Genomic DNA, 72,089 nt, shown 5'->3' with positions numbered 1-72,089 from the left:
AATAATTCATTGCTCTTTCCTTTTTCTATTTTTTTTCTTTAATGAATATTTTCTTTGCTTTTTTCTTTTTAAATGTTTCCAAGGGCATAAATACTCTTTTTAGGCCTACTAAGTATGACCTTGAAGCATTGTGAGTCTGGGAAAGAACACACACAAGGTGTTATGACAGTAAGAAAGCTACCAAAGACAGCTATCTCATGGCAAAATGACTCAGGAGCCAAATTAAAGAAGTTCCCACTAGCCACATTGGGATAATGCAAACATCAGTATAGATAATAGCAGTGGGCTGAAAAACAACAGAGAAGTTTCGATCTGTGAGTTCATCATATTATCCAAAAACGAAATCCTTCCATTTACCTTAAAAAAAAGAAGGGAAAAAAACCTATTGTTTTCCTTTAGAGGAGTTTATGACACAAACTCTATTTGGAAAACTTCTAAATAAAAAAATCCAAGCAGGACAACAATTTTTCTGGTGTTGGGGATTGAATCCAGGGCCTCATTCATGCTAAGTATACACTACCATTGTTCTACACCTTCAACCCCAGATAACAATGATTTATTTAAAAAAATCTATGCCCTATATTGCTTATTAGAATATTTTTAATGAGATGGTAACCTTTTAGTTGCTCATGATTCTGCCTAGTTGAGCTCACTTTTACTTTCCTACCTTTTTATTAATAAAGCCTTAGGTTTAGATACAGATGAATTATTAGACTTTAAAAAATTGCCTTTGTAGTTTTCACATGAATTCCCCATTTTTTAGATCTTTGGTGGTTTGATCTTTTGTAATGCTTTGTTTTGGTTTTGAGACCCGTGTCTCACTATATTGTCCAGGCTGGCCCTGAACTATGGAACTCAAACAATCCTTGTGCCTCAGATTCCTGAGTAACTGGGAACAGAGGTGTGTGTCACCACATGTGATTTAATCCTTCATTACTAGAGTGGTATATTTTTACTAGATTTTTTTTCCGAGAAGTGTGCATTAATGTTATAGGGGTTTTTTTTTACTTTCATTTGCATTTATTCTATGCTGAATTTATTCTCATGCCATAAGTTTTTGCTTCTTTAGTTTCTTCTGGGATATCTTTTTCTGCTGTGCAAACTCCTCTTCTGGTTTAGAAACAATTAGTTCCTTTTCAGTGAGGATCATCTCAATGTGGCAGGGGGAACTTGTGTATGGGTTAATCTGACTATGAGCTCTGTAAGTACCTTGGTGCATCTTGGGTGCTTTGTTCACCTGGATATGTTCAGTGACCAGAGAATCTACATCTAAACCCTTAAGTTCAGCATTACTGCATTTTTAAGCATGTGCAGCAAAAATTCAGCATTCTTTTTGGGCCACCATACCTGTGTCCAGTCCCACTGTTTGGCCTGGGTACACCTCCCAATGTCACCATTGTAATGCCAAAATAGTACACGTTGCTTCTTTAAAATGACATCTTTCAGGTACTTGGTGGCTTTTTGGATATGCACCCTTGATGGCCTATGCAGTTTCACAGGTGTTCTTAAAGTTAACATGAAGATTTGAACCTCTTGATTAGCATGATTTTGTGGGGTTTTCTGGGTCAAGAAAGTAGCTGACCACTTTCACAGATCACCTCAGGCTGCTTACAGGAAGAGGAAGAATGTTATGTTTTTCTTTTTTTAAACTCTGTTCATATTGAAGAGCAGTTGACAGCATGAGCTTAGAACATCAGCCTGCCACGGCTCTTTGATAAATTACTTAACCTCCTTGGGTTTCCGTTTTCTCTTATGCAAAATGAAGATAATACGAAATCCTATCTGATAGAGTTATTACTGAATGACTCAATATATGTGTATATCATATAAAACACTACCTGTCATACAGCATGTGTTTAATATTGGTTAGTAAAAGATAATTGGGCAGGGCTAGGAATACAGCTCAGTTGGTAGAGTGCTTTCCTTGCATACACAAGGCCCTAGGTTCAATCCCCAGCACCACAGATACACAAAAAGATAATTGGGCAGAGCATGTGAATCTTCAGTTACAATCTTTTTATCCAACAAATCTAGCTATTGCTCCATTTTCTTCTGAAAGCTAATTATGCAGAGAAGTCTGAAAGCAAACTGGATCTGTTTGCTTACAGAGGATCAGTTAAGAGCTCTGGAGTTAGCCTGTCTTGGTTTGTACCCTGGCTCCCCCACTTACTGGATCTGTGACCTTCGGCAAACTACTGGACCTCTAATCTTTACTGTCATCATGTGTAATATGGGGGCAACTCACAGGTCCTCTCTGTCATGCACCCTTTGCATTTGTTGCCCAAACCTTCCTTCCTTTTTTTTTTTCCCCTCACACCAACCTTTTATTTCTGGTGGGATTTCCAATCTTAGAAGCTTTGTCCCATGGCCAACTATCATGCTCCACTCTTTTGGCCATTATGTTGGATATAAGTGTGAGGACATAGCTGAGTCCTTTTACCTAATTACAATAAAGTGGGGGCTCCATTGTCCAGGCAGGAGTCTTATGCACATTTGACACTTCATTGAAACCTTAACTCTACTTAGTCTCCATGGCTGTGTCCTTGGCTTGTGCCACCTTTGCAGTAATTCCAAAACTTATCATAGTTTCTGTTTTGTTTTCCCATGGGGAAACCAGGAGGCAGACATGTTCCCTCCTTTCCTAGGCTCCTGGGGTTAGGAGAACATGGGTCTTGAGTTGCCTGTGCTGTTTTCCAGGAAGCCTGTCTGCATCTGGAGAGACTTGGGCATCACACTAGGGGGGGGGGGGAGGCTGAGCAGCTAGGGAGCAAAGGGATCCCCACAATATTGGCAACGTGGGTTCCTAAACCCAGTCACCTCCTGAATCCAGTTGACTTCAAGGCCAGCACTGCCTCTTTGTTGGGCTGCTGGGGAGATTGAATGAGAATTCCCAGGAAGCACCCAGCAGTGTGCCAAACCCAAGGCCAGCGCTCAGGAAAGAATGATTTTGTAGGAATTTTTCCTTTTGTAGTAAAAACTTGTTGCTGAACGTGTCTAGGTGTAGGGAGTTAATTCTCCCTGAAATGTGGCAAGTTCTTTCAGTTTGCAGATAAAGATCTTTCTCAAGCTTGGGAAAATCTTTCTTTAAAATATGTCACTGTTGTCTCCCTTGGCTGGAACAGCAAGTACTGTTATCTGTGCACCGGGTACTTCATTCTCTTCATTCTCTGCTCTCTGGATATCTCATCTCAGAATTTTCTCTTCCCCACCTCTGAATGTTGGAACTCCTCCGGGGCTGACCTTGGGCAAAAGTCGTAATCCTGAGAGCAGGTGACTCCTTGTGCTGCTCCCAACTCTCCTGGGCCATATCAGGCACAGGGAAGGAATCTTAGCCACTGGCCTCCAAGAGTCCAGTCCACTTCTACAGACCACCTGAGGGAATAGGTTTCTGCCATTTCCCAGCCCCTGTTGTCTCCCTAGCAGCAGTGCTGGCAAGGACATGCAGTGTGTGACTTACCAGTGACTCAGACTCTGCAAAGCTGGCTGGAGAAGCAAAGCTCTGCAGAATCCCAGAAGCCCCTCTGCTCAGACCAGAAGCATTCAAGGGTGTCATCTGGGCTTGCTGGAAATGCAGACTCTCAGGCACCATCCTGGACCCACTAAATTAGAATAAGCATTTTTATAGCATTTCTGGGAATTTGTGTACACATCAAAGTTTGAGAAGCTCTGTTTGAGAGAACAGGCTCAGTTTAACCCTTGGGATTCATAATCCATTTTTTCTACCCACCAAGTCATTCTCTATAGTAAAAAAACCTCCAAACTCCTCATCAGACCAGATCATATAATGATCTGACTCTCCTTACTATTATCTTCATTTTCATATGAATTTTCCCCTTAATATGATATTATTAAGAAGTGGGGGAACCTGCTTGCCAGGCACCTATGAGATTTTGGGGTTTTTTGTTTGTTTGTTTGTTTGTTTTGGGTACTGGGGATTGAACCCAGGGGTGCTTAATCACTGAGCCACATCCCTAGCCTGTTTTATTTTTTTATTTTGAGACAGGGTCTCACTAAGTTGATTAGGGCCTTGCTAAGATGCTGAGGCTGGCTTTGAACTTGCAATTCTCCTACCCCTGGGATTATAAGCGGGCACCACTGCACTCAGCACCAAGGAGTCTTATTTACATGATTCAAACTTCTGAAACCTTAACACTAATTGCTCTCTCTTGCTATGTCCTTGGCTTCTCTTACTTTTACAAGGATTCCAAGGTTACGTCAGCAGCTTCTGTTTATTCTTCTCTCCATGAAAGCCATTGATTTGAATGCTTCCTCCTGAGTTCAGATACTTAACTCATTTTGTTTCTATTCACTAATCTTGATATATTTTTGTCTCCAATATTGGATCAATGTATCCCACTCAACATTGGCAAAATATCAATGGCTAATATTGGTTACCATACATTATTGGTATGGTTAATCTCATTTTATATTCACCATGACTCCCTGAATTACATTAAAGTATTTCCACTTTGCAGATGAGAAAACTGAGGTGGGAATAATAAGCAGCAATTGAGATATTTCTCTTTCTCTTGAGGAGAAATGGCAAAAAAAAAATTTGTACCATAATGGTCTGTTAGAGATTCATTATAATATTTTTGCCTACTGTGTTAGTCAGCTCTCCAGCTCAGGGTTTTAGTCCATGTTCTAGTGACCCCATCACTTTTGGGCCTGTGGCAAGATAGGATACCATGGCAATGGAGCACCTGGCAGAGAAAACCCCTCACCTCCTGGGCAGCAAATGAAAGAGAGAGGAAGATCCTACATTCCCCTTTGATGGCATGCCTAGAATGACTAGAAGACTCTCCCTCCACTAGGCCCCAGCTCTTAAAGCTCCCACCGCCTTCCAATAGCTGCACTGGGGACCAAACCTTTATTACACACACCTATGGAGAACATTCTGGATCCAAACTATAGCATACACTTTTGTATGTGTTTGAATATTTTCATAAGCAGAAAGTACACAAAACCAAAATCAATGACTACTAGCTATAATAGTGGATGACTATCCGATGTATCACTCCCATTCTGACCTGAGAGGTCAAAAAAAAATCTTCCTGATTTATATATCCAGTGACTTTTTTGACCTCTTCACTCTCCAACATCTTACAAGCATCTGAGGCCTACTGCACCTAACTCCACACTCTTGCTGTTCCCTCTTTGGTAAAAACTGCTCTTTTACCCATCTTCCCCATCTTTATTAACAGCAGCATCATATGTCCTATGCTGAAGTTGGAAACCCAGGAGTTGTTTGGGGCTGGCCCCTCTCCTGCATTGCCTATACCCAGACCATCACAACCTTCTGCAGTCTCAACCTCCAGAATATGTCCTGGCTTTGTTCATTTCTTTCTATAGTATCAGCCACCATCATTGTCCAAGATATTCTCACCTAAACATTGCCCTGATTTCCTCACTGAGCTTCCCAATTCCATCCTTATCTCCTTTCACGAGAATCAGATGACCTTTAAAAACAAATCTCAAGTCTGGCATGGTGTAGTGCATGCCTGTAGGCCCAGCTACTTGGGAGCCTGAGGCAGGAGGATTGCTTGAGCCCAGGAATTGTAGGCCAGCCTTGGCAACTTAGTGAGACCACATCTCAAAGGGAAAGAAAGAAAACGTAAGTCACATCAGTCACCTACTTAGAAGCATTCCATGAACTTGCAAATTCCCTTAGAATAAAATACAAACTCTTCATGATCCCTTCTGGGCATGTCCCCGTATGATCTGGTGTCAGTATCTCCCTTGATCTTGTACTACATTCCTTGCCTTCCTCACCTCTTCCAGAGGCTCTGCTCCTGTTTCAGGCTCTTGGCTGCCCCAGGCTCTTTTCTGCTGCAGGACTGCCCACTCCTGCTCTCTTACTCTTCCTCCACTATCTCTTACTCCTCTTTATAACCCCAGTGTTATGTTCCTTTCTTTCAGAGACCTTCCCTGAGCACCCAGTCAGGACCAGTTTCTACTAAGCAATGTTTGTAGTGCTGGCTTCCATTTGCAGTGACCATCACAGTTTGCAATTATATGTTGACCTGTGTTTAAGGGTTTAATGACTGCCTGCCCACTCTGAAAATGGAGAATGTGAAGGCCTTTTTATCCCACACCTACCACAGGAAGTGGCACATAGTCAGTGTTCACTAAGCAGGTGGTGAAGAACCAAATCTCTGTGATTTTCATCTGTATTCTGGGAAAGTATCTCATCTTTCACACTCATGATTGAATTCTCTACAACAGTCTTTCTGTTCTTTACTGACTGCAGTATGGGCTTTTGTTTTTTCAAGTACCAGGGGTTAAACTCAGGGGCACTTAACCTTGAGCCACATCCCTAGCCTTTTTTTGTATTTGTATTTAGAGACAGGGTCTAGCTAAATTGCTTAGGGCCTTGCTAAGTTGCTGAGGCAGGCTTTGAACTCATGTTCCTCCTGCCTCAGCCTCTTGAGCTGTGCAGTATAGGCTTTAAGTTTGCTTTTCTAAAAAAGTATTTTTACTTATAGATGAACAAAATACCTTTATTTTATTGATTTTTATGTGGTGCTGAGGATCAAATCCAGTGCCTCAGAGGTGCTAGACAAGCGTTCTACCACTGAGCCACAACCTCAGACCATTAAGTCTGCTTTTGCAGTTGGAATTTTCTTACTATCTTTCTTTGAGTCATCTACCTTCTCAACTTTTGCTTCTTCTATCCCTGACCTTTTGCTTCTTGTGCACAGAGGTCATAAATATTTGCAACTTTTTCTTTCTTTTTTTTTAGTTGTGGATGGATGCAATGACTTTCTTTTATTTATTTATTTTTTATGTGGAGCTAGGGATTGAACCCAGTGCCTCACACATGCTAGGCAAGTGCTCTACCACTGAGCCACAACCCCAGCCTCCTATTTGCAATCTTTTAAAAACACCAAACAGTTTGACATCTTCTTGTTTCTGAAAGCAAACAACTTTTGGAAGCATTTTCTTTCTTTGAGTCTTCTATTTCTTTTATCCCATAGTCTTGGTTGGTAGATTCCAATTTGTCTTTTCTCGTAATTCATACCCAAATGAGGAAGGATCCTTCTGGACTCAAGTGTGTTAAAACAAAGTGTGTGGGTTGTCTTTAGTCCCAACTTATATTCACTTGGTAATGATTCCACCCCCTTGATAAATCTGCAAGTTGAAAAATAGCAAGTTGATGGGAATGGGAAAGACAGTAGAATGAGTCAGACATAACTTTCCTGTTCATATATGAATACATGACCAGTGAAACTCCACATCATGTACAACCACAAGAATGGGAAGTTATACTCCATGTATGAATAATATATCAAAACACACTCTACTGTCATGTATATTTAAAAGGAACAAATAAAAAATAAAATTCCTGAATAAAAAAAAAAGTAGCAAGTTGGCAGGTCCTGTTTCTAGTCCACATTTCAGTTTCTAATTAGTTTTTCCTTGTTGTACCTCTTTGTAATCTGATAGTATCATCCTCTCCACTGGTTCTGGAAGCCAGTGGCAGCAAGTGGGACTGTTCTCCCTATCTCTCTGGTCATCTACAATGAGTGGATAATGGAGAGAATAACTTTATACTGTGGCTAGTGCCAGTGCACCCTTACTTCCTGCCCAATTGATTGCAGGAATTGTTGTCTCATTGTAAAAAGACAATGGGTAGATGGGGAAGGGGATGCAGCAAGAAGTCAAAACTTGGGAACAAAATCAATTGCTTGCCTCACAGTGTAGCTTCTGGGAATGAAGAGATGAAAGCCTAATCCTCTGGCAAGTGAAGACCTGAATCTTTGAGTCAGAACACCTTTAGAGCAAGAACAATGTACCTTAAAAACATGAGTATTCCATAAAGTGAAGAATGAATCTGTTTTTGTCAGTCTAACTCCATTTGCCTTAAAATTATTTTCAAGGGTGCTCACAATTTTATATTATGCTCTGTCAATCTCTTGCTATTTTAATGGATTTTATTCTTTTCCTATAAGGCCATGGGGTATTTTAGTGAAAAGTTGTGAGGCATTTCACTAGGGGGTGTAAAATCCAATTTGTTTCTTATCCTCTTTTAACAAAGTAATCTGAAGATTCACAGAATATTCATGAATATGATTTTTTTTTGCTTGACATCTGCTCCCATAGCTCTTTCAGTGCGGAATTCATCTTCCCAAAGCATTCCATATGCTTTTCCACTCCACACTTACCAGTGCAGCTTCCCCTGACACAAACTCCTTCATTCTTGGCCTCTAGCAACTCAAAAACAGGACGTCCCCTTGTTTTTGAGCCTGTGGACACTATGACTCCATTTTTGTGAGTCCAAACATTTTAATATGGACTATACCAACATGCATGACATTTTTTGAACAATGTATTTCCCTGAGCAAACTCAAATCCACTTGCTTTCTTGATATCAATTTTCCATAGACCACACATACAATATTCCTAGTATTTTTCTCACATATTTATTTTTATTGATATTTTCCTCTGAAAATATTTGTTTATATAAATATTAACATGAATATTTGTTAACAAGAAAAATGGGTCCCAATGAATTTTAACTTTTTACAAGCCAGTTACTGTTACATCATTTCTATAATTTCCCACAGTTGAAAATTTTGTCTAAATTTTGTCAAGATGTGATTATTCCATTCTTCAGAAAGCTTCTTCTTGATAACAAATGTAGCAGACAGTAGGGATGCTCTACCTATATCACTTTAGCATTCACTGTTCAGAACACGAGAATGGCAAGAATAGCAGTTCCCAGTGTGAGCACCCGCAACTCTCCAGGAGAGTTTTCTTCCAGACAGCAACCCCCCTCCTTGCCACCCCCCCACCCCTGCCTAAAGTGCTAGGGAGTTAATATCCCTAAGAACAACCCTAAACCAAGGACCAGTGGCAGTTGGGAGGAGAAACACCTGGCTTCCTCGCTTCCTTGTCCTGCTGGTAGGACTCTGAGGAATGTCAAGTATGTGTACACTGTCTACGGTTCCCCTGGGGGAGACTTGAACTGAGTTGTTCCCAGTGGTGAACTGCTTGATGATACAGCCTTCATTGACTTCATTCCCTTGCCTTCCCCTCCCCTACGGATGCTTCCTGAAATAACTTCAGACTTTTACTCTCATGCTCTTCTCAGGGGAGCCCAACCTAAGACCACAAATGTAATTTATTTCGTTTTTGCCATTGTCTGTTTTATTGTGTTGGTAAAATACCAACTCTATTTTTCCATGGTCATTATTTTTTTTTAACTCTTGAGAGTTAAATTTTTCTTTAATCAATTAAAATAAGTTCAATCTATTTTGTTTGTTTAGAACAAAGTTTACTAGGCACAGTTTTGTTATTCCTATCAGTACTAGAATACATTTGAGTAGAAGATTGCTAGTATTTACTGGAAGAGTAAAGGCATGGAGTCTGAGTGCATGCTTTGGGTTAGAACCTCCAGCCTTATGTGACCTCTCTGTGCATTTTTGCACATCCCCTCTTGAAAGTCCTTTTCTGATTCTCCACCTAGAAAAATCCTACTTAATCTCCATGACCAAATAGAAAGTCAATTCTTCCATGAAACTTTTCCTGATGAGTAACTTTCTGAGGTCCACATATGCTGCTTTCTTTTTCTCCTAAGCACTTTTTCCTGTTTTCAGTGATTTTTTTAGTTATTTATGCTCCCTCATTAGATTAAGCAGAGTAGACCATACTTGGTTTTCACTTCCTGACTTTCACTCCTGCTGGCACCCACGTGACAGGTATTCAATAAAAGTTTAAATGTGTTTCCATTACAGAAGATGGAACACTCCAAAGAAACTTCTCATACTCCATATCTAATTAGAATGTTATTTCTTAGCTTTTGAATAGGTCTCCTCATGAATCTGTAAAGTATGTCTTTTTCAATATCTTTGTCAGCTTCCCTCTCTCTCAAATATGATTCTTAATCATTTTGCTCCATCAGCATAATTCTCATCCCTTTTGTTTTCTCCAAATTGTTTCATTTGCTTTCCACATTTAATGAAAGATTATCATAGGATAAAAATAATCACTTAATAAAGATGACTTTGGAATAGCATTCTCAAGTAGGACAAAGTATAAATAAAGAATCCTTTAAAAGTCCATAATGAAACACCAAAATGCCACTGCAAAATTCACAAGTGTCATGAACAGGAATTCACAGAATATATTTGGCAAAAGGATGCGAAAAATTACTCAACACACACTATAATAAAATAGAAATGAAAATACAATTTTCACCTATTAGATGACGAATGATTTCCTTCTTTTTGAAGAATACCACTCAACACCAATGGAGATATGGCAGTAAAATCATATATAATGCTGATGTGGGGATAATATTCTACAATTTTTCTAGAACCTAATCTAGCAATATTTGTGAAGGACTTTAAATAGTTCATTTTGGAGTTGGGGTATCAGTGGTAGAGTGCCTGCCTAGTATGTGCAAGGCCCTGAGTTCAATCCTCAGCACAGCAAAAAAAAAAAAAAAAAAAAAAAGTAAATAAAATTTAAACAGCTTATTTTAAATTCCATTTTTTGAAAACTACATTAAGAAAACTAAAATGTGAACACTATAAATAGACTAATTAAAAGAAAAGAAGAACTTTAAAATGTAGTATATCTCATTTAGGGGCATGATTAGATAAATTATGGTGTGATCATATTATAAAACACCAAGTAATCACTAAAAATACTACTTTAAAAAAAAATTTAGCCGGGCACAGTGGTGCATGCCTATAATCACAGCAGCTTGGGAGGCTGAGACAGAAGGATCACAAGTTCAAAGCCAGCCTCAGCAACTTAGTGAGGCCCCAAGTAACTCAGTGAGACCATCTCTAAATAAAATACAAAAAGGGGCTGAGGATGTTACTCAGTGGTTAAGCATCCATGGGTTCGACCAAAATATAAATTAATGGTTGCCAGGGCTGGTGGCATACATCTGTAATCCCAGCAACTTGGGAGGCTGAGACCAGAGGATCACAAGTTTGAGGCCAGCCTTGGTGACTTAGTAAGAGCCTGTCTCAAAAAATAAAAAAGACTGGGCTGGGGATGTGGCTCAAGCTGTAGTGCACTCACCTGGCATGCGTGCGGCCCGGGTTCGATCCTCAGCACCACATACCAACAAAGATGTTGTGTCCGCCGAAAACTAAAAAATAAATATTAAAAAATTCTTTCTCTCTCACTCTCTCTTTAAAAAATAAAAATAAAAAATAAAAAAGACTGGTGATGTAGCTCAGTGGTCAAGTGCCCCTGAGTTCAATCCCCAGTTACTAAAGATAATTTTAAAGGCTTATGAAATTATTTCTAACAAAAAAAAATTGTGCAAAAAAAATTGTGCAAATACAGGATACAAAACTATAATTACACTGATCTCTACACTGATTCCTCAGAGATATTTTTTCTTTCTTTTCTTCCAGAGTATTGAACCCAAGAATGCTCTACCACTGAACTACATCCCCAACCTCTTCTGAAATAGCATCTTGCTAAGTTGCAGAGGCTGACCTTGAACTTTTGATCTTTCTGCTTCAGCCTCCCAAGTTGCTAGGATGGCAGGATGGTGCCACTGTGGCTGGCTCCTGAGAGTTTTCCATTAACTCCTTATTTTCCTGTGCATAGGTCATACTTTTCTGTTTCTTTGCATGTCCTGTTTCTTTTAGATAATGTATTGCAGCAACTCTGGATTCTGTATCCCAATGGGGGGTGGTTTTGCTGAGTTTTGTTTTGTTTAATGATTTGCCTGAACTAATTCTGTGGCATCTTTACCCCACCCATCCCTCCCTCCCTGGTGTACTCCATCAGTGACTACTGATGTCTTCTGTTGGTTTTAAAAAATTATCTTTACTTTTAAGCCTGGATCCCAGGGATCACCCCTCAATCAACAACTTTAATGGTCAATGATTAATCAGAAAGTATGCTTAAAGTACCTTGAGCCAGTAAAGTTTCCACCCTTTGCTGACAAATATGTGTGGCCTAGGGAATGCACCCAAAGCTTGAGCAGTTTCCAGAGCTATTCTAGCTTTTATTTTCTGTGTTTTCAAGGCTTTACATACCAAGACAAATAGTTTGGTAGGATACTCTTTGGTCTCTTCTTGGGTGCATACAGCCCTGTGCATGAGCATTGCCTCCCAGCCCACCAGGGACAATGTTGGATCTTATCAAGGTCCATTCTGTCTCATTCCCAAAATCTTCCTATTCAATGGCTGGCTGCTTTGTCTGCCAGTCTATTGCTAGCCCAAATCCCAACTGAGATTTCAGAGGATCTTCAATGAGGTTCTCCATGCTCTCTCCAAATAAAGTCAGCCCCTTCCTATGATCATGTAGAATGACTCTTTTTTTCAAGAGTGTTCATGATCATCTATATTTCATGAGAAAAAGAGCTCAGTGGTCAAATGTTTGGTTTACACTGAGCTAAACAAAATCAAAATGAACAAGACTTCTCAGAGCCTTCGATATGCTAAGGTGTGTTGAGATTTCTAAGTGAAATGGTCTATAATGTGTCCCAAGATTATTGTGACCACTGAACATCCCCACCCTCTCAGAGCATTTCATGGAATTAAAGTTGTGCAAAACACCCTTTGGGGGCTGGGGATGTAGCACAGTGGTAGAGTGCTTGCCTAGCATGCATGAGGCCCTGGGTTTAATTCCTAGTACTGGAAAAAAAAAAAAAAAAAACACCCTTTGGTCTGTTTTACTTGATGTTTTCAGCCTGAATCAGAATAGTGAGATGTTAAGGGAAGTATTTGTTTACAACTGTGATAGCTGTATGCATCAACCTTCCAGACACACAAGCAGTGGTAGTAGAAATGAATGGCAGGAAATTCCTCAGGGAGGTCAATTTTGGCAGACAATCAAGCTTTCTAATACAACTCCCTCTCCTCACCAGGTGCATTTTATTGGTAACCTTCCAAGTTTCTGAATTCTAATTTTATTAAGGAGGATGACACCATGTGCCAGATATTAAGTCAGATTCTTAGAAGATAAAGATAAAAAGACACAGTATCTGCCCTCAGAGTACAGTTAAAGGTGGGAATGGAGAAGATAGTTATAATCAGAGAAAATGAGGTCTAGGTAAACACAGAAGCTATGGTAAGATCAAGAAGAGAAGACTTGATTTAGGCCTTGAGGCCCAGGCTGGTTCTTGAAAGTCAAGAAAAGGTGATCAAGGAGAGGAAGTGGAAGAGAGTGGGTACAAAAGCAGTGAGGCTTGAGAAAATATGGTCTTTTCAGGAACTCCACTTAGCTTGCATAGCTAGAGCATGGGGTTTAAGACTCAACAGGTACAAAGGGAGCAAAACATGAAAGGCCTTGTGTGGCACACTAGGGAGTTTGAATCTTATTATGGAAGTAGGAGATCAGAAAGAAAGCTCCAGTAGGAGTCTAGCAAGAACGAAGGTTGGCACTGTATCTCAGTGGTAGAGTGCCTGGGATCCACCCTCAGCAACACACACACACACACACAAAAAAAAAAAAAAAAAAAAAAAGAGGGCCTGAACTAGGAAAGTATGGGTGGAGAGAACAGAGGACAGGGCAGTTTAAGTTAAAGTAATAGAGCTGGGTGAACTAAGATGATGGGGTTAAGAGGGACAGAGAGAAAAAATTCCTAGGTTTCTGACTTAAACAAACATAGGCAATAATAGAGCCATAATAATACAGATAATTTAGAACAAGGGGCAAGTTTGAGGGGAAGAATAATGTATTCAGGATTGCACTTGTTCAGTTTGACATTCCATTGCACCATGTGAGAAATGTTCTGGAGATGGCTAGAAATCTGGGCTGAGAAATGCAGATTTGACAGGTATCAGAATAAAAGTTGTAGGTGAAGCTATAGGTGTGGGTGAGATTATGTATGATGTAAGTGGAGAAGAGAGTAGAGGTAAGAACCCTGGGAAACTGTGATTTCTCCCTCATCTAAATCCCTACAGCATTTCTCTTATTTATATGGAATCTGTCATATGCTACATAAACACTTTGCTCACTGTCTACTATGAACAAAGTATTGTGCTAGATATGAGGGTACAAGGAAGAATAAGAGGTCCTTACACCCAAGGAGACTATGATCTAGTCGTGGACAAAGAATTATACTCAACTATTAAGCAAAATGAATGAAATAAGAGCTACAAATGTAATGAATATATAAGAGGTAATTAATTCAGTGGAAGAAAAGAGGTTTCAGGCATGGAGGGGAGTGCTTGAGTTGGGCTTTGCAAGATAAGTGGATTTTGACAGGCAGGGAAGGGGAAAATAAAAGGCAAGTATAGTATGAAGCTGGAAATGAACACATATCACAAAATGGAGTGCAGGAAGTGATAGGGAGAAAGAGATCAGAAAGGTGGCCTGAGGCCAACATCTAGGTTCTTGGGGATTCACTGAGGTTTCTTAATCCATTCAAAAGGCACATACATGCCTGTGTATACCTCAAACCTCTGCCGATTCCCTAATTTCAGATATACCTTTGAGAACAATGAGTCAGCTGGGCACAGTGGTATATGCCTGTAATCTCAGCGACTCAGGAGGCTGACGTAGGAGGATCACAAGTTCAAAGCCAGCCTCAGCAATTTGTCAAGGCCCTAGGTTACTTAGGGAGACCCTATCTCAAAAAAATAAATAGAAAGGGCTGGGGATGTGACTCAGTGGTAAACGCCTCCCCCTGGGTTCAATCCCTGGTACCAAAAATAAGAATAAGAATAAAGAAGAAGAAGAAGAAGAAAAAAAAAGAAGAAGACAAAAATACTGAAGGAAATATAAAAATCATCAAACTAAGGTTTGAGGCTTGAAAATGCTTTTTCTCAGTTCTATATTTCTATCCTACAAAAACTGCAAAACTCTGTTAGTGGAACTTTAATTACTTGGCTTCATTGTAAAATTTCCATTGCATATAAGAATATAAATAATTTCACTCTAATGCTCTCACTTAAATCTGTGGCTGAAAGCACTAGTAGAAATCATATTCTCATGGCATTTCCTTGGCATGTTGAAGGAAAACAGAATGTATACAGCTAATCAAGTCATTAGTGACTCTGAATGTGAAGGGCTATATAAAGATAGTAAATAATCAGAGATAAAGAAGTATATTTTAAAGATTAAAAATATTTTATTTAAACTTTTCTTCATAAACACTTTTAACATTTTTTTCAATTTAAAAACAGAATGGATAGCATAAACATGTTTGAATAGATTATATCCACGGCTTGGGAAAAAAATTACCTGACAAAAATGTAAAGGCTTTCAAAACAGGTATAAAAGGCAAACCTTAAATTATTCTAAGATTTTTATATTGGCCCTAGGATTATTTGACTACTGGCCCAAAATGTACCTAAAGGTCAAAATATTTTTCTATAGACAAAGGATGCCCAAGAGGTGTAGGGCACATACAAGTTAGGTAGAAAATAACCTCTCTGATCACCTGTCGGGAACATTCCTTCAGAAAGCAAACACCTAATCCTTACTGGTATACTGATTAATAAAATTTGTATTGTAGTTGTTCTCAAAGAAGTAAAAAGAAAATTCAAGAATTTTGAAGGGGGAACAAAGTTGATGGCATTCTTTCAATGTTACTTGTGTAATATTGAAGTTATACTGGTACACTGAGAGGATATGATTTCCATGAATTTATCTATTCCAGTCTATGCCTATTGAATATTTGACTTTATAAACTCTCAATAAACTAATTTCTCAGTACTTTAATTTTAAGATAAATCTCTTTTTAGAAGATATTTATTCCCAAACCGACTCTAAATGCGATTGAACAAATGTATGATCTCTAGAAATGTTCAGAATACAAAAACAAAATCAAAAATGTATAGTAGGCAAACAAGAAAACTGGCACTAGCAGTTTTACTGCCATATAGCCCTCAATTATATCTAATTTACACTATTATCTATGCTGTTTTACTTCAGTCTAAAACTTTAAATTATGTATTCTCAAAAGAGCTAGTCTCTTATGAGATAGCTTATAAACTGAAATAACAATTTATATTATAAACTGAAATGTTATGACCTACACCCACATATACATATATAAAAATAGTCCCACTGAACGTTTGACATGTTTAGATTATGCAGCTCAAATAATTTGTTATAAAATATTTTAAAGCTTAGTTTCATGTAATTAAGACAAAACTCTCCATTTTTACCATTTCTCCCCACACAAATGTGTGTGTCCTTTACTATGACTCGAGCAGGCTTCCCAGAATGAGGTGTCCAAAGGTGCTGCTTTAGAAAAGATAAGTGAAGGGCTCAGTCAGTATTTCACAATTCGAGTAACACTCACACAGGGAGAATAATGAGGAGGACACAGAGAAAGCTGTCTCAAGAAGAGCTAATCTTTCTATTAATTACGCTTTGCTTTTTAAAAACCAGTAGCATTTCTTCTAATACAAAACCTTCAATGTGAGAATCTTGCATTTTATGAAAAGGCTGTAGTGCAAGGATTTTCTTTAAAATCAAATCTTAGAAGGTCAAAGACATGGAAGAGAATGAATGGTCCTAATTAAGATGTAATTAATTAAGATCAGCTATTTTTGTGAAATCTGGCATTTGAAAATGTAAAGTGAAAATAACACATATAAAGATCAGAACAGTTATACTGTAGAGTTTTCAAATCTCTTACCAATTTTTAAATGTCTATTTTGAGCATATACAATGTATATAAACAAAAACGGTTCCAAATGAAGCACACAAAAAATAAACTTGAAAAAATTCTATGAAAAAATTTTCCATAGTTTAGTATAACAAAAATAAATCTCTTGTAGCAATTAAACCATAAATTTAAAAGGGAATGTAAGTTAATCATGGACTCGGAATAACCTAAATTAGAACTACATATAAACAGAAGAGTTTTCTCATACATTCAGAACCCAAGCAATAGCAACTATTCTTAAAGCTCAAACTGATTACAGCTAACATCAGGTCAGACATGACTTATATGAAGCTGAACCCAGAGTTAGTTCAAGTTAAGATTTCACGAATTTTATGAAACAAGAACTTTTGATATTGGCCTTCTATCTTTAAAATGGAAGACCAAGAATATTCAATGTTTGCTCAGACATTTCCTTAAACAGGGCTATGAAATCATATCTAAGCAATTAAAGAGAACCACCACTGGAGTATAAAGCCTTTGATATGGGTACCCTGTCTGATGGTTCTTTCTTGGTCTTTTCCAACAAAAGATATCAATGATGAGGAAAATAATGAAGACGTTATTTTCTTTAAAGCAAGAGACATACATACAAAATTTTTAACAAACTAATGTATTAGGAAAAAATTAATTGGCTAAACTAATTCCTAGTTTTCCAAAGTAAAATAATTAAAAATTAATTTTTAAATGTAGAAAAGACTTTTACCCACATTCCATGGGAAACTAAGATATCAAATTTTTAGAAAGTAAGTAAATAAAGGACCACTTAAAGAAAATTTAAGACTCATGTACAAAAGAACATTATTATTGAGTTCTGAAACCTACACCAATGTCTTTCTTTTTCAAAAGCTACTTGTATACCTGACTGTTTCTTAAACCTCAAATGCCTCCAGATTTGAAGTCTTAAAATCAGGCTTTGTTTCATAGTACGTCTAATCAGAACTGCAAAAAAAAAACAAAAACAAAAAACAGTCTTCACATTTCCACGACTTCACACTTCCATTTTATATTCAATGGTGGCAGCAGCAAAAAAAAAAAAAAGTGAAACTAGAAAACTTATACAACAGCAGCCATATAGAAGGCATTGCAATATTGCACCAATATCCTAAGTTCTGGCAAGTTTTGCCAGTATAGATCTAATCTGTATCAGATATAGACTACTCATGAGAAAATGGCATCAATTTGAATGATCCACTCCCAGGTTACTCTTGCCTAATTTTTGTCAACTATACTCTCTTCCTTCGCATTTCAAAAATTGAAAGGTGCAGCTAATGCTAAAACATTTATTATAAATGCTTTCAAACAGCTATTCTTGATCCATTATGAACTTTGTGGTTAATATCCTTCATGCTTGTAGCTTCCAGTAATTAAACAAAACCAAGGGTTGGCATCCCTAGTGCCACTGAATATTTTGAATGAAATAAACAGGTAGATATAACCAGTAATATTACTATTCTCTTTCTTGCCTCTAAGTCAAACTGAGCTCAAATTTTCTAAGCGTTGCTACCCTCCATTCAATAACAGATGCAGCAGCCTTAATGAATGTAAAGAATGGGAGTTGCACTTACTTTTAAGGGGCCTTTATTTAGGAGTCTGGTATTACCTAAATTCTCTTTAAAAGTGCTTGCACGCTGCAGGATCAGAGCTTGTCATATACCACTCCAATTCTCACTAAAAACAGGGCAACGTTAAACAGACTGCAAAGAAAAACATTTCAAAAAGAAAAGACATGTATCGATAAGGAACACTAATGTTTACTTTTGAAAATATAAAATGTTTTCATAAATCCATAAGTGTTTCAGGAATATAAGAGTTCAAATATTACTGAATCAATATGGACTGAAGATAGGCTAGTTTGATACCAAATGAGGACTCCAGTTATTTTAACTTTCTAGAAATGTTAATACATGAAAAGACATTACATCTAAAATTCAACAAGTATGGCGAACTGTGTGTGCAAGTGCACTAGCTTAAAAATATAGAATCCTAACCACGCATAAAAGGGATGTGCCTTATATATTTATACCATGTATGCGAGTATGGATATGCTTTCACTAACACAATGCAGATAAGAGAAGGCAGCTTAGAAATAGTGTTCTGAATATAAAAAGTTAATTTTGTAGAAAATTTATAATTTTGCATTTTGAGCAAAAAGCCATGCAAAAAGGTCAAGAGTTTTGAACTTTTAAATAATAAAACCAAAACATATAACAGACTGAAATACACTGAAACTAATGTTCAAAAAGGTTTCAGATAGAGATAGGGACTGAAATCACATCCAGTGACACGTATCAGGTCTTCTCTTAGAAGATGCACGACTTCTACGCTAACATCTGAAAGAAATGTTTAATGCAGAAAATCAACTTTCCAGATAAGTGGAGCATTCTACTGAACTGCTTCTGGAAGTAGTTTCAAGAGCTAGCGCTTAGAATTAACTTATTGCATGAGTTTGAGGCCACTGAAAAGAAAAAAAAAAGGATGCTAGCACAGAATGAAAAATTCTTACGATATTAGACCAATGGCTTTGATAGTAAAACTGGTGAGGTTTTTCTTTATGCTTTTTAATTAACTACTTTATCACAAACACTTTGTTTGCTTTTCTTTTAACGGGAGAAAGATGTCATTAGTTGCAACGTCTGACCTCATCCAGTACATAGTCCGGAAAATGCAGGTTGCATACTTGTAAACCATCCAGCTTGCAGGGCATCCTGGGATATTCATCTTCCTTCCATTTGTTTTCATCCGGATCAAAAGTGAGAATGGAATCACTGTAATGACCATTATAACAAAGGCCTCCAAGAACCATTATTTGTTTGTCTAACACAGTCACACCATGGCCACTTCTACCAATTGGCATGGATGCCAAGATGGTCCACTGGTCAGTCTCTGGGTTATACACTTCTGTGGAAGGGCAGCCCTGAGATTCGAAAGAGGCCCTCAAGATCACACAGACGCCACCGAAGACGTAGAGTTTGCCATTGTAAGAAATCATCTTGTGAAAACATCTTGCGTAATTCATCTTGCTCTTATTCTCCCAGCAGTTGGTGACTACTTGAGTTCTCCTGGTCCGCTGTTCTATGGTCCCTTCTTTACTGGGATCAAACACACACACTTGTTTAGAGGTGGAGGATGAGGTGATTCCTCCAGTGATAAACAACTTGTTATTGAGCACTGTCCCCTCATGTCCATATTTGTTTACTGGGTAAGGATCCACAAATTCCCACTTATCATTGGTGATGTCATATCTCTCTGTTGAATAAAAAGTCTCATCTCTGGTTCTGCCTGCCACAGCATAAATGAACTTCCCAATAACACCAACTGCAAATTCTGAACGTGGTACAGACATGTCTGCCATCCGCAGCCAAGAGTTTTGTCTTGGGTCATACCTGAACACTTTGGAAGAAGCATGGAATTCACCATCTGGGCCCAGTTCTTCCCCACCCAACAGGAAAACAAAGTTATTGATGATAGCAAGGCAGTCTGGACGTAGAGGTACTTGTGGGCCCTCCAGTTCCCACCAGACTCTTGGCTTTTTTAAGAGAAGTATTTTGCTGTTAACCATGCTATGTCCAATCATTCCACGGAATACTGTAGTTTGTGGTTTGGCAGAACGAATGCGGCTTGATTTCATATCTAGCAAAGGCTGCTGGTGAACGTTCTGAAAGTAATTCAGTGCTTGGTCAACTTCATAGCGCAGCTGTCGGGAATATCTATAAAATTCTGATGTTTTAACCTAAGAATACAAGTAAAACAATTTAGCCAGAAGAAAAAGTGGTAAACAAAATATCAAAGCTCACTAAAATGATCAGGATATTATTTTAGGCTCCTTTACTAAAGTTGTTTTTCTTGTTAATTTATATTTGTAATCATCTACATACATTCTCAAGCTTTTAAAAGTAAGCAAGTTATTTTTAAGCATAAGCTATTTCCAGGCAAAAGGCAATTCATAATAAAATGGTTTAGGCACCTATTGTAGGCCCTAGCTATTCGTAGGGGCTAGGAGGTCAAATATGGGCTTCATAGTACAGGAAATAATGTCTGAAGTTTTCTTAACTACAGGTAACACCAAAAAAAAAAACATGATTGAGTAATTTGAGGAATCATGCAAGTTAGTGCATGATTCCCAGTAGATTTTTGACACAAAGATCTGGTATGATAACAACAACTACAGTAGTAATTCAGTAGATAAGAATAGGTCTTGGGGCTGGGGTTGTGGCTCAGTGATAGAGCACTCACCTAACATATGTGAGGCTCTGGGTTTGATTCTCAGCACCACATAAAGATAAATAAATAAATGTATTGTGTCCATCTACAACTAAAAAATATTGGGAAAATAGGGGTTTTTTGCTTCTGGAGTTGGAATTACCTAGTGATGATGACTATCAAGATCTTATGATGAATTTTTAAGTGATTGTGGGGAAGATATGAAAATAAGATGTGGCCTGTTTCCTCAAAGAACTTAGAATATATTTGGGAAAATGAAAACAAATACCAATTTACTAATACAGTGAGTCAATATAGGTATGACACTACACAACAAACCTGTGAATGAATGTTGCAGTACTTTATATAGATAGCATACCAAACTGGCCCCAAACACTCAAGGAGTACCTTGTGAAAGAGGTAGGAGGTTGGGACCAACAGAAAAATCACATATTGTAATATGACAAGGAGGTCAGAAGACACTAAATTTGTATATGAGAAATGAGATATTGTAGAGATCAAATCTATAGATATCCATGACTGAAACAGGAATAGGTTGAAAAAGCAAGGATTTGAATATGATTTGAGGATTCAGACTTGAGGTGATAGGCAGAGTAGTGATATCGATACAGGAAAACAGGAAAGATAAGCTGGTTTGAGATGCCAAGGAGGAAATGTCCAGGAAAATGTGAAAATCTGGGATGACAGCACAGAAGGAGTCAAGACCAAGCATATGTATTTATGAGCTTTCTCTCCTACTTCCCCCTCCCTTCCCTTCCCTTCTCCTTTCTTCCTCTTCCTGTAATACAGCCATTCATTCTTTCCCCACCTAAGTCCAAAAAAGTGTTTGAAATAAAGCACCACATTTAAGCATTTTTAAAAATATTTTTGTGGTTGTAGATGGACACAATGCCTTTATTTTTATTTGTTTATTTTTAAATATTTATTTTTTAGATGTAGTTGGACACAATACCTTTATTTTATTCATATATATTTTATGTGGTGCTGAGGATCGAACCCAGGGTCTCCCATGTGTAAGGCGAGTGCTCTACTGCTGAGCTACAACCTCAGCCCTATTTCTATTTATTTTTATGTGGTGCTGAGGATCAAACCCAGGGCCTCACACATGCTAGGCAAGCGCTCTACCACTGAGCCACAACCCCAGCCCACATTTAAGCATTTTGATAAAGTATCCTTAATTGATTTCCTTTGTAATCTCAGCCATTTTATTTTATGCATTTAAGATTGTTACTTTGAGAAGAGATCTTTCCATGGGCTTTGCTTAACTAGCTCAAAAAAGGTTGAGAACCCCCTGCCTAACTATGTAAGACAGAAAACTAACACTATTATTGTACTGGGTGCTTACATGTGCACCTTGTATTAAATTATTTCTCCTGTGAGAGAGTAATAACAATCCTTATTTTCCTGATAAGAAAACTGAAGCTTAGAATGCTAAATGACTTGACCAACTTGTTTATGTAACTAAAACTGGTAGAGCTAGATCTGAACCCTGAACCAGGATAATTTTACTCCAAAGCTCATACAATTTTCAGTATGTTACAGCACAACTTCCATTATTCTTTAGAAAAATCTTTAAATGATACTCATTTATTAAAACACTTAACATGTTCAATGAATGAGCCTAATGACTCCTTTCAAAGAGAATATAATCTATTATTAACTGTTCTGAAGAAAAAGGAACATATGGATCACAATGATTAGGCATCCAAGCAAAATAACAACTGTGGAAGAAATCAGCAAATAATGAGCAACTGTAAATAAGCAATTTCAATAAGACAAATAATAAAGGAAAAAGAGAAAGATCAGGCCTTATCCTTTACTACTTCTACTTCACACATAAAAAGTTAAAATGAAAACCAATGTTTTACTGGGCTTCAATCTCTTATGAGTAACAGTGGAAGCCAGGCACAGTGGTACATGCCTGTAATCATAGTGACTCAAGAGACGGAGACAGGAAATTAGCAAATTAGCAAGATCCTACCTTAGAATAAAAAATAAAAAGGGCTAGGGATGAGGTAAAGTACCCCTGAGTTCAATCCCCAGTATCACAAAAGAAAAAAGAAACAATGGAATACTCCTCAGCCACTAAGGATAATGTCACTGATTATATATTAACACAGAATGATGTTTGCAGTATATTCAGTTTCTTAAAAAGTATGGTAACTCTGGTATTATCCTAATTAAATAAAATTTTATGTATGTTTGCTTGTGTTAGCAGTGATTCTCTCTAGAATTTCAGAAACATTTTTTTACTCTTTGTTCTCCATGTATTATGTTTATGTTTATAAACAGAAAAAAAGTTCTTTTTTTTGTTTTGAGGGGGCTAAGGATTGAACTCAGAGCCTTGTGCATGCAAGGCAATCATTCTATACCAACTGAGCTATATCCTCAGCCCAAAAAAAGAGTTCTTGCCATTTAAAAATTGGGTCCAAAAGGCCTAGGAATATAACTCAGTGGTAAAGCACTTGCCTAGCATGTGCAATACTTGGGTTTCATCCGCCACGCCGAGAGAAAAAAAAGGGGAAGGATTCTCCTAAAGCCATCAAAAAAATATTTCATTAGTGAGAATGAGTATCTTTTCATATTTTCCTTTTCCATTAATTTCTTCTACGAATCATCTAACAAGTATGCCTTACCCATTTTTCTCACTGATTTGTAGGAGCTAAAAGTTAATATTCTAGAAATCATAAACCTCAAATTAAATATTTAAATGCCTACTGCATAGTAAGTGATCTAAGAGCTATACAGGTTTTCAAGTAACAGAATCTTATCCAGCATAGTAATTAAGTACTATGCCAAGCAACCCACTATGGTGACTAAAGCCATTTTTCCCCATCATCCCAGATGTGGAACACCTATAAAAACTTAAATTAAGCAATAAGATACCACTTATGGTCACTTTGATATAAATATCATTACTTTTAGAATTATGTTCTTTTGAGAAAATTTATAGGCAAAGTATTATAGCATTTGAAAATATATAAGGGGATATATAAGCTCTAGATTATGGTTTCCAACCCCTTTTAATGCTCCTGTGTCAATTTTGTTGAAATAGTTGCAGAATCAAAAACTTTGGACTTAATGGGCTAAGAATTCAATTTGGGAAATTTCTTATTATGAAATAAGCTATGTGATCTTGGGCATTTAATTCAATATTCTTAAACCTGTCTCTTCAGCCATTATTATTGGGATGATAACACCCATGCCTCCTAATCTTGTGATAGGAGATAGGTGAGATAGTCTTCATGGAGAGAATTTAGTATGGAATCTGTCATGTGGCATTATACAAAAAAAATAACTGTTATTTGCTATTATTGCTGACCAAGGGACATCTCAGCTTAATCAATGCATCAAATAACATGCTTGTGGTTTGTATAAAAAATTAGTCTTTTCAGAAAGTAAAGGAGAAGTGAGAGCAACTGTTACTTTGGACCTAATCCTCACTAGTAAAACCTACTTGGTAATGTGTAAGTAGAAGGAAGCTTTAGATAGAGCAGCCATGTTGTTTGGAGATCAAGAAAGGAAGGAGAAAGATGCACATATTGGATAGGCAGATTTCAAGTCTTTCAAAGGAAAATTAGGATCAATTCCAAGATCAGAAACTGTAAGAAAGCTCAAGAAGGCTTGGAGGCTCTCAAAAGCATAATGCTGACTGCATAATTGCAAAAATACACTGATGAGGGAAGAAAGGGGAAAGTAAAAAATCTGATGTGCTGCACAGAGAGCTTTCTGGAATTCAGATGTTAAAAAACCTCTTACAACAGATGGTAAAAACAGGAACATAAAATAAGCATTATGAAGAGTGAAATGGAGCTGTAAGAATACAGTGAACGATGCTGAAACCTCAGGATGAACTGTGACTTTACAGAGTACTACTAGATGTTGAATAAATGACATTTTAGAGGCTAAAGTCAAAAGACAACAGAGGAAAAAGTGAAGACCCCACACACACACAGGGTGGCTAGTGTAATATTAACAGGCAAAGAAACAGGCTTACTCCTGTTTTATTTCCATTCTCAATTAAGAATGTCTTATTCTTTCCCATCTGAAGATCAAATACAATTACTGGGAAGAAACTTAAATCCAAGATGGTTGAGGGGAAAAAAGAAACACCAGCTAGTGATATACACCAGGTTCAAGTTATTTGATCTCACAAATACTGGCCTGGGATCCTGAGAGGCATTGCAGAGAGGGCTGCTTAATCACTTTCTGTAATCTGTGTGGAATCATGAAGAATGGACTAAAAGCCAGATTTCCCAACTACAGACTTGTTGGTCTGAGGTGGATCCTGGATTATTAAAAAAAACATCACTTAAATGGAAGAAAGTGCTACACACTAGGAAGCAATATCAACTCACTGGGTAATGCCAAGACCAACCCTATTTCCTGTTTAATTTTTGATTATGTGATAGCACTGATAGAGGGTAAGAGAGTCTATAACTTCAGCAAACTAATCAACAAGATCTAATCATAAAGAAGAGAAACACCAAGGAACTGTGAACCAACTGAAATTGTAGCAATGATTATGTGTTAATGCATAATTGGGAGGTAAAATGAGGTGCTAGGAAAGCCATATTTTCACCAGATGTTCCAGAGATCCATAAAGATTTAACTGACCCTCCTAAATATGAACCAATAGCATGATACAGCAGCCTTTGATGCTAATAAATTAATGGACTGAATTAAAAGTAAGAGACAATTCCACCTTCTTCATTCAGGTAAAAACCAGAACTATGACAGTGTTCAGTTTCATCAATACACTTCAAAGAAGACATGTACAAAGTGGACCACATCTGGAAGACAGTGAAGAGATCCAAAGGAAGAATGTTCAACTAGATGAGGAAGGTTTCAATTCAAGAGAAAACTCTGGACAAAGATGGCATCTGTTTTCAGGACCAAGTAGAAGTCAGGAGGAAGATTTTTGGTCAATATACAAACAAAAAACTCTGAAATTAGAACTGTCAAGATAATGGATGGTCATGGCATTATTACTTTAAGAGTATAAAAACTGAGACTAATTCATGTTATCTATCATCACTTGGATGAACTCTGGTATATACTAAATATGATTATTTTTAAAAATGAGGTTAATCCATATGCACCAACACAGATGTTCAAAATGTTAAATGAGAAAACTGCAGAATACCACATATAATATTCTCAAAAATTAAAAATGAACTGTTTTACACAGTTGGCAGCATATGTAGAGAAAAATGTGTATGTATATGTGTATAATATATAGTTGCCAATGAGCTCTTGGGAACTTGCCCTTTTTCAATTTTATGGGTCAATACTGGGTGTTTTTTAAAAAAGAAACAGGGGCCATACCCCTCTTTTGTAATCAGTAAAAAAAGAAAAAAAAAGGTTACAGGGGGCTGGGGCTGTAGCTCAGTGGCAGAGTGCTTGCCTTGCATGTGTGAGGCACTGGGTTCAATCCTCAGCACACATAAACAAATAAAATAAAGGCATGCTGTCCATCTACAACTACAAAAAAAAAAAAAAAAAGATTACAGGTACCTGCATAACCCCAATCAGGGACTACTAGCCTCCAGAGTCAGTAAGCCTTCTGCCACTGGAGGCAGTCCAGGGATGACCACCTATCAGGAGTGTTGGAGAGGAATTCCATGTTTCTCAGAGGACTAGGCTAGATGACCTGTCACATCAAACTGGTCCAACTTAACTGCTCTTGGAGTCATTTTCTAGCTTTTCATCATACTCAATCTTCTGGTCCCTCTGTCCTCTCCCCCATTTATTCTATGATGTTCCTTTAAAACCAAGGTTCCAAGGAGTTTTTATAAGAGTCACTTCAACTCTATGTTAAAATCCAAATCAAAGCTACGTTTCTTTATCCAGTTTATTCTGCCTCTAAGCTCCCATAATAGAAGTTGTGCCTTTTGAGATAGCTGATATTCCAACTAAAGAAGCTCTTATTTAGTTCCTTTTTCTCTCTGCCAAGGCTAGTTCTAGATATTCCTTGCCCTTTTCCCAAAGCTCCTTATTGTTGCAGTTTTCATCTAAAACCACGCAATATAAGCAAATATAAACAATTTCTTCATTATAGAAATGGAATTAATGCCTCTGATAATCCTGGGCAAAATAATTACAGATTTATACTCTGCTATAAAACAAAAAGCGCAATGCAGAGACCTATGTGAATAGAATCATTTAAAACACATTAATTAAGGGAGCTATACAAAAAGAAATGTGTGGAGTTTCACTGGCTATATAATGTCAAAATACACTCTATTTTCATGTTCATCTAAAAAGAACAAATTTTTTAAGTATTTATTTTTTAGCTTTAGGTGGACACAATATCTTTATTTTTATGTGGTGCTGAGGATCAAACCCAGTGTCTCACACATGCCAGGCAAGCGTGCTACTACTTAAGTCATATTCCCAGCCCCGAGAACAAATTTTTAATAATTAAAAAAAGCCTAAAAAAGAAAATTGTGGCTCATCTTTTCATGGAGAAGGAATTTCTCCCATCATTTATTCCACATGTATGTTTAACTATCTATATATCAGGTGTCCTCAAAAGAAAGATGTAGAAAGAATGACATTTCTTTCATGTTCTAAATTACTTTCCTCATTCTTTCATAGGAATAAAAAAGACGTCTTGTTTTAAAACTTAGAAATATTACCACTTTTCTTGCTTTGATACTTTAAAAATTGTATTATAAGACTGAATTCAGGAGGATTGCGAGTTCAAAGCCAACCTCAGTAAAAGTGAGGTGCTAAGCAACTCAGTGAAATCCTGACTTTAAATAAAATACAAAATAGGGCTGGGGATGTGGCTTAGTTGTCAAGTGCCTCTGAGTTCTATCCCTGGTACCAAAAAAAATTGTATTATGAAAAGCATTTTGTCTTATTCTGAATATCAAATTTTAGAAAGCATTACCACTCAAAAACAGTGGTCTTTGGCAGGGCTGGGGTTTGTGGCTCAGTGGTAGAGCACTTGCCTAGTATATATGAGACATAGGGTTCGATTTTCAGCACCACAAATAAAATAAAGGTCCACTGACAACTAAAAAAATACTTAAAAAAAACACAGTGGTCTGAAATTTTAAATTGGCCATTCCCTCCTCTAAACTTTTTAGTTTAATGTAATTGTATCCATACATAAATGCATATAGTTAGCAAAGGAGGAAAATTGAGAAATGATTAATTTTGAATGTGGTGCCTGAAAATATTCAATAGCTAGGTCTACTACTGGGCAAAGATTCTGTTTCTCTATTCACTGTCAAAATATTACATAATCTATTTACTAAATACTTATAATAAATATCAAAAATATTAAATATAAGTATTAAGATTATTTTTACAGGTAATTTGTATATAGCATCCTTAATTTTTAGAGACTGAAAATGGAACTTGCAACATAAAATAGGCATTTCCTGAGCTGGGAATATAGTTCAGTAGAACAACACTTGCCTGACATGTTCAAGATCCTGGGTTCTCTTCTCAGTACTTCCAAATAAAAAGGGGCATTTCCACAGAGTTTACTTTCATTTGATTAAAATCTGGAATTTTAAAGATCTACTAAAACTGGCTAGTCTGAAATTATTTTAGGCTTTTAACCAGCCAATTTTTATTTAATATTTTTTTAATGTAGTGCTGGGGATTGAACCTGGGGCCTTCCACATGTTAAGCAAGCATTGTACCACTGAGCCACATTCCCATACCCTAACCAGCCAATAAGATATTATCAGCTATTGTACTTTTTTTTTGCGGGGGGGGGGGGGAGTACTAGGGATTTAACTCAGGGGTTCTCAATCCCTGAGCCACATCCCTAGTCCTTTTTAAAATTTTTGAGACAGGGTCTTACTAAGTTGCTTTGGGCCTCTCTGAGTTGCTGAGGCTGGTCTCCAACTTCTAATCTTTCTCCTTTGGCCTCCTGAGTCTCTGAGATTACAGGCATGTGACACCATGCCCAGCTAGCTACTGGTCTCACACCTGCTAGGCAAGTGCTCTACCACTGAGCTACACACCAAGCCCTGAAATGATTTTTAAAATGCCCAATACTCTTATACTAAACCAAAGAAATAAAATGCCTTTTAGTCTATCCATCAGTGTGTGTGTTAGAGTAATGGGGTGGAAATAATACCCAAACTTAAGATCCAGTTTAGGGCTTGACAATGTCATCAAGTCACTGTGTGACCCTGAACAAGCCTCCAGGTTTAGATATTTTCTCCTCCAAAAAAGAGGTCAGTTACATGAAGAGACACCTCTCTGGCCCTTCCTGCATCCAAAAAATCATTAACTTAATTCTCAGAATGACAAGAAAGTATCAAGTGGAAAACTGAGTCCTGGTCATCAGTTTTATCATTCTTTTTGAACAATGATTAATCTTTTCAAGGGAAATATCCAGAAACAAAGCAGTTACTATCATGGGGCTCTAATGCTAAAAACAAATCATATCCTTGGGAACCATAGGTACACTTGATATAATTTTAATTATCAATAAAATGTGGAATGGTCTTTATTTGTTGTATTGCAAAACTATCTACCCTGGTAGATATTTATAAAAAAAATGGTCTTTATTTATAAAAAAAAAAAAGTAGTAGACTGCTTGCCAAGCATGTGAGGGGCCCTGAGTTCAATCCCCAGCACTGAGGGGGGAAAAAACATGCTCAAAATGAAAGCTTATATTGATTCATGTGAAACAAAATCATCATTAAAACAGCTAGGTGCAAAATGCCTTTAATTAATCCCTTTGTCCTGAAAAAAAAAAAAAACAAGTTAATGACCAAGATAAGGCTATGAAAAAAATCAGTCCAGGCTAAGTGCAAATCCTTTTAATAATACTATAATTATAGTCATCCCTTGGTATCTGAGGGGAACTGGTTCCAGGACCTCCTGCAGATGCAAGTCTCATATAAAATAGCACTGGATTTGCATTTAACCTACACATATGCTCTGGTATGCTTTAAATCTTGTCTAGATTGCTATGTAAATAGTTGTTACACTATTATTGCTTAAGAAATGACAAGAAAAAATGATGCAATTTGTGGGGGGGGATATTTTCAATCCTAGGGTAACTGAATTTGTGGATGGAAAAACCTCAGAATATGACCAACTATACAGTCAAATACCAAATAGCAAAGACAAATTTTAATAAGAATTTATGCAAACTCTACTCTCTAAGCTGGCAAGAGATTGAAATACCAAATTAAACTCCCAAAGTAAAGTGACCAAGATAAATGGGGGCAAAGGAAAGGCTCCCTCAACAAGATTCAGAGTCTCAGCACAATTTTGTAAGTTTTCCATCCCTTCATCTTGTCTAGATTCAAAAATAAATGTGCTTAGAAAGTCTTAATTTTCTTCCAATTTATGTACAATAGATCACTGTTATAAACTAATACACAAGTCTAAAAGGAGAAAAATGCATTTTTAAAAAACCTTTAAGACAATCTTTTTACTATCTGCATATACTAATACTTAGCACAACTAAATTCTAGGATTCTCAACTTATGAGGGACTTTTTCCTATTGATGGAAACACTCTCCACTATATAAATGTTTTATTTATAAATACAGTAGAGCAGAGCCAAATAAATGGCTTGCTTAATCCTAAAACTAACTTTTGGATGAGCAATGCTTACTTATGACACATGCAGTCTTTTCCAGATAATAAATCTAAAAATTCAAAACCTCAAAGCCTAAAATCTAAAATATTCACCTTGTTCCTTTCTGACACCTAACCTTTTCTCCAGTCATTTCCAGGCTTCTCTGATATTTTTTGGGGGGTGGGGGGGGTTGCTGAAAAATGAACTCAGGGCCTCCTGTATGTCAGATAAACACTGTACCACTGAGCTAAATCTCATAACCCTTTGATTCATTTTCCACTTATCATTTGGTTTTTCTTTTTCCCCATAATGAATTACAAAGGGTTTCTCCTTTCACATGTCAACATAGTGGTTTCTAATTCCATATCTTCCTCTTTAATTTCCAATTCTCCTATGCATTTGTTTTCATCTTATTTCAAAGGAAAATTGGCAAGTAAGACTAAATTTTTAAACTCCTATTTTCAATAGGTTCCTGTCTTCTCAATACATTCACTAAGATGTTGTCTTTCTCAGGGCCCTAACAGCAATCAACACCTAGATTTCTGGCACTCTTCAGGAATCCACAGTCAGCAATGAATGTAAGCCAAAGGTAGAATATAAGAGCACTCTATATCTACATATAAAATGTAGAAGATTTCAGAGGAGAAAAGCACCTTGGATGATTTTTAAAGAACTGCATATGTGTTAATTACAATCCAAATCCATGGGGTCTAGGAGGAGGGGGTCAGCAAAGAGGAGACCAATGCAGAAAAAAAACATTTAAGTTAACTGAGAAAGTACACTTCATCCATTGACCTAGTTTCCAACAGAAAACCCACTCATCTCTGTGCTTTCACTCCAAGGGGCAAGTGAGTTGACTGTTAATTTAAGCAATTTCAAGTTTAAGCTACATAAATAATGTTTAATATCTAAAGATGACTTAAGCTTTTCAAAAACAACTCACTTATCAGAAATTCTAATCAAATTTCACATTTTTTCTTAAAAACCCATTTTTACTGTCAAATAGAGTACTACTTGTTTCTCATGTACTTCTAAAACTGAGGGTTAGAAGGAAATTTCCACGTAATCCTCTAGATCTACCTAGTCATTAGATGTAAGCAAACTTTTTTCAAGAATATTTGGCTAATATTCTTGAAAAATATTCACTGCAGTTTATGGTTTAGTTGTTGGACAGAAATTTTACATCAGGCAAGTGTTAAATTAGTCAAAACATGTTCTAGTGCCTGAGTGAAGGGATTTTAGAGGAGCACTCACCATCTTCCCTTTACCACATGGGTTGTGCTTCAATTAATCAGAATATCATACCACCCAAGCATGAGATTAAGAACAACAGGTATGCCTATAATCCCAGCAGCTCAGGAGGCTGAGGCAGGAAGGTCACAAGCATGTAGCTTACTGATAAATGGTGCCTAGGTTAAATCCTCAGGATCAAGAAAAACAGTCAAAAGACCAAAAAGAGCAGTTAAACAATTTAAATCTTCACTGAAATTCAGAATGACAAACGTCAGGCCTTACCTTATTAATAGGTGCAAAGACCATCAGAGCTGGTAAAAATACATGCCACAGACATTTGTGTAAGTAAACACTAAAACTGTACTCTAGTTTTGAAACTGGGAATCCACTATATATAAACAAACCATAAGAACTCAAACTACTAATGCACTATTTAAAATAATAATTATTAATTATAATAATGGGAGGAAGATCAGAATAAAGCAAGTGATTCAGGGAGATGGAGGAGGGAAAGGAAAGGGAAGGTACTAGAGAATCAGATTAATAAAATTATGTTCATGTACAAATATGGTATAATGAATTTAGTATTAGGTATAATTATGATGCACCAATAAAAAATCAAACTACTAGGTCAAAAGGACAGGATCCAGTTGGAGAACATAGCTCAGTGCTTACCTAATGTGAGTTCCTGGAATTCCATCCCCAGTACCAGACACCCAGAGAAAGAAAATCTTAAATCTTCAGATTTCTTTGATTATACAGTGGAAACTCCTGAATCATGCTTTCACACCTTATATTCTTTCAGTACTATTTAACTTTTCAGGCTGTTTTGCTCAAGCAAACACATTAGAATTTTCACAAGGATAACAACTTCAAAATTACCCAGGCTGGACCACAGGTTAACAGCATGCCTTCTGCACTTGAAAAAGTCTTTTCCCTACTCTATCAGCTGAAACAGAAAAGTCCCTGGACTGGGAAGCAAGCAGACCTGAGTTCCAGTCTGGACAATGACAGTGCTACTTGTTCTGGAATAATATTCCTAACTTGAGACTGTTTTCCTATCTACAAAACAGGGATAACATGTAGAATCTACCTATGTATACAGCACTTTGTGCACAACATGGCATATATGTATACACATATATATATGTATGTATGTATGTTTGTATACACATCCACACACAAAAAAAATCTGTGTGTGTGTGTGTGTGTGTGTGTGTGTGTGTGTAAAGCATTCAGATAAATAGAATCACTGCATCTAATAAAATGGAAGGAAATCTAAAAGCCTTGGCCTCTTTGGTGCTGGTCCCACAGAGAATTCAATATAGAAGTTAAGGCAGTGTTTTTAGCTGAGGGAGAAATCCAGTAGAGGACTACAGAGAAAGATACTGTAATAGAATAAACCCAAAGATTTCTGTACAACTAGAGGGCAACATTCAGGTTCTTGGAATCAGTGAGGAAAAGATATCCTTAAAGATACAGAATAACCCCATCCCCCTCTCTAAGAAGCCACTGCTCATATCTGATAGTTAACTAGCACAGGAAGTTAAAAATCTCCATAGGTTCCTTCCTCAAGTTTTGTAAAATTGCTTTTATTTTCCTGAGGCCAGAGAAAGAACCCTGACAAAGAGACGCTATACTCATTAACAGTTATATTCATCAATCACTCCAAAGAATCATACTAACTGTATATAATATTTCTAAAGGCTGGGAATGTGGGAGACGGGTTAAATATGTGAGAACGGCTATTTACTGTATGCATATTCAGAGATTCCAGCAACACTGTGTAACAGAAATATAATCTGACCCACAATCACAAGCCAAAGAAGTAATTTTACATTTTCTAGTAGCCACATTTGAGGCAAGAGGATCATAAGTTTGAAGCCAGCCTCATCAATTTAGCAAGACCCTGTCTCAAAAAAAAAAGGGGGGGGGCTGGGGATATAGCTCAGTGGTAGAGCGCCCTGGGTTCAATCTCCAGTACAAAAAATAAATAAATAAAATGGTAAAACTGATTTAAACAATATATTTAACACAGTATATCCATGATAGTATTTCAACCTTAAACAATTCAGAAATTATTGAGGGCTGGAGATGTAGTTCAGTGGTAAAACCCTTCAATCCCCAGCACCACACACACAAAAAAAACCACTTGAGGTAATTTATATCCTTTTTGTCATTTTAGTCTTTGATATTTCAGACTAGCCACATTTCAATTATTCAATAACTACCAGTAGCAACTGTACTCAACAACACAGTTCTAGACTCAGATACATAGTTATTTGGGTGTGTGTGTGCTAGGGGATTGAAGGGTTTTACCACTGAACTACATCTCCAGCCCTCAATAATTTCTGAATTGATTAAGGTTGAAATACTATCCTTAAACCCAGAGTCTTGCACATGCTAAGCACATGCTCTACCACTGAGCTACACCCCTAGCACCCATACTGATTTTTTTATAAAAAGAAATCTTTTGATTGACACTTCCAACTAGTTATAGTCTCGATATACTGAAACATTCTAAATTTTTTAAAAGGAAGAGAATTCCATGACTCTAATTAGATTAGTGTTAATAAAATTCCTGATAATTTTTGTTTATAGAATTGGGCCACCTGACCTCATAACACAAAAAGAATGATTTCTAAGTTTGATCAAAGTTGCTAAGTGGTTTTACAAGTTTTTCTCTGGCAATACAACAATATTTTCCTGAAAAATATGATGCTAAAAAATTACTATTAATAGGAAATAAAGGGAATAGAGGAACTAAGATAACATCAATACAAGGAAATGATTAGATATATCCAGAATGTGAAAGACAATTCCTTTTTTTAGTAAGAGAGTCTTCTAAGATCAGAAAATGGGTCTGATCTTTCTCAAAAAAAAAAAAAAGTGGGTACTTGGGGACTGTTCCAGATTAGGAAAGCACATGATAGCCCAAAGCAATGCATAAACCTTGATTAAATTCTAGTGAATTTTGGTGACAGCTGGGAAAATGTGAATATGGATTAGCTCTATTTGTGATGTCTTAATTTTCCTAGGTGGAATAGTATTGTATTTAGTGAGGGAAAAGTTCTTATTTTTAGGAAAACTATGGTAAGTATTCAGGAATGAGGTATCTTGATATTTACAACGTATTTTCAAGGGTTATAGAGCAAATATGGCAGATGTAACAGTTGTTAAATCTAGGTATACAGGTGTTCACTACTAGACTATTTATTCAACTTTATGTTTGAACATCCTATGAATGGAGAAAAGAGAGATAATTCTAGATTAAAGAAAGACAACCAAATGTGCTATGTGAACCTTGATTAAATCCTTGTTCATGAAAGAAGCTTTAAAAAAAAGACATTTTTGAAACAACTGAGAAAATCCAAAAATGGGCTAGATATTACATGACATTAAGGAATTGTTAATTTCCTTAGGTATGACAATATTATTATGGCTATTTAGGATAATATCCTTACTCTTGAGAGATGCTTGGGAGATGCAAGAGTTGAAGTAGTTAGGGATGATGGCTACAACTTTCTTTGAAATGGTTTAGCGGAAAAAAAAAAACAACAAAACGGGGCTGGGGCTGTAACTCAGTGGCAGAGAATTGCCTAGCATGTGTGAGACACTGGGTTCAATCCTTGGTACCACATAAAAATAAACAAATAAAATAAAGACATGCTGTCCATCTATAACTATAAATTTTTTTTAAAAAACAAACCAAAACAAATTATACATAATGTCTATACACCCTCTACCTACCTAGCAATAAGGCAAAATGTTAATAATTATTAACCTATGTGATATTATGGGTGATCACTCTACTCTTCTTGTGGTTGTTTTCTAAGTTCAGAAAGTCTCATAAGCAAATTTAAAACATGTTAAAGCTAAAGACAAAAAGTGCCTATCAAAATCTATTTTTCTAAATTTCAGCAAATAGGATAAAACCACAAGTCAAAACTTGACACTTTTTTCATGAAGATTCTCTTACTAAATAAGGAATAACACAGATACAACTTCTCTTTATTTCTATGCCCATTCTGAGGCCATGCATATATAATGGATGTTAGAATGGCCTTGTTTGAGACATGTAGTTTGCTGAATGCAGGAAAAATAGATGGGCCCCATTTCCTTTTTTTTTTTTTTTTGTTGTGCTAGGGATCAAAATCCAAGCCTTAGCTGGGCGTGGCAGAGCACACTTGTAATCCCAGTGGCTTGGGGGTCTAAAGCAGGAGGATCACAAATTCAAAGCCAGCCTCAGCAAAAGTGAGGTGCTAAGCAACTCAGTGAGATCCTGTCTCTAAATAAAAATACAAAATAGGGCTGGGGATGTGGCCCTGAGTTCAGTCCCCAGTACTAAAAAACAAAACAAAATAAAACAAAAACCCAAGCCTTGCAGTGGTGAACACTTGTAACCCTGCCACTGGGGAGGCCAAGGCAGAAGGATCATAAGTTCAAAGCCAGCTTCAGCAATTCAGCAAGGACCTAAGCAACTCAGCAAAGCGATATCTCTAAATAAAATATTAAGGGCTGGGGTTGTGGCTCAATGGTGGAGTGCTCTCCTAACGTGTTTAGAGCCCTGGGTTTGATCCTCAGCACCACATATAAATAAATAAAATAAAGGCATTGTGTCCAAATACACCTAAAAATAAATATTAAAATAAATAAATAAAAAAAATGTTCAAAGGGCTGGGGATGTGGTTTAGTGGTTAAGCCCCTCTGAGATCAATCCCTGGTTTAAAAAAACAAAAAACTCAAACCTTCCAAGCATGCTAGGCAAGTGTTCCACTACTGGGCTACACCCTAGCCCCAGGTCCAATCTTCAAGGAAATCAAAATGGTATGGTGCAAAATACTCTAAATTCTTACTGGCCAACCAAATTTTCCATATTAGTTTGGTTTTTTGAGTCATTTCTAGAAATAAGATCTCAAATCTGTCCACAATAGTGTTTTTCAACATTTAGAAAGCCATGAATTCCTATAACAAACCTCACAAACTACTAAGGCAAGAATCACTTGCTACCTTCCACTTATCTTACCAATATTACTAAAGTAAAACTAAAAAGATTTATATTACATTACAAAAAACAAAAATTTCTTCTGGCTGGGTCCTTAATTAAATTTTCCTAAGAAAGTAATTTCAGAAGGAAGCCTTAATAAAAATTATTCTGATAACTCCCAATACCTGGCCAATGGAAAGAACTACTTCCTGTGCTGCAGATGTCAAAGGAATCCATCAGAGGGTCCAACTGATATTTTCTATAAGTTGAAAACCTACCTAATTAAATTTTAGCCACTGTCACTATTGCCTACCTTGAACTGATGACTGAAAGGTAAAAAAGCTCTGCATCTCAGGACTTACAAATCAATTACTGCTATTAATTATCCATCAAACTGTCCTACACAAGAGGGGAAATCTAATTTTCTATTTCACAAATACTTCCATCTAGACTAAAGTTGGAGGGGTTTTATTTTAGTAGTGGGAAAGCATTTGCATATAATGTATAAAGACAAAACAAGATTCTCCAGGGGGAAAAAAGCAATAAAAACAATAGTAAGGACAAAATCATAACACCAGAGCAAATGACTTACACAGTTGATGTGGAGCTGATTCTCACAGAACAAAAAGAATAAGTAAGAAGTATATTCTTGCTGGGCCTGATGGTACATACTGTAATCCCAGTGACTCAGGAGACTGAGGCAGGAGGATTTCAAGTTCAAGGCCAGCCTCAGGAACTTAGCAAGGCCCCATATCAAAATTTAAAAAGAAAACAATAAAGGGCTGGTGATGTAGCTCACTGGTAGAGCACCCCTGGGTTTAGTCCCCAGTACCACAAAAAACAAAAACAAAAAAAGTAGATGAAGATGAAGATGATGATGATGATGATGATGATGAATCTTAAATTTCAATTATTTCTATCATATCAATATACTCAGAAAATAAAGATAAAATCACACAAAATTGAGTTCTCTATTAAATATATAAAATAATGACATTTCATAGCATTTCAGAGGAAAAAAACACATGTCAGGCCACTGAGTGTTATCCAAAGGCGCAAATTTGTTTATTTTTCAAATGGCATAAACAACCCTCCTTTGCAAATATTATATTTTTATCACCAGGTCTGGTAACTAAAGCTGAGGAATTGTTTAACATGAAGGATGTCAACCAAGCTTTGTGTGCTTTCTAGAAAGAAGAAAAGATGCAAGAGGTAAACAGAGCCCCAGAGGTAACCATATGATTAGAAACCAATTAAGTTAAGCAATTACTTAAACTACTCTCTCTTCTTTGGGCAAGAATGGATCACAAGTGAGACTCTTGATATAAAAATAAAAATGCTTACATGCAAAAAGGCCAAGATTATTTTGAATAAAGAGTATTTTTAAGAAAGAATCATTTACATGATAATATGTGCAGTGATGTCTGATCAATGCAGATTAAGGATTTATAGTCTACTTGTTTCAAAATGCCAAAATGTTTTTAGACATGTAACATGTTTTCACAGTTAAATGTAGTTAGTATTCCCAGTGAAATGGGGGAGGAAAAAGAACTAGGTGAGAGTAGTGAAGAAAATCACTAAAATGGCATGTTGGTTTTCAAGAGCTATTTTATGTGTCTTAATTATATTTTAGAAGAATAAGAAACTGTATTAATGTGTACTGTAAGAAACTGTAAAACTCTCAATGCCAATCCAGCATGTATTACTTAATTTTTAAAAATAGTTAGCCTGACCCAGTTCAGATTTAATTACTTTGTGAAAAGAAAAGGTAAAGCAAACTTGCAATAATTTATATCAAATAATTATGATTCAACTTTAAAAGTACTTTAAAAATGAATCATTTCTACCTCATTTTTCACCCACAAAATGTATTTTAAAAATCCTAAATGTATAAGCTACAACAAAATCAGGCTTATTATAAACTATTCTTACAAACTATTCATTTCATTTTCTGGTTCCTGACCAAATCTTGGAATCTTAGCTATAAAGACATACTGCCTTAACTAAATGATGAGTCCTGTCTATTGCTTTCAAATGCACCAACCTTCTCAAAAACACTGGATGGGGTCATCAAACAAAACCTGATGTTCTGAATGATGGTATCGGTATGTCTCCAGCGTCTTCTATCATGCCGCAGCCAAGACTGCACAGCCTCGTACAGCTCTATCTCTGGGAACCTGCTCAGATGATCATTATCCAAATAAGACATGAGCTTCTCGAAGCTCAGATAGGACAAGAAGTCAGGCCTGGACATGAGTGGCACAAAGTTGTCTAGCAGAAAGGCGTCCAGCTTCTCCCTGACTCCCTCGATGTTTACACCAAAATCATCTAAGAGTCTCATAATTTCTGCACAATTTTCTAAGCAGATTTTCGCTAAGAGAAAAGAGCAGCAGAACTTCACCACTTCTATAAGTTGCACATACATGGCGGCCTGAAGAATTTCATGAACAGTATTCATACTCAGTTCTATAGTTCCATAGTACATAAATTGAAGGACGTGGCTGAAACCAGTAGCAGTTAGACCTTTCAAATGAATTTTGTCCTGATCTCGTTCTCTCATGTCTGCAGTGAACATAATTCTGAAGTAATCACTCTGGGTGGCCAAGAGTGCTTTATGGGCCTGGAACTGATGATCTTCAATAACCAGAGTGACATCAAGAAGCAATCCCTCCTCATACAGTGCTCTGAACCCAGCAGAGACACTGGTGTCATGGATGGAGGAACAGAATCCTTCCACGTCCCCTGCCATGAATCACCTGGAAAAAAAGTAATCAAAGAAAATAGTGTTAACATTTCCATGCATTCAGAAGACATTACTAACTTAAAGTTTTAACTATTTTTATAATTATCTCGGTTCTACTGCTTAAGTCCTAGATGTACAAATCCTTCAGGAGAAGAAAATCTGAAGGTATGAAGACAAATGTTTTCAGTTTCCCAGAGGAAAATAATTCATTACAGATGTTATCTATCAAACAGTGGTAAATTGTTAACTTATAAACAATATTTACCTATTCTATCAACTTTACACTGCTTATCAAATAATTTTTCTTTTCTTTTTTTGAGGGGGTGGTAGCAAAGATTGAACCCAGGGCACTTAACTACTGAGCCACATCCCCCAGCCCTTTTCATTTTTTATCTTGAGACAGGGTTTCACTAAGTTGCTTAGGGCCTCCCTAAGTTGCTGAGGCTGACTTTGAATTTGCAATCCTCCTCTCTCAGCCTCTCCAGCAGCTGGGATTACAGACATGTACCAACACACCTGACTTCATCAAATAAATTTAAATATGTTCCAAAGTGAGTAACACAAAAAGGATTTCATAGCCAAATATTAAATTTGGAGGAAAAAAGATATTATAGCAAAAGAAATTTACCCAAAGAAAATAATCAGATAAATATGTCAAATTATATATATATAAGGCCTTTCTAGCCTTATTTATTTATTTACTTATGGGTACTGGGGATTGAACTCAAGGGCACTCAACCACTGTACCACATTCCCAGCCCTATTTTGTATTTTATTTAGGGACAGGGTCTCACAGAGTTGCTTAGTGCCTCACTTTTTGCTGAGGCTGGCTTCAAACTCGCGATCCTCCTGCCTCAGCCTTCTAAGCCACTGGAAGTTGCTTTGGATTACAGGTGTGCACCACCTCACCTACCTAGTCTTATTTATAATTAAAAAAAGAGAGAGAGTAGCTGGGTATAGTGGCACATGCCTGCAGTCTCAGCTGAGGCAAGAAGGTCACTGGAACCCATGAGCTAAGGATGTGTCTGGGCAACACAGTGAGACCCTTCAAAAGCAATATTTAAAAAATTCAACAACAGACTATTAAATAAATATGTTGCAGTCCTATAACGGATTACTATAACATTTAATAATAATAGTAAAAGTGGGCATGGTGGCTCACGCCTGTAATCCCAGCAATTCCAGAGGCTAAGGCATGAGGATCAGAAGTTCAAGGACAGCATCAGCAACTTAGCAAGTACCTAAGCAACTTAGTGAGATACTGTCTCAAAATAAAAAATAAAAAAGAACTGTGGGTATGATTCAGTGGTTAAGTACCCCTAGGTTCGATCTCTAGTACCAAAAAAAAAAAAAAAAAAAAGGCTGAGGCAGGAGGATCACAAGTTCAGAGTCCACCTAGACAATTTTTATTAAAAAGAACTGGGGGGGCTGGGGTTGTGGCTCAGAGGACAGCACTTGCCTAGCACATGTGAGGCCCTGGATTCGATCCTCAGTACCACATAAAAATAAATAAATAAAATAAAGGTATTGGGGCTGGGGCTGGAGCTCAGTGGTAAAGCACTTGCCTTGCATGTGTGAGGCACTGGGTTAGATCCTCAGCACCACATAAAAATAAATAAAGATATTGTGTGTCCATCTATAACTAAAAAATAAATAAATAAAGGCACTGTGTCCAACTACAACTAAAAAATAAATATTAAAAAAAAGGACTGGGGATGTATCTCAGAGGTAGAATTCTCCTAGGTTCAGTTCCACACACACATATAAAGAATGATGGCAGCAATCTACCTTTCTGACAAAGAATATTTTATTAGATATTATACTAAAAACAAGCAGGAGTCTTCATTATACTATCTTCAAAAATGAAATAAATATGCATGTATTTGCTTAGATTAAAAAAGCAAAATGATGGGGCTGGGCTGTGGCTCAGAGGTAGCACACTTGAATGTGTGAGGCACTGGATTCAATTCTCAGCACCACATATAAATAAAATAAAGGTCTATCAACAACTAAAAAAAATGATGTCCCCAAGTAAGTAGGTTTTCAAGAGATGTCTTTTCCTTTTCTGCTTACCTCATTGATCTTATTTAATGTGTGTGTGTATACACACACACACACACACACACACAAAATAAATACGGTTACAAACAAAAAATATATTGCTTTTATACTTAAATTATACATATGGATTATACATAATGATAAGTTATACATAAGGATTCTGTTCCTCTATACAAGACATCAGTGTCTCTTTGCATATCAGAGAATATATAATCTTTGCATATCAGAGAAATAAAGCTAAGATAGTTAAAATTAGATCTAGGGCTGGGGTTGTAGCTCAGTAGTATGTGTGTTTAGTACGTACAAGCCTCTGGGTTCAACTCCTGGCATCACAAAAAATAATAATAAAATTAGATCTAAATGAAGCAGAATAAATTCATTCAGTCTATTACACTATTAATAAAGCATTTTTCTCCTTTAGACATGAAGCTCTACCCACCTATCCTGTTCTTTCTTAAGTTGTAGATGGACACAATACCTTTATTCTAGTTATTTTTACGAGATGCTGAGGATCAAACCCAACACCTCACACATGGCTAGGGAGGCATTCCACCACTGAGCTACAACCCCAGCCCCTTATCCTGTTCTTAACTTGAATCACACAGCTCCCATTCTCCTCCCTAATCACCCCTCTCCCATTCCCAAATGCCTTTTCAACCCTTTCCACTTTGCCCTGTAGAACCTTGCTTCAATGAACACAATCTTCCTTGTATGCTCATATTGGTCCATAAAGTTCCCTCCACATAACGACTTAAACAACATGACATAGTCTTTCTCAAAGTCATAGCTGCCAAGCCTCCTGCCCTCTACCCCTATTTCTAACCTCACCCATCTTAGAAAAAATAAATTCTTCTATAGCTTACAGGCCTAAATTTCTCTTGATTTTTAAAAATCTGTCCTTTTCCTAAAAATTGGCCTTTCAATGAGACAAAAATCCATCTTCTATTGCCCCTTGTTACTTATCATATACACACCTCCTGATCAATCAGTCCCACTCACTGATACACAGGCACCTAAGTCAGCTTCTATTCAACTTTCACCAAAGATAACCCATTCGAAAACTGAAAGTGGGCTGGGGTTGTGGCTCAGCGGTACAGCACTCACCTAGCATGTGAGGCACTAGGTTTGATCCTTTGCACCACATAAAAATAGATGAAATAAAGGTATCGTGTCCAACAACAACAACAAAAAAACTAGAGTCAGAGCTTCTTAACAACCTCATAAATTCTCCCTAATTCCACTGCACACTCTACTCCCAAATCTCTAAGACTTGACCTGACCCAGAACTGGTCCACAACTGAACTTTTTCTCCTTCAGTACTAGGCATGGAACCTAGGGGCTCTCTACCACCGGAGCTATATCCCCATCCTTTTTCATTTTTCAATTTTCGGTGGATACAACATCTTTATTTTATTTTTATGTGGTTCTGAGGATTGAACCTAGAGCCCCGCGCATGCCAGGCGAGCGCATTACCACTTGAGCCACATCCCCAGCTCCCCATCCTTTTTCATTCTGAGACAGGGTCTTACTAAGTTGCCCAGGCTAGCCTGGAACTTGAGATCCTCCTGCCTCAGCCTCCTGAGTTGCTGGGATTACAGGTGTGTGCTACTGCATCTGGCTCACATCTGGAATCTTAAACTTTCCACTTAACCTTCCCTCCTATGTTTTTCATTTGATATATCTTTTTTTTAAGTTGTAGATGAACACAATATCTTTATTTTCATGTGGTGCTGAGGATCAAACCCAGTGCCTCACACTTGCAAGGCAAGCATTCTACCACTGAGCCACAACATCAGCCCTAATATATCATTTCTTAACTTTACCTCTATCCTCTTACAGCTTAGACCTTCCCATATAAGAGCAATCACTCTCTTGCCAGAATCTACATTTCTTTTTCCCCTCTGCCTGTCCCTCTCTATCTTCCCTGCTAAAACAAAACTATGTTGATTGATCCTTTAATTTGGGGGGAGACCTTCAGTGCCTATGGACTTTTCTTTTCTTTGAATAGCTGTGAGGGCATTCCCCATTGGTGTGCACTGATGTACAATGAAAGATGATCCCAAATAAGGACAAGCAATATTGACAAAGAATACTATACCAATTATAAAGTATTGTCTGTAACATCTCATGATCTGGAATCATGTTTGAGCTATCTGCTGGACCACTATCCACAGACCATGCCAGCCTAGAACAGTGCAATCAAAGGATATGGCAGCCAACATCTATGGCTCTGAATCCCCATAAGTGGCAATGCTGAGAGCCAATCTCCCAAGTTTTCTTTTTCCTGGGTGTTTGAATGGACCAGTGAAACAACAGACAACACAGTCGACTGCTCTCACCTGCTCTACCTCCTTCTTTAGGAGGCTGTTCCCACTAATCTCAACACTCTATTACCAATACCTCATCCTTAACTAAAAGAAAAACATTTCTCTGTGTTAGGCTCTACAGTAAGTATGGAGATATGTATCATTCAGGAACCCCTCCATACACAGAATGTGGCTGAGCCTTAGTTGCTGAGAGGGAAAAGTTGGCTTCCATAACCACATTAATTACACCACTCCTCTACTCTCATAAGTTATCACTACACTTACTACTTTGTTTGATCAATATGTTGTCTATGACATTTAACTTCTTGACATTTTAACCCATTTAATCAACAGTTATCACGGTATAAGGTCATCTTTTTACTAAGAAAAAAATCTAAATAGAAACTATGCTGAAAATGTTAAAAATGGTTACCTTTGGAGAGTATCAGGCAGTTTTACTTTTTGTCCTTTCCTATCTGCCAATCTGCATGTTTTAATCTATGTGCAATCAGAGTGTATTGTTGTTTTCTTAAAGCTTATTAAAAAAAAAATCTTTAAAAGACCCTAATTGCCAACTCCAATGGTCACTTCATAGTCCCTATTTCTCTGGATCCTTCTGTAGCATACTTAATGACCTTGGATTATCTCTCAGTTCCATGACATTATTCTCCTGTTTCTCTCCCTATGCTTAGGCTGCTCATTTCTCAATATCCTTCATGGGCTTGTTTTACTTAAATGTTGGTGTTGCCCAGGATTCTGTTCTTGCTCTTTTCTAATCTAAATATTGTGCCTCCCTAAATGATCTTAGCTAAACCATGGCTTCTACTAAGACCTATTTTCACCAATACCTCAATAATCTGCCCAAATCTCTACCCGTACTCAAGCCCTATATAGGTTTAATTGATTGCCTAGTAGACACTTCTGGGTGCCTATTTAAGGGATGATCCCATTTTATTACCTCAAAGACAACATATCTAAACAGAATCCTAATTCTATCATCCCCTTAACCATTTTTTTTTCCTTTTGTATTCTCTATCTTACCAAGAGGCATTCTAGGTACCTCCTTCTCTCCATTTGTGGCTTCTTATAATATTGAAGACTGAACTCTGGGGGCACTCTCCCATTGAGCTATATCCTAAAGGATTTGTTTGCTACTGGGGATTAAACTCAGGGGCACTCGACCACTGAGCCACATCCCCATCTCTATTTTGTATTTTATTTAGAGACAGGTCTCACTGAGTTGCTTAGCACCTTGCTTTTTGCTGAGGCTGGTTTTGAATGTAATCCTTGTGCCTCAGCCTCCAGAGCTACTGGGATTATAATTGTGTGCCACCATGTCCAGCTCATCCTAAGGCTTTTTAAATTTTTTATTATTTAACTTTTAATTTTGAGACAAGATCTCGCTAAATTGCTTAGACTGATCTCAAATTTGTGATCCTCCTGCCTCAGTCTCCTGAGTAGTAGGGGTTATAGGTATACACCACCATGACTGACCCGTTTGTCTCTAAGTTCTATTGATTCAAACCACATTAAATGTTTACTTATCTAAGTATGAACAAAATGAAATTAACATCAAAAATTTTATTAGTGGGCTGGGGATGTGGCTCAAGCGGTAGCGCGCTCGCCTGGCATGCGTGCGGCCCGGGTTCGATCCTCAGCACCACATACCAACAAAGATGTTGTGTCCGCCGAGAACTAAAAAATAAATAATAAAAATTCTCTCTCTCTCTCTCCTCTCTCACTCTCTCTTTAAAAAAAAAATTATTAGTACTCCATTAATCAAGAACTATATAATTTCAGCCAGTCATGTGGTCTGTGCCTATAGTTCCAGTTACCTGAGAGTCTGAGATGGGAAGATCACTTAAGCCCAGTCATTTTAGGGCTACCTAAAGCAAGACCCCATCTTAAAAAAAAACAAACTATGTGATTTTATTTTGGAAAGATAAAACACAAGAGGGTGTTATCTATAATTTGGAAAAAACATATTTTAGACAATATCAACAATGCTTGTCAGAACTACTATACTAACACATTCAAGATTAAAGCAAGTTGTCAATGTGGCCTTCTTTATCTGAATTATTTTTCCTTATTTATTTTGATTACTGAAGATTGAACCTAGGGGCACTTAACCATTGAATCACATCCCCAGCTCTCCAGCCCTTTTTATTTATTTATTTTTCCTTTAATTTTACATTTTATTCTGAGTCAGGGTCTCCTAAATTATTTAGGACTTGGATAAATTGCTGAGGCTAGCCTTGAACTTGTGATCCCACTATCTCAGCCTCCTGAATCACTGGGATTACGTACCCAGCTCTGGGTTTTTGTTTTGTTTTTTAGAGAGAGAGAGAGAGAGAATTTTTAATATTTATTTTTTAGTTTTCGGCGGACACAACATCTTTGTTTGTATGTGGTGCTGAGGATCGAACCCGGGCCGCATGCATGCCAGGTGAGTGCGCTACCACTTGAGCCACATCCCCACCCCATCTGGGTTATTTTTAAAAGTAAAACCAATGAGCTTAGAATTTTTCAAGTGAAATAAAACATATGTACAAAAATGAACAAAAGGAACCTCATATAGTGTGGTGTATGGATAAACAAACATTCTGGTTAGTAGAGAGATCTATCAATATCATTCTAATTATCAATTTTCAAAATAGAATAAAAATAAGAAACTAGATGAAAAGTCTGGCATTTTGCAATATTTCTCAGGGTCATTATGGTCACCAATTATCACTCTGTTTTGTCAAGATATAATGACAATGAATATTTAATAACAGAAGGGTAAACAGCAGCATTCATATATTTGAGAGTAGACTGTGCTGTTTCATTAACTCGTTATTTTGACAGTGCCTGAAATACTATATATTTCACTTCACATGAAAGCAATCCTCTCTATCCAACAGTTATCACTATCTAGAAAGCTAATATTCACCTTTCTAAAAAGTACTCAATCTAAAGGAAATTTTTAAAAGGAGAGATGGGGGGGGCTGGGGTTGTGGCTTAGTGGTAGAGCATTTTCCTAGCACATGTAAGGCACTGAGTTAGATCCTCAGCATCACATAAAAATAAAGGTATTGTATCCACCTGTAACTAAAAAAATATTTTTAAAAAAAAGGAGATACAGGGGTCAGAAATACAACTCAGTGGGGCTGGGGATGTGGCTCAAGCGGTAGCGCGCTCACCTGGCATGCGTGCGGCCTGGGTTCGATTCTCAGCACCACATACAAAGATGTTGTGTCCGCCAATAACTAAAAAATAAATATTAAAAAATTCTCTCTTTCTCTCTCTCCCTCTCTCTCGTAAAAAAAAAAAAAAAAAAAAAAAAGAAAGAAAAAGAAATACAGCTCAGTGGTAGAAGGAGCACTTAGTATACCCAAGGCTCTGGGTTTAATCCCAACACCAAAAAATAAAAGGATACTTTCCTCAAAAAACAATCCAAGTTCCAGATACTATATGAAAATATCATAAAGCAATGAAGTAGGGGTGGAGGCAGACTCCTGGGCACCAAGCCCACTGAAGGGGATTCCTAGCAGGCAGGCTTCCACTCCCTGGTCCTGGTCCTAGTCACATATGGTCAGACCAGGATGGGAAATATGAATCAAGATGAACATCCCTTTGTCAAGAATTTAGAATTTAGGGAAGGAGAGAGAAGAAAGAAAAAAAGGGAAAAAGAGACAGACTTGCACTGACTGGGTGTAACTGGAACTGGAACATGTCAAAGAGCAGCTGTGGGTACTCACTTCTGCCTGCCATGTGGGATAAGTATCAGAGAAAGACAGTCAAATGAGAAAGAATAAAGCCAAGATGAGAGGATGGGGAGTGCTCCTTAACATCTTCATTTTCCAGTCCCCAGACCCAGGTCTATGTCTGCTCTTGGGTTATGAGAGACATATTCCTAAGAGTAAATTCCCCCATTTTACTACCTCAGATGATTTTTCCTATTAAAACCAAGGATCTAACTAAAAATTTTAAAACAGAGATATTTTTACTTTGATTAAAGTTCTTTATACTTTCTTGGCCTTCATTCTGCATCTATAAAAATAAGAGCATTAGATTGAGATGCTTTCTAACTTTTTCTTTTCTTTTCCCAGTACTAGGGATTGAACCTAGGGCTTCACCCATGCTAGTCAAGTCCTCTACAGAGCCCCCAATACTGGGATTGAACACAATGGTACTTGGATACTTAATCACTGAGGCACATCCCCAGCCCTTTTTTTATTTTGAGACAGGGTCTCACTAAGGCTGGCTTTGAACTCGTGATCCTCCTGCCTCAGCCTAACAAGCAGCTGGGATTACAGGTGCATATTACCATGCCCAGCTCTAAACTTTTGAGACATAAAATTTTCATTTATTCTCCTACTTTTTATATAACTTGACATATATGCAAGGCACTTAAGTAGATATGCAAAATAAATAAACTATAGCTACTTTTAAAGTCTTACCAACACATTTGTAAAGTTTACCTGATCTCAATCAACCTCTAAAACCAATTTTTGATAGCTAATTTGTAACTTCTTTTCTACCAGAAAAGCCTAGTGCACCTATCAATAAGACTACAATGAGAGAGCAGCAGTATATCCCCCCACCCTTTTTTAAAATTTTGAGACAGGGTATCACTAAATTGCTGAGGCTAACCTTGAACTTGCAGATCCTCCTGCCTAAGCCTACCAAATCACTGGTATTACAGGTATGTGCAACCACATCCAGCTTGTATTTTATACTTTTAAGGGAAGCACGTACAAAGCAGAAAACAATAAAATGTTCAGTGATTAACCGACCAACACGATGTAGTCTTTTGGTGAAGTAGTGAGTCACAGTACAGGTCTGAAGTCCCACAGCAGAGACTGAATACTGGTTCTGCCTATCAGCTTTGTAACCTTGGGGCAAGCTACTTAGCTTCTCCGTGCTCTAACATCTGTTAACACCTGTAAAAGGAGATACTAATAGTAATAGAATGTACTTCATAGGGTTGCTATGAGTTAATGAGTTAATACATGTAAAGCACTTAGTATGGCTCATGGTAGCGCTTATTGCTATGTCCCCTCACTTGGTACTGCTGGAGGCCAAATAATAAACCTGACCCAATTAACTTCAGAGAAACTCCTCTCTAAATATGGCCCACCTTTTCAGGACCAAGACTAACTGTAACTGGATAAAGACACTATAGTTCACAGGTGAAATGACATTTTTTTTTTTTTTTGGTACTGGGGATTGAACCCAGGGGTGTTTTACCACTGAGCTATATCCCCAGCCCTTTTATTTTTTATTTTGAGACAAGGTCTTACTAAGTTACTGAGTCTTCATTAATTTCTGAGGCTGGCCTCAAACTTGTAATCCTGCTGCCTCAGCCTTCTGAGTGCCTGGGATTACAAGCATACACCACAGCACCCAGCAGAAATGACTTTTTAGTAAAAGTCATAGAATTCATTAGAAATAGAATTAAAGGGCTGGAGGTGTAGCTCAGTGGTAGAACAATTGCCTAGTATGTGAGAGGTCCTAGGTTTGATCATCAGCATCATTTAAATAAAAAGAATTAAGACTAGAATTTGATTCATAAAAAATACAAAACGGTTTGGTCAAAGAGAAAAATCTTTGAAATAAAAGTATTTACTAGTACTTACCACCCGTGTGACCCTGAGAAATTTGAAATTTTGTTAACTTCCTCATCTTGGTTTCCATCCTTATATTAGGAATAATAATAATCTTACTGAATTGGGGTACTGATTAAAGAATTAACACAAATTAAATATCTAGTCCAGAGCAAGGCACCTAATGTTGGTCCATCAATGCTGGCTTCCTTTATCCAACTCTTGTCTAATTCTCCCTATCACTGACAAGAGCAGAGGGACTTGAGACCCCCTCAATCTCTTTTGTACAGACCCCAATCCTCTCTAGGGTTTATCACAATGCAGGTTTATAAGAGACCAAGAAATGTACTGATAGTCAAAAACACTGGACATCACTTTGTAACAGCTTTGGTCTCCATTTGTTCTGATCATGGAAGTATGATTTTCTAGTTTTACTAATGGGCTCCTTAGGCTTTTCTGCCCTAACCAAAGTTAGTCTATGCTGTTTCAGAAGCCACTAGCCATGAGACTATCAATCACTCGAGATGGGACTAGTCCAAATTGAAATGCTTTAAGTATAAAACAAATCGTATTTTGAAGATTTAGTACCAAATAAAGTATGTAAAAGTATCCTATACAAATTTTATATTGATTATATAATGAAATATTTTGGACATAGATTAAAATAAATTAATCTCACCTGTTTCTTCTGTTTAGAAAACTGTGGCTATGAGAAAATTTTAAATTGCATGTGTGACTTGCATTATATTATAATGGGACAGCACTGATCTATAACATCAATGTTTAAGGCATCAAACAACCAAACGTACAAATAAACACATTAAACAAAACCAACTTGTTCACAATTCATACCTTAGATGCTATTAAAAAGGGAAAAAGAAGACTTAGAATGAGTGAGGCTTTAAAAAAAAGAACAACTACAATACAAAAACACATGTTTGAAAATAAGTAGAAAAAAGGGCAATATAAGAACACAAAAAGAAAAATACTTAAAATCTTATACCTAAGAATTCTCTAAACAAAATTATACCAACTTAAGGGACAAACTAATCATTATAAAATTAACATAAAACTCAAATAATTCTATAATAATTCTATAAGTTATTTGAAAGCTGGGGAAAAATTCATTAGCATCTTCAAAAAAAGATATTTACATACAAAATGTTTAATGTTCTGTATCCTCACTTTTCAAAACAGATCATCAGACTAAGGGAAATTATGGTTCATAAACCTAACATGTACATCTCTACACTTGGCCTTCAGAATTTTAAATGGAAGTTGTTTTTTTTTTTTCAAAAGGGGAATGATCATAAAGTAGACTAAACTACAACACATACTTTTACTACTAAGAAAGAAATATTGAAGTGTTTGTCTTATTTCATCACCTTGACAATGACAAAAAAAAAGAGGGACTGAGGGTATAGCTTAGTAGTAGAGTGCTTTCCTAGCATGCAGGAGACTGGTTTGATTCCCAGCACTGCAAAAAGAATCTTTTAATTTATAAAAGGAAAGTAAATCTCATATTTTTGTGCATAGGAATGATTAGTACAGCAATTCTCCAACTATGGTTCAGGGAGAACTGGGAGTCCAGTCCCCTAAAAGGGCTCCCCAAGGTCAAAATTATTTTCAATATAATTTTTTAAAATTGTCTCAGGGCTGAGTTGTGGCTCAGCAGTAGAGCGCTCGCCTAGCACACATGAGGCCTCGGGTTCAATCCTCAGCACCACATAAAAATAAATAAATAAATAAATGTATTGTACCCAACTACTAAAAAAATAATTTTTTAAAATTGTCTTTTTCTGTTCTCTCACTAAACTAATCTCCAGAAATTTACTCATGATGGAAATGCAGAAGTTGATGAGCAGTTGTCTTTTATTAAATCAGACATTAAAGAGACTTGCCTAATTGTACTTTTCTCATTATGTTCTTAATTTGGAAGAGTTATTTTAATAAAAAATGTACTGGGCACGATGGCATACACCTGTAATCCCAGTGGCTCAGGAGGCTGAGGCAAGAGGATTTGAGTTCAAAGCCAACCTCAGTAACTTAGCAAAGGCCCTAAGCAACTCAGCAAGACTCTGTCTCAGTGGCTGAGTGCCTCTGAGTTCAATCCTCAACAACAAAAACATTTTGGTAATTAAAAAATAATAATTTTGGGCTGGGGATGTGGCTCAAGCGGTAGCGCGCTCGCCTGGCATGCGTGCGGCCCGGGTTCGATCCTCAGCACCACATACAAAGATGTTGTGTCTACTGAGAACTAAAAAATAAGTATTAAAAATAATAATAATAATTTTAAAAAATAAATAACTAAAAATGTGATTTAAGCAACCATATTTAATGGGTTATTTTTCAAAATGAATTACAAATAAGTGTGTTTCAATTTCCTAGCTTCAATTTCTGTATAAATCAATACAACCCACATAAACCAAAGTTATTTAGGATCCCAATGAGTATAAAAGGTTCTAGGACCAAAAAGTTTGAGTACCACTGAAGGTGTGATAAGAGATAAGTGACCACACACACACACACACACACACAAACACACACACACCCCAACCTCTTCCTACCTCTGCCTTGGAAGACTATTACTGCTATTTATACCACAGAAATTTCTAACAGTTCAAACTCTCTTGTGAGCAGTAAAGAAAGAAGTCTGGTGGGGGTAAAGAGGAAATTAAAGGCAAAGAAATTAAATGCTTCCTTTTCAGTTAGAAGGCTACCATTCTGATTTGAAGGCAAACTTCTGAGCAATTAAATAGAAGATATTTTCAAATTAACTAACCCTCCATACTTATGCCATAAGCAGTAATTTATCACTCTCCCATCCCTCCTATAGCTACCTGAAAATGCATATAAAACCCTAAGCTATTCAATACAAAAGCTTAGCTAGGCGCAGTGGCGCACGCCTGTAATCCCAGCAGCTCTGGAGGTTGAGGCAGGAGGATCATGAGTTCAAAGCCAGCTTCAGCAAAGGTGAGGTGCTAAGCAACTCAGTGAGACCCTGTCTCTAAATTACAAAATAGGGCTGGGGATGTGGCTCAGAGGTTGACTGCCCCTGAGTTCAAATCCCCAGTACCCCCAAAAAAGAAAAGACTGCTACGGTACAAAAGCCAGATCCTCAGAGATTAATATACTTATCCTCAATGAAAAATTTAAATAGTGTTATACTACCTTCATCCTCAAATTGTTCTACCAAATTTGATGACTACACAGAAAATGTCATACTTGCAATATTAAAAAAAAAAAAAAGAATGCAAGGGACTAGGGTTGTAGCCCAGTGGTAGAGTGCTTGCCTAGCATGTGTGAGGCACTGAGTTCAATTCTCAGCACCACATATAAATAAATAAAATAAAGGTCCATTGACATCTAAAAAATATTTAAAAAAAAAAAAAAAACAAAGAGAGACAGAGAATGCAAGCTAGGCACTGTGGCACATGCCTGTAATCCCAACTGAGGCCGAGACAGGAGGTCCACAAATTCAAAGCCAGCCTCAACTATTTAGCAAGGCTCCAAGCAACTTAGCGAGACTCTGTCTCTAAATAAAATATAAAATGGGAGGGCACGGTGGCACATGCCTGTAATCCCAGCAGCTCAGGAGGCTAAGACAGGAGGATCCCGACTTCAAAGACAGCCTCAGCAGTGGCGAGGTACTAAGCAACTGAGACCCTGTTTCTAAATAAAATACGATATAGGGCTGGGGATGTGGCTCAGTGGTTGAGTGCCCCTGAGTTCAATTTCCAGTACTATATAACATATATCATATATATACATATATATGTGTGTATGTGTGTGTGTGTGTGTATAAATAAAATGGGCTGGGAATGTGGCTCAGTTGTTAAGCGCAATACCAAACAACAACAACAAAAAGAATGCAAGACTTACTATGTATAAAAACAAAATTTCTGAATCATAATATTTTCCCAATTTCTATAAGCTACAAAGTAATTTGTGTGTGTGTGTGTGTATGTATATATATATATATATATATATATATATTATAGATGGACACAATACTTTTTGTGTATTTATTTTTATGTGGTGCTGCAGATCAAATTCAGTACCTCACACATACTAGGTAGGTGCTCCACCACTGAGCCACATCCCCAGCCCAAATTTAACAATCTTTAAGGCAACTTACCAATGTACAAGTCTAAAAGAAAAGAAAAAATTGAAAGACTTTTCTAGCAGTGATTTTGCCCTCAGATACACTGCTCAAACTAAGAAACAACTCAGTTTAATATGGAAAGAGGACTGTATAATTTTGTTTGATACTGGAAACTCTTTTGTAAGAAATAGTTTTATAACTCAGTATCAAATTGCAAATGACCATTTAACTACACTACTAAGAAGTTTCTGAGCTGGGCACAGTGGGGCATGCCTGTAATTCCGGTCATTCAGGAGGCTGAGGCAGGAGGATCCCAAGTTCAAAGCCAGCCTCAGCTTTCTCAAGATTTAAAAAAAAAAAAAAAAAAAAAGGCTGAGGATGTAACTCAGTGGTAAAGTGCTCCTGGGTTCAATCCCCAGAGTACCCCGGCCCAAAAAAAAAAAAAAAAAAAAAAGGTTCTGAGTCCTCCAGCCTCTAGGCTGGCACCCAGTAACCAAATTATTTCACATTTCAGGTATGTGTAAGCATTTAGTTATCCTGTAATACAAGAAAACTTCTAACAAAAAAAAAAAGTCCTGCTTCAATGCTATTTTTCATCAGAAGACTTTAATGCTCTTCTGCTTATTCCTCACTACAAGTAGAAGTAGTCCAAAAGTGATGTCATGGAAAACAGCTTTCCTAACCTTTAGAGACTGGATCCAATGAGAATTCTAGGAAAAGCCTCTATTGGTGAAAAACCCCCCAAATCTTCTAAGTTATATTCTAACATGAAATCACAGATCCTATAATGTCAGCATGTTAGTTCTCTCAGAAAATTATACAACAAAACTAAATCTTTGTAAGGTCTTGATGTTACAGATTTCCTAAAATTTTTTAAAGTCCACAATGCAGAATCATTAACTAAATTTGAAGATCTTATCAAGGACAAAGGATAATTTTTCTATCTGTTCTTATTTCCTGCAAATTTTTAAAGCCCATGATGCAGAATCATTAACTAAATTCAAAGATCTTATCAAGGACAAAGGATAATTTTTCTATCTCTTTTTACTTGCTTCAACGATTCAGCCAGATGAGCTTTAAGAATCTTTTATATTAAAAAAGAGAAAACTGAGAACACACTTTGCCTTTTCTAGGTTTGTTTGTTTGGTTTTTTTGGTATAGAGGATTGGTTGAACCCAGGGGTGCTTAACCATTGAGTCCCATGCCCAGCTCTTTTTTCTATTTTAGAGTCAGGGTCTCGCTGAGTTTCTTAGGGGCTCACTAAATTACTGAAGCTGGTCTTGAACTTGAAATCCTCCTGCCTCAGCCCCTCCAGCTGCTGAGATTATAGGCATGCACCACCATGCCCTGCTTCTAGCTTCTTTATTCCAAAGTTAAAATTTCTGGGCTGGGGATATAGCTCAGTGGTTGAGTGCTTCCCCAGTATATGCAAGGAAAATTTCTAATTCCAAACAGGTCTTCCACTTTGGACCCACAGCAATACAATATAGTCATGACAGAGATGACCTATGAGAGTTGTTCCAATAATTCCTAAAATCCAAAAATAGCAATAACACCCTTTTATTCTGCTCCCTATTGTTGCTATTTCTTGAAAAACAGCCACACTCACACCTTAAGGCCTCTTGCGGTTCCTGCTGCCTGGATCACTCTATCCAGATACTTACCTCTCCCTTCATATCTTTACTTCAGTGTCATTTCCCCAAATACGCTCTTACAATTTCGAAACCTGATCCAACCTATCTACCAGATAATCCCCATCTTCTTTGCTTTATTTTTCTCCACAGTATGGTGGGGTAGGCTAGCTATTTTATGTATTAACTTTTTGCTTCAAATATCTTTGTTGTTCACCTGGCACAGTGGTGCACACCTATAATCTCAGCTACTCAGGAGGCTGAGGCTAGCCTAGTCAACTCAGCCAGATCCTGTCTCAAAATAAAGTTTTAAAAAAGGGCTGGAGATGTATCTCAGTAGTAGAGTGCTTTACTAGCACACAAAAAATCCTCATTACTACAAAAAATATAATAATAATTTTTTGTTTCACTGACTGATGTATCCACAGCATCTAGAACAGTGCTCAGCACATTAAGAAGTGCTTGATAAATACTTGGATGAATAGATAAATTTAATCCTTACAACCCTCCATGTTCTATAACCATTACTGATTCAAAGATGAGAAAAATCAAAGCTCAGAGGTTAAGTAACTTGCCAAGACTATGATTATTAATCAGTTGTGGAGCCGGGGTCTCCCTGACTTCAGAGCCTTCCTGATTAACCACTATTCTACACTGTCTCATCAATGACTCTTTTTCATTGCTCTTCAATTAAAAAAAAAAACCCACAGGAGCTACAGCATTCATGACTGAAATGAAATATATGCTAATAAATTAATCCACACACACTCCTCTCCAAACTAAAGTTCATTTTCCTCACAGTTAAGCTATTCACTCTCAAAACATTTGCAATGGGAAAGGCCAAACTTGACAATGAGCCAGCAATATCATTTGTGGGAGGGGGGGCCTTGTTCAAAAGCAGGAAAAAAATGTTGTTAAAGGTACTAAAATATAAAGCTTTTTCCTTTCTTCAGGCTCTTGACTTGTCACGATGTTTTTATTTGCTGTTTTATGTCATTCTAAGAAAAATTAAAAATTTAAATTATTAGTATGAATTTTACCATTCACCTTTACATTGTACATGCCAGTTTTACATGCAAGTTTTTAAAACAAGTATGGGTTCCTTCTGAACACCCATGAAACCAAGCCAGCCCTGGTTCCAAGATTTTAGCCCTAGATAACCCAAATCAAGACAGAGGTCAAATCCTGAAATTCCCAATAAAGCAGTGATTTGTCAAAATTTTATCTTCAGGACAAGAGATAAGGCCAATGTATAAAAACAACCACTTTAAAGTAGGTTCTTCCTCTTGCAATTTTAATCCTGCCTTATTATTCTGCCTTTTTACAAAACACAAAAGCATATCCTGGAAGACAACTGATATTGAACTAGAGAATTATAAATCTAATAAAACATGTAACTACTCAGAAAACCATTTGTTAGCTAAAAATAATATACCCCAAAAAAGCTTCTTCACTTTTTGTGGACCATTTTTAAGCCAACCCATACTACGTTTTTGATGTGCCAAGTAAGTATGATTCCACACTGATCTGTTACACATACAAATTCTGGCAAATAAATTTAATTTTTAAACCACAAATATTTACTATTCTATGTTTTCTCCAAATTAATCAGCAGTAGAGAGTAGAAATTAACATCCTCATCACTGATAGTAACTTGAAGCACCTACTAAGTGTTGTGGTTATTAAAAATGAAAAATTACATAAATATTACATTAAGTGTCAAAAAGCTGAAATTTTCTCTACGTTTTTAGATCTATTAAGAATCACAGAAACATGACTGCATTTATAAGCTCTTCAAAAACAATTTTCAAATGGGTAGAGGTATTCAGGCATCCTGTTCCCTAGATATGAAAAACAGACTTTAAAATCAGGGCATATACATTTAAAAAGCATTTTCTAAATTAAAATTTAATCACATTAACAAAAGAAGACAAATTCAGAAAATATAAAAGACTAAACAAACGCAAGGTGTTAATAAATATTCTGAGTAAGAATAGGGGCCTCAGCGGCCTAAGATGATGAAAAGCAAAGCCCTACAGTAACATTAAATTTGAATTAAAGAATACCGTTATTTAAATAAGCAGTTAGCGTTTAGTAGGAGGAAGGCCAAGCAACGTGACTATTATATATCTATGGATTCTCTGCACTGCTTTTCTATTCCATACTTATTTGCTTATACTTATAATATAGAAATAAAGAGGCAGCAACAGTTAGCCACTACAACATTAACCACTCTGGCAAAGGTTACTTAAAAAATGGCCTTACGTTTTTACAACACTTAACAGCTATAGATTATTTTCACATATATGACCTCATATAGTCCTTCCTACCCTATGATGTGGGTATTACTGGCTAGATTTCATATATAAGAAACTAAGCGAGGCTCAACACGCGATTTTCTCAGTTACCCAGTCGAACCCAGACCTTCCCATTCCACGTTTTATGCCTCACATTTGGCATAGTTCTATTTCAGGCGTAAATAGAATTTTTAAAGGGAAGGAACGGGTTAGGGGGGAAATAATCATGGTACCTGCAGCTGTGTGCTGCAAAAAATGGCTGAATTATTCTTCTTCCTTTTTTTTTTTCTCTCTCTCTCTGAAAAAAAAATTACATTTCAAACAATTTAAGTCAACTCATAGACAAATTAGGTCCCGGCGTCTACCAAATGTTTGACTCGATCTGTATAGAGGGCCACGGAATCCGCGCCTTGCTCGGGGCCGCGGGAGAAGCCCGGGTTCCGCAGGCCGGCGGCCAGGGGCGGCTACGCACCTCGGGGGTCCTGTCCAGCCTCTAGTGGACGGCAGTCTGCATCAGGAAGAAGCGGGCCAGCGGGCCGAACGGTGGGCGGTCGGGCGCCGGGACGGCACTCGACAAGCTCCTCCAACGTCTACAAGGGGCCGCTCCTGGGCCGGGCAGGAGCGCTCCGGCGGGCGGCGAGTCTGCGTGCCTGCGGCCCCCTCGGAACCAGTCCTGGGAAAGAAGACAGCACTGAGTCGCGAGTCCAGACAGTCGGGCTAGGCGCAAGGCTGCACGGCGTCGGGGCCGGAGCCGGCCTTGCCAACGCCGGAGGGCCTCGCAGGGCCCAACGGGGCTCAGCGGGAGGGCCGACTTGGGGCCACAAGCGGGGGAAGGGGCTGAGGGGCCGTGGACAGCAAGAGAAGAGTCAACAGTGGCGGAGTCGACGACGGCGTCTCCGGGCTTCTGCCCCGAAGCGCGCCGAGCCTCAGGATCACCCACGCCGGGGGTGGAGGAAGGCGGGAAAGGGGCGGGCAAGGGGCGGGGCGTGCGGGGCCACGAGCCAGGGGCCTCTCCGGGCCTCGCGCCCCCTGTGGGCCGCGGGAGCCGCCCGGGGCCCGCCCAGGGAGGCGGGGCCGGCCGGCAGGGGGCCCCGTGCGCCACCGTCTCTAAGCGGAAGCCCGCCTAGCTAGGAGAGAGGGAGGAGGTTGGGAAGCCAGCGGGTGGAGAGCAGGCCCTGAAGGCCCCCCTCGGGGCGCCAGCAGGGGCCCTGAGGGGGCCAGCGCGCGGCCTGGAGGGTGTTTACCTTCCCCCTGGTCGAGCGCCAGTGCCGCCATTTTTCAGCCTAGCGCGCGTCACTTCCGGCGCCACGGGAGCGGGAGCTAGTGTGGGAACCGGGTGGGGGAGGGCTGTCCCGCGCCGGCGGCGTCCCGCATCCCCACTGCTGGCCAGGCGCGGCAGCAGGGCCCCACCGAGGAAGAGAGACAGCCGGGTGCTGCGGCCACGAGCACTTGCGGCGTTCCCCGGTAGCGCCGCCGTCGAGGCTGGAGATGCTAGGTTGTGCACGTCCCCTAGCAACAGTCCCTCCCTGCCTGCAGGAGCGGTGGACCCTTAGCCACTGCGGTGCATAAGTTATGGGCTTGGAGGCCCTTAAAATGTATTTTTGCATCTTGCACATGATCGGGGTGGGGGAATCGGAAACAACGTGGAGGAAGCTTTGCCATAGCTACCTGTTTAAAAGTGACTAGATCTGCGCCAAATGACATCATTTTTTTGTAAGGCAACTTGCAGTAGATTATTGCGTCACTGTTCCACTTGGCTTATTGCACAGCAATTACACGTTTCAGAAATAAATTTTCCCAGAGGTAGAAAAAGTCATAGAAAATGGCTTATCTGCACCACACGGAGAAATGCTGGATCTAAAATACTGTTCTGTTCGTAAGAAAATAAGAACGAGCATTCAGAAGGCAGTGAGATTTTTGTTATTCACTTTCAACTAATGAGCTATAGAATTTCAGCTAATGCTTTTTAAGCATCTTGATTTAAGAATGCAAAACTATACTATAGGACTTTTGTAAATTTTTAACGAAATCTCTAAGGAGAAAATGTAGATGACAAATACACAGTTGGAGGCCTGAGGTTCTAACAACTTTAAATTAGGTCATCCATTGCCCATTTCTGATCTTAAACTGAGGTATTCGGTTCCCCCAACCCGTCCACACCCCCCGCCGCCATTTTCTCTCTAGACCAATATCCCGATAAACTTTCCGTGAGATGTATGGAGAAAAGCGATCATTATCTCTTTCTAGCAAACTTGAACATGCCATGTTTCCCGAGAGGCTAAAATAACACCGTGTACTGTTTTGCTGAAGTAAAGTACATCGTGGGAAAAATAGAGAATCATTTTAATCTTTTGGAAATAAAGAGATAAGCTTTCCTTTTCTGGCTTAAACTATAAAGCAATCTTTAAAAAAAAACTAGACTGAATCCTCAAGTTGTTCACACTTCCATCTTTTCATCTTTATGTTCACTATTTAAAAATACTTGCTTAATGTATTTGTATCTATTACCACATAACAAATTACCTTAGAATTTATCACCTTAAAAAACAAATTAAAAATTTTAAACCCTAAAATAAACTTAAAAATTGCACACATTCAACTTTTTAACATATTAATTTTCCTACATTATTCATGGACATTAAAAAGTGCTGAACTTTTGCTGGGGGTGGTGGCACATGCATGTAATCCCAGCAGTTTGGGAGGCTGATGCAGGTTGACCACAAGTTCAAAGCCAGCCTCAGCAATTTAATGAGGCCCTAAGCAACTCAGTTTCTAATAAAATATTTTAAAAGGGGCTGGGTATGTGGCTCAGTGGTTACATGCCTGTGAGTTCAATTCCTGGTACAAAAAAAAAAAAAAAGAAGAAGAAGAAGAAGAAGAAATGCTGAACTTTTACTTTTGTACATTAGCTAACAGACATGCATTTTAAAAATATTTTTAGTTGTAGATGGACACAATACCTTTATTTTATTTATTTATTTTTACGTGGTGCTGAGGATCCAACCCAGTGCCTCATAAGGGTGAAGCAAATACTCTACCACTGAGCCACAACTCCAGCCCGAGACATGCATTTTGAGCTTTACATTACTATGTGTCACTGACCTGTCTAGAGGCTTCAGTTCCTGATTCAAATAGGAATTGAAATGTTTCTGTGTCCCATATAGCATGTATATGTACAGCTAGTGATATCATAAGGCATTGTGATCACTTACAGTATTTTGTGATCTCATGACATTTTATGTCCAAATTTTGGCTTTTGGTGGGGGTGGAGGTGATTTACTTTTCTGAAACTGTGCTTTAAATTGATTTATATATTTGCTATATAGAACCCCCCCAAGATTATATTTAATCCATCATGGGTTTTTTTTAGTGCTGGTGATTGAACTCAGGGTCTCCTGCATGCTAGGCAAGTACTCTGCTACTTAATTATATCCTCAGCCCTCACTATAAAAAAAAAAGTAGTGCTATCATATATATACAGAAGGGTCTATATCATGTATATACATTAAGAAGACATTTTGCTCCTTCAATACCAAAGAAAGTAACTCCCCATCTAAATAAATTAAAGCTTTCCACAGTAATTCCTGTCTCCAATTAACTCAGGGTTGCTTAACAACAGTGATTCCTGAGAAATGCATCCACAGGCAATTTCATTGTTGTGAGAACACCAGAGTGTACTTACACAAACCTAGATAATACAGGTCACTCACTTGATGTGGCCTCTTGATGCACTGGAGATGAAGTAAACATAAGATGTACAAGGTTACTGCTGGTGTAACATGGCATAATGTTTTATAGTAAACTTTTTTTATAAGTAGAAGGAGTACACTCTAAAATAATTAAAAAACATATAATTACATAAACCAGTAATGGGTATATTATCTTATATTAAGTATTATGTGCTATACATCATTGTATGTGCTATACTTTCACATTACTAGTGCGGTAGGTTTATTTACTTCAATATCACCACAAATATGTGAATAATGCATTGTGCTACCATGTTAAGATGGTAATGACATCACTAGGCAACAGGAATTTTTCAGCTCCATCATAATCTTATGAGACCATCATCATACTTGTGGTCGGTAATGTCCTTATGCAGCATATAACTGTACCTTTCTTTTCAACTGTTTGTTAAATGTAATGCAAGTTCCCAAATACCTTGAGAGCTTCCATGGAAAGCTGTCTTTTCTTAGTTCTTCAGTCTAAGAATTTGAGAATAAGCATTCCTCAATTGCTATTTAGACTGCACTGAAGTTTGATGTCCTGAAGCATGCTAAAGGCTTGGGCCTGGAAGTGGTGATAGATTTGAGAAGTTTCTAACAAGGGTTCTGAAGATTTAGGATACTGTATTACCTCATCCTTCCTCCTTTATTTTGTTATTTTGTTTTGTGGGGGTGTTTCTGTGGGGGAGGGTACTGGGAACTTAACCCAGGGACATTTTATCACTGAGCTACCCAGCCCTTTGTACTTTTTATTTTGAGACTAAGTTGCTGATCTTGGCCTTGAACTTGCAGTCCTCTTGTCTCAGTCTCCAGAGTTGCTGGGATTGTAGGCATGCATCACTATGCCCGGCTTGTTTTGTGTTTTACATTCAGGCACTATATCCACACTGAGTGGCACACTGAGTAGTTAGTGACTTTGGAGATTGAGGCAGGAGGATTACTGCAAGGCCAGTCACTGCAACATAGCAAGACCCTCTCACAAAACAAAAACTATAAAGAGCCTAGGGCGTAGCTCAGTGGTTGAGTGCCTCTGGGTTCAATTCCCAATATTGAGGGGGATGAGGGGTGAGGCTTTTCAGAAATCCAGTCAATGGTAGTTGTTGTGATAATAACTTTTCAGGTAACTAACTGCCATCTAGTCTTTGCAAATTAGAGTGATATCTGTAATAGCTGTTCAGAAATTTTAAGGCAGCTTGTGGGACCCAGTCCATCTTTGTCCCTCAGGGACCACTGGTTTCTCCTAAATCAGTACTAACTTCTACAGATCCACACCAAGCTGTAGACACCAACATATTTTAACATGATGGCTGCTGAGGTCCTAAACATATTTTGCTTCCTATCCCAGATGGAACATTCAAAACACAATCTGAGGATCCCAAAAACTTCAGCCTTTTAACTTCATTGTTTTAATAGCCAAATAAAATAACTTAGGGGCTGGGAGTATAGCTCAGTGGTCCTGGGTTCGATCCCTAGAAACAGTGAGTAAATAAATAATCTGAGCCCTTATGCTGTATGACTAATAGGAAATTGGTGTCTTTATAAATGTTGGAAGATTCCTGGCTAGTGCTTAAACATCTTGCTCATTGCTGCTTGCTTCTCACTTGGATTTGCATGTCTTGGCTTCTCTTCTGTTTCCTCTGGCCTCTGGTCTACCACCACCTCTCCACTTCTTTCTATCCACTCCTTCTTAACTCATGAACCTGACCCACTTTCTTAGGCAAATCAGAAACATAAAGCAATCACACAGAAACTTTAATCTCTAAACAGGTTATGGCACCTGGGTGTGGTAGCACATGCCTGTAATCCCAGTGGCTCCGAAGGCTGAGGTAGGAGGATGGCAAGTTTGAGACCAGCCTCAACAACTCAACGAGGTCCAAAGCAACTTAGTGAGATCCTGTCTCAAAATAAAAAGCAAAAAGGGCTGGGAATGTGTCTCAGTGGTTAGATGCCCCTAGGTTCAATACCCAGTACCAAAAATAAATGAACGGATCATGGCTTCTAGAAATTCCTACACAGGTATTTCCTCACTGGTCATTCCTAAGTCATATCTGTAGTCATTTGATGGGAACCCTTAAGTTCATCAGTTATTTCTCCCATCTCCTCTCTTCTCCAATCTCTTGAGGCCCAATCCATTCCCCTGGACCCAGCTGGGGGAATACAAATCCCCTAACATTCAAAAGGGTATGGGGGCAAAGATAAAAGAAAACAAAAATAATCTGCAAAGGGTACCCCCATGAAACAGAAGGTAACTGGATTATGCATATTTGCATTATTTCACCAATGTAGTGAGGGTATAGCTACTCAAAGAAAATGAATTAAGTTGGCTTATATCTACGTGACTGAGAAGATTCAACAGGGTCTTGCATGGAACCAAGCACTTCTTCACTAGTTTATTTCCCTGCTTAAAGCCCTAGCAAACAAATACCTGTTGATAGTTAGAATAACTACATGGCCCCTGTGGCTAGACATCAAGGGTTCAGAAACATACAGATCTGGCGTCAGAGTCCCCAACACATTGTGACAGGTTCAGGCAACGTGGGGTGTTATGATGTAAACAAGTCTTCTCAGAGGTAGTGATCTATAAGTTCAATCCAAAGAGAAGGAGCAGAGAAGGGGATGAAGTAAAAGACTTCCACAGACCTGTGTGTTCCAGGTGTGGGACAAGCAGAAAGACATCTTCAAAGAACTGCTGATGATTTAGTAGGGTTAGTGTGTAGCACAAAAGGGAAGAGGGGAAAGAAGCAAAAGGTCAGAAAGCACACTAAGTGAAGACAGTGGCAGTCAGTGCTTCCAGCTTCTTGTGTTGCCTCTCTCCCCATACCCTATCCACTGTACCATATGATTATACTGATTAACATAATAAGTGATCTTCACACTTTTGCATTTTTAAAAATATTTATTTTTAGTTGTAGATGGACACAATACTTTTATTTTATTTTATTTTTCTGTGGGCTTCGCACATGCTAGGCGATTGCTCTACCACTGAGCCACAATCCCAGCCCCACACTTTTGCATTTTTTTTAGAGAGAATTTTAATATTTATTTTTTAGTTTTTTCGGCAGATACAACATCTTTGTTTGTATGTGGTGCTGAGGATCGAACCCGGGCCGCACGCATGCCAGGCGAGCGTGCTACCGCTTGAGCCACATCCCCAGCCCACTTTTGCATTTTTTAAAGCAATTTTTAAAAAAAATTTATTTATTTTTACGTAGTGCTGAGGATCGAACATAGGGCCTCACATGCGCTAGGCGAGCGCTCTACCGCTGAGCCACAACCCCAGCCCAAGCAATTCTTCTTTCATGCCTTTATTTTATTTATCTATTTTTATGTGATACTAAGGCTTGAACCCAGTGCCTCACATGTGCTAGGCAAGCACTCTACCACTGAGCCACAACTTCTGCCCCCCCTTTGCATCTTTATTCCTATTTAATTCCATAAATTGTTAGTAATCTACCACACTAATTTATCTATTCATTTCATAAGTATTTATGAGCATCTACTATCTGGCAAGTCCTGTTCTATGCACTGTGCATCTATCAATATATAAAACATGGAAATCCTTGCCCACTTATAGTTTATATAAATCAGGTAATAAACAAAAGAAATAAGCAAACTATATGACCTAGTAGAATGTGCTAAATTCTATGGGGAACAGAAGTAGGGGAAGAGGCATTCCAATTTTACATTTCTTTCTTTCTTTCTTGTTTTTTTTTGTTGTTGTTGTTGTTGTTGTTTTTCATTTGTTTGTTTGTTTTGGTACCAGGGATTGAACTCAAGGGTGCTTTACCACTGAGCAACATCCCTGAGTTGCTGAAGGCCCCACTAAGTTTCTGAGCCTGGCCTCATACTTGGGATCCTCCTGAGTCAGCCTCCTGAATTGCTGGGATTACAAATGTGCACTGCCTTGACCAACTAAGGCATTCCAATTTGAACTGGGATGATCAGGATAGGAAGTGTCATTTGAGATTTGACTTGAAGATGAGGGAACAGACTATAAAAAGCCTTGTAGACCACTGTAAGATCTTTGACCTTTGAGAAATTTGGAACCATCAGAAGATTTTGAAACCAGGAGCAGTATGATTTGACACTCGGTCTGCTGTGTAAATAACAGAATTTAGGTGAACAAGAATGGAAATGGAAAGATGGTTTGTGAGACTATTCCAAGAATGGAATGGATGGAGGTTACAGTGGAGACAGTGAGAAGTGGATAGACTACAAATATTCTGATGGTACAGCCAACAGAATTTCCTGGATATAGGGATAAAGGAAAGAGAGGAGTCAAGGATATTGCCAAGGTTTCTGATCTGGGCAACTGAAAAGATGGATTTTTCATTTTCTAAGATCTGGAAGACCTCAAGAGGAGCAGGTTTAATGGGTGTGGGAGCAGAAAATAGAAAGTGCAAGGACTGCACCCAGAGACATGCCAAGGATGGGGTGCCCTCTGGGAGAAAATAGGAAATTGGCCTAGAAGATCAGATCAAGTGTGGTATGCTATAGGCCAGAGAGAAAGGTTCTATAAGTCATTAAACATCCACTATCAATAAAAATGCAATGAACATCACAATTTTAATTGAATATAATTACTTTGAAACATGATGCAAACAATTCCCCTTGTAAATGAAATGTTTAAAAAGAATAAATTTTAAAGCACATTGATCACTTTGTACTGTTATGAGCCAATGAAAAATAACACTATGCTTCAGAAGGTTCAAAATTCGAACCATATATTCAAGACTTCAAGATGTGTTTGCAAAACTACCAGAGAGCTGAGTGTAACTGGAGCAAGGACTGGGCCCTGGGACACACAAATGTGAGGGAATCATCCGGAAGAAGATAAGGAACCTTCAAGGAGACATAGAAGGAGTAGCCAGTGAGATAAGAGTAAGACAAAGAGTGTGCTATGCTAAGCTGAATAGGAAAGTGCTGTAGTTGCCAAACATCCACTATCAATGAAAAATGAAATAAATGTCTCCATATTAACTGGATGCATTCACTTTGAAACACATTTTAGACAATACTCCCTTATAAACAAAAATGTTAAAAAGAACAACCCTTCCAAAAATTAATCATTTTTAAGCCGTTTGTGAACGAATGAAAAGTAACACAATACTTTTTTTTGAGGTATTGGGAGTTGAACCCAGGGTTGTTTTACCACTGAGATACATCTCCAGTCCTTTTTATTTTTCTATTTGGAAACACAGTCTCACTGAGTTGCTGAGGCTGGCCTTGAACTTGTGATCCTCCTGTCTCAGCCTCCCAAGTTGCTGCGATTATAGTCATGTGTCACCACACCCAACAATGCTATATTGGAGAAGCCACATATTCATGATACTGCATTTCAATCATGGTAACATACACAAACCCAACTGTGAATGCCAGAATTGAGATGAGGAGTAGCAATGAAGAGCTACTATATAGTGTTGCATGATGAAAGTGAAAAACAAACAAACAAAACCCTCCAAAATTGCTTCTTCCAGTAGCACAACTCTAAGATTTGAGGGCCATGGTTAAGGATATAAACAGGATTGAATGTAGGCTCTGAGATTATTTATGGTTCTAAAACTAAGTGGGTTTTTTTTGGGGGGTGGGGATACTGTGGATTGAACCCAGGGGTGCTTAAACACTGAGCCACACCCACAGCTTTCTTTAGAAGAATTTTTTTGTAGTTGTAGATGGACAGAATACCTTTATTTATTTGTATGTGATGCCGAGGATCGAACCCAGTGCCTCATGCATGCTAGGCAAGTGCTCTACCACTAAGCCACAGCTCCATCCCCAACTCACATCCTTTTTTGAGACAGGGTCTTGCTAACTTGCTTAGGGCCTCACTAAATAGCTGAGTCTGGCCTCAAATTTGCAATCCTCCTGCCTCAGTCTCCCTAGTAACTGGAATTACAGTCATGATCTATCACACCCAGTTAAAACTAAGTTCTTTTAAAACAGTGATTGCATAACTATCTCAAGACAACATTTTTTTTCCAGTACTGGAGATTGAAACCAGGAGTGTTTAACTCTACCACTGAGGTACCCACCCCAGTCCTTTTAATTTTTTATTTTGAGACAGTTTGGCTAACTTGCCAAGGCTGGCCTTGGATTTGCAATCCACCTGCCTCGGTCTCCTGAATCAAGACAAAATTTTCTTTGTAGATACAGAGACTTTAAGTCAGTCAGTTTTGGTCTCCTCTGCTTTGTGTGTGGGTAACTGATGAGAAAGCAGGAAGATAATTTCACATATGAACATTGAGCCCAGGTCTGGCTGAAAGTGAAGCTGAATTTCATGCTGTCTAAAGACTAGGGAGAAGAGGCTTGGTGCTGTCTTGGTGAGGGATGGTAGAATGCTAAGTATAGGTGAGACAGGAGAGCTTTCTGGGATTGGAAGTCCCCATACTGTCAGATGGCAATTCTTCCCAAATTGATCTATAGATTCAAACAGTCCCTATCATCCTGGGGGTGTACCTCAGTAGTACAGTGTGTGCTTTGCATGAATGAGGTCCTGAGTTCAATTCCCAGCTCACACACACAAAAAAAAAAAAAGAAGAAGAAAAGAAAAAAAGAAAAAGAAAGAAAACAACCCAATCAAAAATCCAGAAGGAATGGAGAAATGGATATGGACTTTCAATTTTAAAAGATGAGCTGGATGTGGTAGTGCACACCTATAATGCCAGCTACTTGGGAGGCTAGTAGGAGGATCACAAGTTTGAGGCTAGCTTAGACAACTTTGTGAGACCCTATCTCAAAATAAAAATAGCTGGGTACAATGGCACATGTCTATAATCCCAGCAGCTCAAAGGCTGAGACAGGAGGACCAAGGTTGGTAAGGGCTCAAGAGGGGAATCCTTTTTCTTTGTGGTGCTGGAGATTGAACCCAGGGCCTTGTGTGTACAAGTCAGGCATTCTACCAACTGAGCTATATCCTCAGTACATGAGGGGAGAGGATCACAAGTCTGAAGCCAGCCTCAGGAACTTAGTGAGGCCCTCAGTAATTTAATGAGACCCTCTCTCAAAATAAAAAATAAAAGGTACTGGGAATGTGGCTCAGTGATTAAGCACGCCTGGGTTCAATCCCTGGTACAAAAAAATAAATAAATAAATAAGGACTGAGGCTATACAGAAGAAAAATTCTCCATAAGCAAAATCCAAAAGTTCTAGAGATCTGTTTTACAACAGTGTGCATATCATTAACACTGTTGGATGTACACTTAAACATGGTTAAGATGGTAAATTTTATGCTATTTTTGCCATAACTTATTTATTTATTGGTACAGGTGTGAGCCACTGTGCCCAGCAGCCACAATTTTTTTTAAAATACAGCAGACTTCTTTATAGAAATTGATAAGCTGATCCTAAAAGAGATACAGGAATACAAAGACCCCAGAAAAGACAAAACAATTTTGAAAAAGAACACAGTTAAAGGACTTACACTTCTCAGTTTCAAAATGTAGTACAAAATTCATGAAAAAATGCTCACCATCTCTAGCAGTCAGAGAAATGCAAATCAAAACCAACCTAAGATACCATCTCACTCCAGTAAGATTGGCAGCCATTATGAAGTCAAACAACAACAAGTGCTGGCAAGGATGTGGGGAAAAGGGTACTCTTGTACATTGCTGGTGGGACTGCCAATTGATGCAGCCAATATGGAAAGCAGTATGGAGATTCTTGGGAAAGTTGGGAATGGAACCACCATTTGACCCAGCTATTGCCCTTCTCAGACTATTCCCTGAAGACCTTAAAAGAGCATACTACAGGGATACTGCCACATCGATGTTCATAGCAGCACAATTCACAATAGCTAGACTGTGGAACCAACCCCGATGCCCCTCAATAGATGAATGGATTAAAAAAATGTGGCATTTATACACAATGGAGTACTACGCAGCACTAAAAAATGACAAAATCATGGAATTTGCAGGGAAATGGATGGCATTAGAGCAGATTATGCTAAGTGAAGCTAGCCAATCCCTAAAAAGCAAATGTCTTCTTTGATATAATGAGAGCAACCAAGAACAGAGCAGGGAGGAAGAGCAGGAGGAAAAGATTAACATTAAATAGAGTCATGAGGTGGGAGGGAAAGGGAGAGAAAAGGGAAATTGCATGGAAATGGAAGGAGACCTTCATTGTTATACAAAATTACATATAAGAGGTTGTGAGGGGAATGGGAAAAAATAAGGAGATAAATGAATTACAGTAGATGGGGTAGAGAGAGAAAATGGGAGGGGAGGGGAGGGGGATAGTAGAGGATAGGAAAGGTAGCAGAATACAACAGTTACTATTATGGCATTATGTAAAAATGTGGATGTGTAACCGATGTGATTCTGCAATTTTTGTAATGTTTTGAATAACCAATAAAAAAAATGTAGCACAAAATTGCCAGAAAAGGGGGGGGGACTGGGGTTGTGGCTCAGTGGTAGAGCACTTGCCTAGCATGTATGAAGCACACACTGTACTACTGAGGTACACCCCCAGGATAATAGGGATTGTTTGAATCTATAGATCAATTTGGGAAGAATTGCCATCTGACAGTATGGGGACTTCCAATCCCAGAAAGTTCTCCTGTCTCACCTATACTTAGCATTCTACCATCCCTCACCAAGACAGCACCAAGCCTCTTTTCCCTAGTCTCATGAATCTCAGCACCACATATAAGTAAATAAAGGTCCATTGACAACTAAAAAAATATTTTTTAAAAAAATTACCAAAAAATAAATCAAATAATGTAGTACCAGTATAAGAATAAATATAAAGAGCTATGGAACAGGGCTGGGGTTGTGGCTCAGTGGTAGAGCACTTAACTAGAATGTGTAAAGCACTGAGTTTGATTCTTAGCACTGCATGTAAATAAATAAATAAAATAAAGGTCCATCAACAACTAATAAAAATATTTCTTTAAAAAAGCAATGGAGGGGCTGGGGTTGTGGCTCAGTGGTAGAGCACTTACCTAGTATGTGTAAAGCACTGGGTTCAATCCTAAGCACCACATAAAAATAAAGACAATAAAGTCCATCAACAACTAAAAATATATTTAAAAAAAAAAAGAGCAATGGAGGGTTGTGGCTGTGGCTCAATGGTAGAGCACTTGCCTAGAATGCCTGAGAAACTGGCTTTGATCCTCAGCACCATATTAAAAAATAAATGAAATAAAGGTATTATGTCCATCTACAACTTTAAAAAATATTTTAAAAAGAGCAATGGAATAGAATTGAGACTCCATGAATAAACACTTTTATTTATTGTCAGTTTGTTTATTTGCAGTGCTGAAGATGGAACTCAGGACCCTACATGTGCTAGGCAAGTGCTCTACCACTGTGCTACACCTAAAGCCCCAAGATCAACTTTTTGAATTTGTTTATTTATTTTTAAATACCTTTATTTTATTTATTTATGTGGTGCTAAGAATCAAACCCAGTGCCTCATGCAAGCAAGGCAAGTGCTCTACCACTGAGCTATAGCCCCAGCCTAAGATCAATTTATTTTTGACAATTTTTTTTTATTTTAAGACAATTCAATAGGGAAAAGATAGTTCCCAACAAATAGTACTAGGACAATTTGATATACACATGCAGAGAGATGGATTAAACCATCACCTTGAGCCATACACAAATATTAACTCAAAATGGATAAGAGATCTAAATGTAAGACCTGAAACTATAAACCTTTTTTTATTTTTTAAAATTTTTTGTAGTTATAGATGGACAGAATGCCTTTATCCTATTAGTTTATTTTTATGTGTGCTAAGACTCAAACCCAGTGCCTCACACATGCTAGGCAAGCACTCTACCACTGAACCACAACCCCAGCCCATGAAACTATAAACCTTTAAGAAGAAAACATATGAGTAAATCTTTGTGATCGTGGGTTAGGCAGAGTATTCTTTTTTGAGGGGGTTGCTGGAGATTGAACCCAGGGCAGGGGTGCTTTAACACTGAGCTACCTCCCTAGTCTTTTGTTTTGTATTTTGAGATAGGACCTCACTAAGTTGCTGAGATTGGCCTCAAACTTGAGATCCTCTTGCCTCAGGCTCCCATGTCACTGGGGTTGCAGGTGTGTACCACCATGCCTGGCAGGCAAAATGGTTAATTTGAGGGTGGTGGTGTACCAGGGATTGAACCCAGGGGTGCTTAACCACTGAGCCACATCTCCAGCCCTTTTTATTCATTAAAAGAAAAATTTTTAGTTGTCAATGGACCTTTATTTTATTTATTTGTTTATATGTGGTGCTGAGATTCAAACCCAGTGCCTCACACATGCTAGGCAAGTGCTCTACCACTGAGCCAGAAACCCAGCCCCCTTTTTTGTTTTTTGAGGCAGGGTCTCCCTAAATTGTTTAAGGGCTCATTAAATTACTGAAGCTGGCCTTAAACCTTCAATTCTCCTGTCTCAAGCTCCCAAGAAACTGGGATTACAGGGGTACAGTACCACATTCACCACGCCAAGTGTTCCGAAGATATGACACCAAAAGCATGATTCATAAAAGAAAAAATGAATTGGACTTGATAAAAGTTAAAGAAAAATCTTTTGTTCTTCAAAGACATCAATAAGAAAAAAATGAAAAGACAAGCTGGGTAGGGTGGCACACACCTGTAATCTCAGTTCCTTCAGAGGCCAAGGCAGGAGGATCACAAATTTATGGCCAGCCTGGCCAATTCATGGAGACCAGCTCAAAATAAAAAGAAAAAAAGGGTGGTGCCCAGGGGTGCATGCCTGTAATCCCATGGACCCTGGAGGCTGAAACAGGAGGATCACAAGTTCAGGGCCAGCCTCAGCACCTTAGCAAGACCCTGTCTCAAGATGAAAAATAAGAAGGGCTGTGGCATGTAGCTCAGTAGTTAAGTACTTCTGGGTTCAATCAACAGTACTGCAAATAAATAAATAAGAGTACAGACTGTGAGAAAACATTTGCAAATTATACATCTGATAAAGGATTTTTATCCAGAATATAGAGAGAATTCTTGCAACTCAATAAAAAGATAAATGGGATGGGGGTGTATGTAGCTCACTGGTAGAATGTGTGCTGAGCATGCTGA

The 72,089-nt window shown here is 38.0% G+C and overlaps 1 protein-coding gene across 1 annotated transcript; it reads right to left on the bottom strand.

Moving 5' to 3' along the window:
- Nucleotides 1-15,121: 15,121 nt before the first annotated feature.
- Nucleotides 15,122-58,253, bottom strand: Klhl15 (kelch like family member 15). Its single transcript, XM_026401389.2, has 3 exons — nt 57,810-58,253; nt 38,651-39,362; nt 15,122-20,330 (listed from the first exon to the last, which is right to left on the bottom strand). Exons 2-3 carry the CDS (start codon nt 39,353-39,355, stop codon nt 19,221-19,223), a joined length of 1,815 nt encoding a protein of 604 aa, XP_026257174.1. The 5' UTR covers nt 39,356-39,362; nt 57,810-58,253; the 3' UTR covers nt 15,122-19,220.
- Nucleotides 58,254-72,089: the final 13,836 nt, after the last annotated feature.

The sequence above is a fragment of the Urocitellus parryii genome, chromosome X (assembly GCF_045843805.1).
Source record: "Urocitellus parryii isolate mUroPar1 chromosome X, mUroPar1.hap1, whole genome shotgun sequence".
NCBI classification, from domain to species: Eukaryota; Metazoa; Chordata; class Mammalia; order Rodentia; family Sciuridae; genus Urocitellus; species Urocitellus parryii.
This window is presented reverse-complemented; position numbering and strand designations above follow the sequence as displayed.

Coding starts and splice junctions, on each gene's coding strand:
- Klhl15 (XM_026401389.2), bottom strand. CDS start 39,355: ATGGCAGGGGACGTGGAAGGATTCTGTTCCTCCATCCATGACACCAGT. Junction 20,331..38,650: donor CATCCAGTGTTTTTGAGAAG/GTTGGTGCATTT, acceptor TTGTATTCTTAG/GTTAAAACATCAGAATTTTA.